The sequence below is a fragment of the Mus caroli genome, unplaced genomic scaffold (genome assembly GCF_978045245.1).
Source record: "Mus caroli unplaced genomic scaffold, Mus_caroli_1 scaffold_4, whole genome shotgun sequence".
Lineage (NCBI taxonomy): Eukaryota > Metazoa > Chordata > Mammalia > Rodentia > Muridae > Mus > Mus caroli.
The window spans coordinates 140,230,837-140,301,124 of record NW_028227259.1 but is presented as its reverse complement, the minus strand read 5'-3'; the positions used below and the strand labels follow the sequence as shown (position 1 = coordinate 140,301,124).

The 70,288-nt window shown below is 50.3% G+C and overlaps 3 protein-coding genes across 6 annotated transcripts in view; all 3 read right to left on the bottom strand.

Moving 5' to 3' along the window:
* Window positions 1–11,273: 11,273 nt before the first annotated feature.
* On the bottom strand, window positions 11,274–18,559 carry Upk3b (uroplakin 3B). The gene is made up of 6 exons (XM_085837296.1): window positions 18,298–18,559; window positions 17,998–18,147; window positions 16,741–16,966; window positions 14,855–14,934; window positions 13,539–13,668; window positions 11,274–12,623 (listed from the first exon to the last, which is right to left on the bottom strand). The coding sequence occupies exons 1-6, from the start codon at window positions 18,377–18,379 to the stop codon at window positions 12,464–12,466; spliced, it is 828 nt and encodes a 275-aa protein (XP_085693422.1). The 5' UTR covers window positions 18,380–18,559; the 3' UTR covers window positions 11,274–12,463.
* Window positions 18,560–24,259: 5,700 nt separating this feature from the next.
* Window positions 24,260–62,533, bottom strand: Dtx2 (deltex E3 ubiquitin ligase 2). Of its 4 annotated transcripts, XM_085837293.1 has the most exons (12): window positions 62,388–62,533; window positions 62,036–62,110; window positions 60,918–61,080; window positions 46,531–46,873; window positions 44,228–44,864; window positions 35,999–36,102; window positions 30,556–30,693; window positions 28,600–28,673; window positions 27,950–28,108; window positions 26,471–26,632; window positions 25,843–25,932; window positions 24,260–24,869 (listed from the first exon to the last, which is right to left on the bottom strand). In XM_085837293.1, exons 4-12 carry the CDS (start codon window positions 46,796–46,798, stop codon window positions 24,642–24,644), a joined length of 1,860 nt encoding a protein of 619 aa, XP_085693419.1. In that variant the 5' UTR covers window positions 46,799–46,873; window positions 60,918–61,080; window positions 62,036–62,110; window positions 62,388–62,533; the 3' UTR covers window positions 24,260–24,641. The 4 variants fall into 4 exon arrangements, with proteins under 4 accessions (XP_085693419.1, XP_085693418.1, XP_085693421.1 ...); XM_085837292.1 differs by lacking the exon at window positions 62,036–62,110; XM_085837295.1 differs by lacking the exons at window positions 30,556–30,693; window positions 62,036–62,110.
* Window positions 62,534–69,350: 6,817 nt separating this feature from the next.
* Zp3 (zona pellucida glycoprotein 3) overlaps window positions 69,351–70,288 on the bottom strand; it is an 8,401-nt gene continuing 7,463 nt past the window's right edge. The window contains exon 8 of the mRNA XM_085836329.1: window positions 69,351–69,562. Coding sequence (XP_085692455.1) covers window positions 69,351–69,562 — 212 coding nt within the window. The remainder of the gene's footprint in view (window positions 69,563–70,288) is intronic.

Here is a 70,288-nt window from a genome sequence, read left to right as displayed (position 1 = left end):
TGCTCCCACCTTGTTAACCGGGGTCTTTCTTGTTTCGGTTCTCATGCTGTGTCACACTCCAGGCTAACTGAACCACGAACTTCTGGATGTTTCTCCAAACCGCGCCCCCCACCCACCCCTTTCAGCCTAGAAGTGCTGGGATTACAAATGTACACTGCTGTATCTGGCCTTTAAATTTCTTTTACTCATTGCTAGTGTGTGTGTGTGTGTGTGTGTGTCTGTGTGTGTGTGTCTGTGTGTATATGTGTCTATGTCTCTATATGTGGGTCTGTGTATCTGTGTATGTCTGTGTGTGTGTTTGTATATATGTCTATGTCTGTGTCTGTGTATGTCTCTGTATGTGTGTCTGTGTGTGCCTGTGTGTGTGCACCTGTGTGTCTATGTATGTCTGTGTGTGTTTGTGTATGTGTCTATGTCTGTGTGTGTGTCCGTGTATGTGTCCATGTCTATGTGTGTGTGTGTGCCTGTGTGTGAATATATGTCTGTGTCTCTGTGTGTATGTGTCTCTGTGTGTGTGTCTGTTTATGTGTCTGTGTCTTTGTGTGTGTGTGTATGTCTCTCTGTATGTGTGTCTGTGTATGTGTGTCTGTGTGTGTCTATGCGTGTGTACAGGCTCGCACACACTGTTCACATGCACACATCCCATGTTGCATATATGGAGGCAAGAGGGAGACACTCTAGAGTCTGTTCTCTCCCCGCACCAGGCACAGTGGGAACACCTCAGTTCCTAGCAGTGGGAAGGCAGGCGTAGGAAGGCTGTTCACATCATCATGAGCCAGGAAGCAGAAAGGGCTCAGGACAGATAACCTTCGAAGCCCTGCCTCTAGCGACCTAGAGCTAGAGGCAGCTAGACTCCACCTCCACCATATCCCAAAACAGTGTCACCGGCTGGGACCAAGTGCTCAAAGCATGAGCCTATGGGGGACATTTCAGGTTTAGTCTACAACATAGTAGCTGACTCTTTCTCCATTAAACAGAGGGAAAGGCCAGGCCTGTTTAGCTCCCTCCGGTTTCTCCCCAGTGCTGGATCTAAGACCTGGTCAATGGATTTGTCCAATAACTGATAATGTGGAAACTTATCTGCTTGCTGTTTGGCTCAGGCCTGGGACTGCCGTTTTTATTTTACAGCATCAGATGGGTGACTGGAATAACACGGCACCTTCCCTTCTGGGTCCCAGAAGCACCAAGCACCAGTGAGAGCCAGCGTGAGGAGAGTAGGTCCTGGATCCTCAAAGAGGCCAAGTAGTGGCCATACCAAGCCCCAGAGAATAGCCTATCCCTTTTGACCTTTCTTATTGTGTACCTTCGGGGGTGACTCATAAGGTAGGTGGGGCTCCCCACTTGCTACCTCCTCATAGGAGTTTAATCGTTATACTCCCAAAGACTCGCCCAACTCTGGATCACCAAACAAAGATGCAGCTGCATGGCAACCGTCACGCCCACAGTCTCAAGAGGTCCACAGCGAACTGTGTGCCTCCAAGGGTTGCCCGGGCTTGCCTCCCCCCCTCCAAAGAGAGAGAGCCAAGGGCTTTGTCTGGGCCCAGAGAGAAAAAATAACCAAGTACTTGGTGCCCTTACTCCAAGCCCTTGTCAAGTGGGAAACGCTCCAGAGTTCCTTGATCTCACCCAGGTCTTGAGTCTTTCTACTTCAAGATAGTTCAAACCCTACCAGTTGTGCTGTGTGTCTCTTATGACGAGCAGCTCGCCACCTCAGAAGTCCCAGGAGAGCTTCCTGCATCCACCACCACAAACTAGAAAGTACTTTCTCTTTAGGCTCAACAGTGAAACATCTACCTAGAATCCCCCAGGGAGGGGCTGGGGGCGTGGCTCAGTGGCAGAGCCCCTGCCTAGAATCCCCCAGGGAGGGGCTGGGGGCGTGGCTCAGTGGTAGAGCCCCTGCCTAGAATCCCCCAGTGAGGGGCTGGGGGCGTGGCTCAGTGGTAGAGCCCCTGCCTAGAATCCCCCAGGGAGGGGCTGGGGGCGTGGCTCAGTGGTAGAGCATCTGCCTAGAATCCCCCAGGGAGGGGCTGGGGGCGTGGCTCAGTGGTAGAGCCCCTGCCTAGAATCCCCCAGGGAGGGGCTGGGGGCGTGGCTCAGTGGTAGAGCCCCTGCCTAGAATCCCCCAGGGAGGGGCTGGGGGCGTGGCTCAGTGGTAGAGCACCTGCCTAGAATCCCCCAGTGAGGAGCTGGGGGCGTGGCTCAGTGGTAGAGCCCCTGCCTAGAATCTCCAAATGATGGGTATGGGAGAGTGACTTTGGGTTCTATCTCCAGCATGCCAAATATAATCAAAAGCTTTAAAACAACAACAAAACAAACAAACAAAAAACCAGGCATGATGGTGCAGACCTGAAATCTCATCTCTCTCAGGTTGAGGCTATCATCTTGGACTACACAGGAAATTCCAATTTAGCCTGAGATTTTTACCTCCAAAATGCAAAGAGGGCCTAGAGATGCTCACCAGGTAAGAGCGCTTGTTGCTTTTAAAGAGGCTCCAGGTTCAATTCCCAGCACCCAGGTGATGGTTTACAACCGTCTGTAATTCCAGGGGAGCCAATGCTCTCTGCTGACTGCAGGCATCAGGTATGATGTGACACACAGATACATGCAGGCAAAGCATTCAAAAAATAAAAAAATAATAATCTTTTTTAAAAAATAAGGTGGTGACGGCACATGCTTTAATCCCAGCCCTTGAGAGGCAGAGGCAGGCAGATCTCTGAGTTCGAGGCCAGCCTGGTCTACAGAGTGAGTTCCAGGACAGCCAGGGCTACACAGAGAAACCCTGTCTTGAAAAACCAAAAACACCACCAAGAACACTAAAACGGGGCCCTGCTTTGTCATCTCATACCTATACCTATAATCACAGGAATCTGAGGCAGAAGAATTGACTCTAGTTCAAAATTGGCCTGGGCTATTGAGCTACAGAGGGCTGGAAGAAGGGCCAGGTTATACCCTTCAAAGAATGCCCCAGGGAGCTGCTTCCCCTGGTGAAGTCCCACCTCCTACAAATTCCACACCTCAAATAAAGTCACTGGACCGAGTGGGGAACATTTCATTTTCAAACCGTTAACAAACAGGTTCTGTGATTCAAAGTTTCTCTGAAGTCATGGGGCCCTCTGTACTGAAACTTGAGTGACTTGAAACTGAGGTGTTGCCAGAGGACAGAGGGTGGAGCCTAAGTCTGACCAGTCACCCAGAAGCACTCAAGGAGCAGCCAGTCGGTGTGTACCAGGTGTGTACCCTGGGAAATACTGATTCCCAAGGAATAGTGCAACCCACCTTTTCAGCTTCTGTCTTCCTGCTTCTTATCAAATGCTTTTTTTTTTCTTGCAAAACTAGGGTCTTAAGCAGAATAGGCAGGGGCTCTACTACTAAGCCAAGCCCCCAGCCCCTCACTGGGAGATTCTAGGCAGGGGCTCTGCCACTGAGCCACGCCCCCAACCCCTCACTGGGGCTTCTGAGCACATCCTAGCACTTCACTTGCAGATTCTAGGCAGCTACTCTCTATTGAGCCATGCCTGTACCTAAAAAGGCGATAGACTAAAACAAACAACAACATGACAACATTCAGCTTCCTCTGTAGCCCAGGCTAGCCTCAGACACTAGCCTCAGCCTCCCAAGTGCTGAGATTACAAACATTGAGCCTTCAAGCCCAGCTTGCCTCCCTGCTTTTTTTAAGATTTATTTATTATTATATTTAAGTACACTGTAGCGGTCTTCAGACACTCCAGAAGAGGGCATCAGATCTCATTACAGATGGTTGTGAGCACCATGTGGTTGCTGAGATTTGAACTCAGGACCTTCAGGAGAGCAGTCAGTGCTCTTGACTGCTGAGCCATCTCTCCAGCCCCAGCCTTTTTGCTTTTTATATTAAACTTCTTTAACCTAAGCAGCCCCACCACACATGGAAGATTTTACATTGCTCAGATACTTGGGGTAGCTTTAGACCACCAGTCCATGCCTCGTCCCAGGTTTTCTCTTCTACCTATTTTACTGTTTTTTTTTTTCAAGACTTGTTTACTTTTTACTCTGTGTATGTGTCTCCGTGGGTGTCTATGTGCACCTACAGGCAGGACCCTTGGAGGCCAGAGGCGTCAGATTATCATAGAGCTGGAGTTACAGTTGTAAGCTACCACATGTGGGTTTGGGGAATCGAACTCAGATCCTCCGTGAGAGCAGAGTGTGCTCTTAACAGTTGACCTATCTCTCCAGACCTTACTTTCTTGACCTGTGTTTTCATGTCCCTCTACCTAGCTGGTTGAGTGCCTCACAGAATCAGCAATGACACCCAACCCCCACCTCTCCTCCTTCAACCCTCCCTAAAACCCCCAGCTCCTGTGGTGCCTATCTGGGAAGCCTCTCTGTGCCCCACCCACAGCTAGGTCTTATGGCTCCCTTAGGTTGCCACCGCCACTCATGTTGTCCCTGTCCTGGTGCCTCTTCCTAGCACTGGACTTTCTAAGCTAGTTCCAGCCATGTCTAGTGGAGGGCCCCTCAGAGAAAGGTGTCAGAGACGTCTGGAGAACCAGTCCCCTCCCCGCTACTCCCAAGGGCTCCTCCACTGCCCTGGCCCCACGGCTTAGGAATGGAGACACAGGCAGAGACACAGGGGTGGAGAGGGCCAAGCTAAGCCCAGTGGCTCATGAAACACGTGTTTCACGTGTTTCACGTTGAGGAATTTGGGTTGTTTTCATTGCCTCGGGAGAGAGGACTGTAGAGGGAAAGGGAGAGGCCAGCATGATTAATGGGGCAAGCTTCTTGTCCCCTCGTTGGAGGGAAGCCAGGCAGAAGAATGGTTGTCAGGGCAACACATTCTTTTCTTTCTCCTGGGTCCTCTGGCCTGTGTCACTCAGGAGGAGTGACGTTTCGGGAGGCCAAGTGTGCAGTATGAGACACCAAAGGGCGCTGGACATCCTCTGGGTTGAATGATCACCTCTCAGAGGGGAAACTGAGGCCAGGAGCGATGGGCAGAGCTTCCTGGGTGGGGCTAACATAGCAAATGAGGACAGAGAGGTGGGTGGGTGTTCCTGTCTTGCTCCCAGACTCTCTCCACAGGACTCAGGGACATCTAGGCTGGGACAAGCAAGGAGAGATGGAAGGGGGTGCAGGGTCAGGGGTGGGGTTCAGTAGCTCTGGCTTTTCTAACTATCCTTGTCTGACCTCTGACCTCTAAACCGTAAACCCTCCACAGCACATATTCATCTCTCTCTCTCTCTGTTCCTCCCTTCCTCCTCCCTCCTTCCTTCCTTCCTTTCTTTGTTAAAACAGGGTTTTATTCTAAAGCCCAGGCTGACCTAAAATTTGAAGAAATCTTTCTCTTTAACCTCCCTGATGCCAGAATATAGTAAAAATATAGACGTGTCTTTAAAAATAGGGTTTTTTTTTTGTTTTTGTTTGTTTTGTTTTGTTTTTTCTAGACAGGGTTTCTCTGTATAGCTCTGGCTGTCCTGGAACTCACTCTGTAGACCAGGCTGGCCTCGAACTCAGAAATCCGCCTGCCTCTGCCTCCCGAGTGCTGGGATTAAAGGTGTGCGCCACCACACCCGGCTCAAAATTAGTTTTAAATTTTATCTTATTATATGAGAATGGGTGTTTTACCTGAATGTATGTATGTGTACCACGTGTGTGCCTGGTACCCAGAGAGGTCAGAAGAAGGCATCAGATCCCCTGGAACTAGAGTCAGAGGTGGATATGAGCCACCATGTAAGTGCTAGGAGTCAAATCAGGGTCCTTTGGAGGGACCGGTTTTCTTATCCACTGAGCTCTCTCTCTCCAGACCCTAAGCCAAGTTTATTGCACTAATTTATCATGTGTGTGCTGGAGGAAGGGTGGCATGCACATGCCCTAGCAATGTGTATGAAGTTCAGAGGACTACTTCTAGGAGTTGGTTCTCTGTTCCCCGTGTGGGTTCTGGGGACTGAATTTGTGTCCCCAGACTCAGCCCAGGGCCTTTACAGGCAGATGAGAGGGAGGGAATTGCCTGAGGTCTGTTCCCACCCTGTGTTCCAACACCTATGCTCTGCTGAGTGATGAATCACGGTGCAGTCACCTCCCCCCAACCCCTAATCCTGGATGTTTTTCCTTTTTCACAAAGAACTTGTTTTTGACTGATGAGCTATGAAGCTATGGGTCAATGGTGTCATGGCATTTCCTTATATAGAGTCCTCCGGGATCGTTTGATAAAACATTCTTGGCTCTTGGGACATAGCTCAGCGGTAAAGCACCTGCCTAGAACCCCCCAGTGAGAGACTGTGGGTGTCATTCAGTGGTTAGAGCCTCTGCCTAGAATTCTCCCCAGTAAAGGGCTGGGGATGTGGCTCAGTGGTAGAGCATTTGCCTAGCATATATGGGGGCCTGAGTAGAGACCCCAGCAGCACAATAGAGGAATAGTAAGTACATAAAATTCCTCCCACGGGGTGTGGTAGTTAATCCTAACACTTGGGAGATGGAGGCAGGAAAATCACAGGACCCTGTTTCAAGAAGAGAACAAAAGTAAATGATCCACAGCATTAATCCCAACATTCAAGAGGCAAGGACGGGCCGGTGAGATGGCTCAGTGGGTAAGAGCACCCGACTGCTCTTCCGAAGGTCCAGAGTTCAAATCCCAGCAACCACATGGTGGCTCACAACCATCCGCAACGAGATCTGGCGCCCTCTTCTGGAGTGTCTGAAGACAGCTACAGTGTACTTACATATAATAAATAAATAAAATCTTTAAAAAAAAAAAAAAAAAAAAGAGGCAAGGACATTCAGGGATCTCTGAGTTCAAGGCCAGCCTGGTCTACATAGTGAGTTCCAGGCCAGCCAGGGCTACATAGTAAGACATTGTCCTGCTATGTCCAAAGAAACAAAGTAAAAAACCTCTTTACAACCTGGTTGGTGCTAGAGACTCATCCCAAGCTGTCTGGTGCTCCTGTTGTGTGGAACTCTGGGGCAAAACATCCCATCAGGGTTTGATGGGGCCCAGCACAGCATCAGCTAACTGTTCTGGGCAGGACCTCTGACACCTCTGTGACACCTCAACCAGCATAGCCTAGGGCAGGAGATCGTCAATGGGTGGCTTCTGATGATGGCCTCCAGATGACCTGAGGGAGGGATCTAATTTCATGAAACATTAGGAATTTGCCAACACCCATGTGCCACCAGTGCCATTAAAACAACATTCTCATGGCTGACAGGAGCTGCTAGTACTGTGGACAGCCATATTCTCCAGCTTCTCGTCAGGCACATCTGGCACGTAAGGCTGTCCTTTGGTATTTAGTTCATTCCTCCATGTAATCCCACTGTGGTGGCAGAGTCCTGACAGTGAGCGTCTGTGAGCTGGGCTGTGGTAGCAAGGCAGCTTCTTAAATTTTTATTTTATTTTCAATTTTTTAGACAGGGTGTTTTAGTCAGAGCTTCGATTGCTGCAATGAAACACCATCTCCAAAAAGCGAGCTGGGGAGGAAAGGGTTTATTCAGCTTCCACTTCCACACTGCTGTTCATCACCAAAGGAAGTCAGGACAGGAACTCAAGCAGGGCAGGAACCTGGAGGCAGGAGCTGATGCAGAGGCCGTGGAAGGAGGGGTGCTGCTTACTGCTCCCTCCTCATGGCTTGCTCAGCCTGCCTTCTTATATAAACACCAGCCCAGGGATGGCCCCACCCACAATGGGCTGGGCCCTCCCATGCCTTACAGCTGGATCTCATGGAAGTTTTTTTCCTCAACTGAGGCTCCTTCCTCTCTGATGACTCTTTCTTGTGTCAACTTGACACACAAAACCAGCCTGTACACAGGGTCTCACTAGGTTGCTTAGGCTGCCCTGAAACTTGCTATGTAGACAAGGATGGTCTCAAGCTCACAGAGATCTGCCTCTGCCTCTGCCTCTGCCTCTGCCTCTGCCTCTGCCTCTGCCTCTGCCTCTGCCTCTGCCTCTGCCTCTGCCTCTGCCTCTGCCTCTGCCTCTGCCTCTGCCTCTGCCTCTCTGCCTCTGCCTCTGCCTCTGCCTCTGCCTCTGCCTCTGCCTCTGCCTCTGCCTCTGCCTCTGCCTCTGCCTCTGCCTCTGCCTCTGCCTCTGTCTCCTGGGCTCAAAGATGTGTGCAATAACACTGGGATCAGTTTTCTTTTGTTTTTTTTTTAATATTTTTAAATATTAAAAAAATTGTGTGTGTGTGTGTGTGTGTGTGTGTGTGTGTGTGTGTGCATATGTGCACATGTATTTGTGGTTGCCCAAAGATACCATAAACAGCCTGGCTCCCCCGGAGCTGCATTCCAGGTGGTGCTGATGTGGGTGCTGGGAAGCAAGCTTGGGCCCTCATAGAAGATACTCTAACTGCTGAGCTCCAGCATCCCCGCTTTTCAAATCACTATTATTCTGCAGGAGAGAAGGGTACCGAGTGGCCTATGTGTGTGTGGAGATTGGACGCCAACCATGTGCACTTGTTCTCTCCTTTCAGCTTTACCCAGGTTCCAAGGATCAAACTCAAGGCTTCCTAGCTATGGTGGCAAATGGCTTTACAGTCTGAGCCACCCCATCCACATTTCCCGGCCAGCCATTTTGCAAGTAGCACGCTGTGCCAATGTACCATGCTGTACTTTGGAAAGTTTTGTCGATTTTTTGTTTTTGTTTTTTTTTCGAGATAGGGTTTCTTTGTGTAGCCCTGGCTGTCCTGGAACTCACTCTGTAGACCAGGCTGGCCTCGAACTCAGAAATCCACCTGTCTCTGCCTCCCAAGTGCTGGGATTAAAGGCGTGTCCCACCACCACCCGGCTAGTTTTGTGGAGTTTAAGGCTCTCTGTTTGCTTGCTCCTTCTCTCTTCCTAGGGAGAAGGGAGAAGCCACAGCAAGATAGCACATGGTTAGCTTTCCGTCTGCCATCTTGAGACTTGAGTCTTGAGAGTCTAGGGCAATGGCGGGGGTAGGGTGGAGTGGGGTGGGGTGGCGCGTGCATGTGCGTGTGCGTGTGTGTGTGTGTGTGTGTGTGTGTGTGTGTGTGTGTGTGATGTGTGCAGGTGCACCAGTGAGTGGAAATCAGAGGCTCTCTCCTCCTACCATGTAGGTCCTGGTGACCAAACTCAGTTTGGCAGGCTTTGGCAGCAAGCACCTAGTAGCCTTCTCCCTAGTCATCGGCTGGTCTCTGTGTTGATGTTAGGGGCTAGGGATGTAAATTCCCCCTCCGTTGTTGGTAACACCTTCATGAAACTTGAACAACGACTGACACAAGTCTCTGGACTGGGGAGATGGCTCAGCCATCAGGAGCACTGACTGCTCTTGCAGAGGGTGCTGGTTCAACTCCCCGGACCAACACAGTGGCTCCCAACTGCCCATAAATCCAGTTCCAGTGGGTCAACTCCCTCTTCTGACCTCTGCGAGCACTAGGCACAAATTCAGTGCACACACGGACATGCAGGCAAAACACTCATATACATAAAACAAATAAAGCTTAAAAAAAATTGTTTTACAGCCGGGCGTGGTGGCGCACGCCTTTAATCCCAGCACTCGGGAGGCAGAGGCAGGCGGATTTCTGAGTTCGAGGCCAGCCTGGTCTACAAAGTGAGTGCCAGGACAGCCAGGGCTACACAGAGAAACCCTGTCTCGAAAAACCAAAAAAAAAAAAAAAAAATTGTTTTAAAGAAGGCTGTGGGGGCTGGTGAGATGGCTCAGTGGGTAAGAGCACCCGACTGCTCTTCCGAAGGTCCAGAGTTCAAATCCCAGCAACCACATGGTGGCTCACAACCATCCGTAACGAGATCTGGCGCCCTCTTCTGGAGTGTCTGAAGACAGCTACAGTGTACTTACATATAATAAATAAATAAATCTTTAAAAAAAAAAAAAGAAGGCTGTGTTATTTTCTATTGGGGTGGGGAGATGTCCCCAGGCACATGCCCTGCATATCTGCCACTCTAGAAGTTGAGAAGGGAACATGCAGAGTTCAAGACCTAGTGAGCTAACATATCAAGATCTTGTCTCAGCACACACACACACCACCACCACCACCACCCACCCACCCACCCCCACCCACCCCCACCCACCCCCACCCCCAGAACTCATTTTTCTGGGAATCTGATGGAACACTCCCTGGTGTTAGGTGCATGAAGATCTCCATTCTCATTCCTGTGTGTATGTGTTTAATTTTGTGTTTTTGAGGCAGAGCCTTAGACTGTAAATATGAGAACGGTCTTTAACTCCCGGTCCTCCAGTTTCTCCATCCATCTCCAGAGTATTGGCCTCAAAATCACAGTAATTTAAAAAAATCACAGCAATTCTCCAGCCTCGGAGCCCCAACTGACATCCCCACTGCCTCTCCCACTCCCACCCTAACCCTGACCCCATTCCCTCCACCCCACTCCGCCCGTGCGGGCCAAGCCTGCTGTTTTCCATTTTCTTTCCATTCACTACTTTGTAGAGATTGCAAAGGCATACTCTCGCCCCCGTGTGGCGGCGGCGGGAATCACCACAGACCGTAAAAGTACCTACAGCAAGCCATGGAGCACCAGGATCACAAAGTCTGGGGATCCTTTCCAAGTCTAGCTGAACCTTGAGCTCTTTAAAATAAATCTTAAATCATACACTTTAAAATAAAATTTAAAATACACCTGAAAAAATAAAGACCTGTTAATTATCATGCATTTGCAGGTGAGGGGGTGCAGAGGACGCAGGGGTGGGGAGTGGTGGGGGGAAGCACACGTGCCTTATTTTTGTAGAGGTCAGGGTCAGAGGGCAACTTGCCAGAACTGATTCTCTCCTCCCACGTGAGAACAATTCATGAATCCATGTCAGTCGACTTGATGGCATCTCACAGGCCCTTCATTCATCTTTTAACTCAGCAAATACCAGTGGTCAAGGAAACAAGGACGGGTGCTGGGACAAGTTGTGTGGGTGTGGGGGACCGGGTATCTCTTTCCCAACGCCAAGGGAGGTTAGCCCTCTCCTGGTCCACAGGGCCCTCAGTTCTCATCTGGTCCAGTTTCAAAAGTTGCTCCATGCACGTTTCTCTGGCCACTGGAGCATTTGGCTGGGTGCAGCTTCTATCTACACCTCTAGGGGTCACCTGCATGCTGGGGGTTCGGCAAGATGGGGACTAGGACTAGGAGGCAGAGGTTCACTAACTTGATAAAGATCTGCCACTGAGGCCTGTGCCAGGAGGGAGAGTGGCTGTGGCCGCTTGATTCTGAAAAGTGAGCACGTTTCTCTGTTATTCCAAAGCACAAATTGGCGGCAATCAAAGGACCCGTAAGAGGCAGCGCCAGGGCACCACCACATGCTCCTGTCGCAGAGCCAGCCTGAGCAACACTCCTGCCATAGTAACATTTATTAACTTCCAAAGAGCTTGATCAGACAAGCCCCGTGGGACATGGGGTAGGGTGGCTGAACAGTGAGGGCAGACAAGGGTCGCCGTTAAAGAAAATTTGGTACCTCCGCAGGCTCGACCTGGATGAGCCGGAAATACATTCTTCCCTGACCCCTGAGAGGACAGGAATGCAGATGGAGCAGTAAACTGGAGTGCATGCGCAAGGCCCTGCTGCCACGGGGCTACATCTCGCGGGCGCCCCCGCATGGTGATGGCAGGAACCACTGGCTTTGTCCTGGAGAGCTTTTCCTTTGATCGAATGTACAGTGGGTCTCAAAGAGCCCACTATGGTAATTGGGAGAGTGACTCCGAGGATAGTTTGAGGGCATGACATCTCCCCAGCAGTAATAGATTCCACATCTGGACAGGTGTCAGTCTGAGATTCAAAGCAAGGTAGTGTCCTCCAACGTTACAATCAGCTTTGCCCGAGGCCGTGTCTAACGCTGTATTTGGTGCAGAAGATGATGCTGAGCGAGCCGAGAAGTGTGCAGAACCATCTCTCTGTGTGCACAGGGGCTGGGCTAGGTAGCCGACTGTCATTAATAGCAATTTACACTCTCTAACCAGTACACTTGGTGAGACCCATCCTCAGAAAGAGCGAGGGGGATGAAAGTGGTATTTGTGTAACTGCACCCCACCCCTGGTTGTCGGGTCAGACAGAAGGTGGCCTGAACCTCATATAACTCATGATGGGCCCAGCCCAACCTACTGACTGCCCAACAAGGCCGCCTTCCGGGTTGTGTGTTTTTGTTTTGGTTTGGTTTGTTTCGTTTGAGACCTGCTCCTGCTAGATATCCCAGACTAGCCTGAAGTACATGACCCTCCTACTTCAGCCTCCCAAATGTGGGGATGGTAGCTTGTGTCAACCGTCCTGCCGTGTTCTCTGAAGTCTGGCTAAAGTGAAGATGTACTGGCCACCTCCTCTAGCCTTACATGAAGGAGGTTAAGTTGGCCAAGCTGACCTTGACCACCTGCAAGCATACTTACAGACAGAGCCTAGTGAGAGGCAGAAGCAGAAATAAAACAGCCAGGCAGATAGCAGCGGCTGTGCAGATGCAAGACCCCCACCCCTACCCCACAGGACCTGCACATCTGCTCTCTGCCCCTCACCCCAGGCCCAAGCTTCAGAGACCAGGCTATGGGCTGAGACTGGGAAGGGGGTCCAGGCCAGGCTCGCAGCCCACTGGCAGTGTGGCAGCCTCGCTGGGGGGGATGTGGTGAGTCATGTAACGTTTTCCCATGAAGGAGCCAATCCGAAGCTGCTCAGGAGCTTCCTCGGGCCACCACAGGCTGGAGCTGCAGGCGAGAGAAGAAAGGGGGGGCACATTACATCCCTAACCAGAGGCCATCACATTCTAGCTGTGTCCCTTCCCCAGAATCCTTACCCGTCAGCCTGTCCCCTCATCTGTCCTCTTTTTTATTTGTTACATGAAATATGTAGTGCCTAGGTATATGGGGGTGCACACACACACACACACATACATGCATGTGCCTGTGTGGAGGTTGGGTTGGGTTGGGTGTCTTCCTCTATCACTATACCTTACCTCTAAGGAAAAAATTTTGTTGGGGGGGCGGAAAGCGGGATGCACATGCCACGGGGTGCACATGGAGGACATAGGAAAATTGGCATGAGACAGTTCTCTCCTTCTGCCATGTGGGTCCCACAGATCAAACTCAAGTCATCAGGCTTGGTGGCAAGAGGCTTTACCCACTGGGCCATCCTGCCAACATCATCTTACCTTTTTGAGCCAGGGTCTTTGACTATAACCTTTAACGACTGGCTGGCCACAGACTCTAGGGATCCTCCTGCCACTCCCCATGAGTTAGGTTACAGACACACTCGACCACATCTGGATTTTACATGAGGGCTAGAGGTTCAAATTTGGGTCCTTGTCTGTACAGGGAGCACTTCGCTCACTAAACTGTCTCCCCAGCCCCCCTTCCCTCTGTTTTGGAACCAGCTAGAGAGGCACCTCGTCCAGGTATACCCGGATAACCTACCCTCATGGCAGTTACCAAGACACTCCAGCGGCTCATGGAGAAAAGACAAAGCCCAGGGGAAGAACCCTGTCGCTGACTCCAGAGGAACTGCCATAGCATCCGCCTGCCACCCAGGTGACAGACACACAGTGGAAGGGAGTCACGAGAGGCTTTCGGGATCTAGGGATCTGGGCAGGGGAGAGGCGCCTGAGGGGTGTTGCCATCACTTACAAACGTGTAGTGGAAGCTGCCAGGAAAGCCAGGAGCAAGAGGCCGGCCAGGGCAGAGAGGATGGAGGTTATGACGATCATACAGCCGCTCCGCCGGCCAGGCCATGTGTCAATGGAGTTGGGATTCTTTCCTGCACACACAAGAACCATTCAGAGGCTGCTGACCTTCCCCACTCAAGCTCAGCGCTCAAGGCTTGGCTGCCCCATGGCCCCAGAGAGCCTGCTGAGCCAATCTATCTTGGCCATTTCCCCCCAGCCTGAATCAGCCATTGCTGGTTCTTCTACACTGGACTCACCTTCTAGAACATTCCCTCCAGTTCCCTACCACAGGCAGATCTCAGGATTCACCTCATCACTCCCTACCGCCTGGAATTGAAGACCTTCAGATGACAGTCACCTATCACCTTACCCAATTGCCTTGGTAGCCCGATTCTGAAGGAAGTGCCACCCCCAACATGGCCTTTAGGTGGAGAAGGATGCTTGGGCCCTTCTCCATGCACACAGTAGAGAGAACCTGAGGCAGAATGGGGCTGGGCACCCAAGCAAGAGTGGATAGCTGTCAAGATGGAACTTGTCGGGAACACCTATAATCTGTTACTTGAGAGGATGAGGCAGGGAATCCCAAGTTACAGGCCATCCTGGGCTACAGAGATTCAAAGTTAGCTTGGTCAGTTTAGACCCTATCTCAATAAGTAAAGTAAAAAAGAGGCCTGGGAGCCGGGCATGGTGGCACACACCTTTAATCCCAGCACTCGGGAGGCAGAGGCAGGCAGATTTCTGAGTTCGAGGCCAGCCTGGTCTACAAAGTGAGTTCCAGGACAGCCAGGGCTATACAGAGAAACCCTGTCTCGGGAAAAAAAAAAAAAAAAAAAAAGAGGCCTGGGATTGTACTTCTGTGTAGAGCCCCTGCCTAGAATCTCCCAGTGAGGGGCTGGGGGCATGGCTCAGTTGTAGAGCACCTGCCTAGAATCCTCCAGTGAGGGGCTGGGTGCGTGGCTCAGTGGTAGAGCCCCTGCCTAGAATCCCCCAGGGAGGGACTGGGGGCGTGGCTCAGTGGTAGAGCCCCTGCCTAGAATCCCCCAGGGAGGGGCTGGGGGCATGGCTCAGTGGTAGAGCCCCTGCCTAGAATCCCCCAGGGAGGGGGTAGGGCCATGGATTGGTATAGTACAGTACTTCCCTGGTTGCATAAGCTTCAACGCTTAGTACTAAGGGAAAAAGATTTGGTTCCATTGTGATGTAGCTGACCCAAGTCCCATTCTTCAGCAAGAGTTTCAGGTGTGAGTTTCGTCAGTCTTAGATCCCTCACCCCAGCTCTACCTTGGTGGAGATAAATGGGGTTGGACCACTTCGTCTCAGCCTTGGGTGGGCCACCGGCATCCATTACAAGGAACTTCACACTGAAGAGACAGGAAAGCAATGGGGTCAAGAGTAAGACTAGGATGTCTTAAGTGAACATGGCAGCACAGGCCTGATATCCTAGGTACTCTGTAGGCTGTGGGAAGAGAACCACAAGTTCAGTGGCTGCCTGGCAACTTTGGGAGACCTTGTCTCAAAATAAAAGGTAAAAAAAAAAAGTGTTGAGGATACAGCTCAGTGGTAGAGCCCCTGCCTAGAATCCCCCAGGGAGGGGCTGGGGGCGTGGCTCAGTGGTAGAGCCCCTGCTTAGAATCCCCCAGGGAGGGGCTGGGGGCGTGGCTCAGTGGTAGAGCACCTGCCTAGAATCCCCCAGGGAGGGGCTGGGGGCGTGGCTCAAACTCTTGAGCTCAATACCAGTACAACAAAATAGAAGTTTAGGTCTATGGAGTTTGTGGGGCCAACCATTCTGAGAAGAGGGTAGGTTTCAAATTAGGAGCCCTGGCAAAGGCATGTGGGTGGAGTTAAGGGTGTGGTCAGGGCCTGTTGGGAGCCTCTAGGGTCTGGAGAGCAGGGAGGGAAGACTTGGCACTATGCTATTCTCTCTCAGGGGTGGGAGCTCTAGGAAGAGAACAGAGTGGGCCCAACAGACAGATGGAGGGAAGCCAGCACTAGTGGCTGATGGGAAAGGGGGCAGGGCAGAATGGCTGTGAGTAAGACATTATTGCCAGCCTGGATAAAGGAATCAGAGGGAGACATCACCCCGCAGTCTAGGCTCCCCACTACGGAGTCTCTCTAAGGGCACCTGGGCTCTTCATCTGGTGATGGACACTGAAGAGAACCTTGTTTGAATCCTAGCACAGCAGGCCTTGTTTCTTCATCTGCACTATGGGTTGGGAATTCTGTCAGATGCTCTTGAGACCAGTAACTGGTTTCACGCAGAAATCCACATTCCCCTCTTAGAACACATCTGGGTTTTGTTGTTGTTTGTTTGTTATTTGTTTTGTTTTTGTCTTTGTTTGGGGGGGGATATCTTTTGGTTTTTTGAAATAACTGTCTCATGTAGCCCAGGCTAGCCTTGAATTCAAATTGTGGCTGTGAATAACATACTCCTGCGTTTCCTGCCGTTTCACCTCTTGAGTGCTGGGATGGAACGGAGGGCTTCATACACGGAGACTAAACGCCAACCAAATGAGCTACATCCCCAGCCAGCTGCGATCTTTTGTTTTAAGGTCTTAAATAGTAACTTATCTCAAATTCATTATGTACCTGCACCTGGCCTTGAACTCATGAACCTCCTTCCTCTGTCTCCAGAGTGCTGAGATCACATGAGTATGTCACTACGCTCAGCATATTGAAAGATCTTTTGGGGGAAAGTTTTCTTTTTTTTTTTTTTAAGATTTATTTATTTATTATATGTAAGTACATTGTAGCTGTCTTCAGACACCCCAGAAGAGGGCATCAGATCTCGTTATGGATGGTTGTGAGCCACCATGTGGTTGCTGGGATTTGAACTCAGGACCTTCAGAAGAGCAGTCAGTGCTCTTAACCGCTAAGCCATTTCTCCAGCCCGGGGGAAAGTTTTCAATCAGCAATAATAATAAGTTTTCAATCAGCGATTCATTAATCGCCTTGGATAAACCTCACGGGCTACGATACCACTGCACAGAGCTCACCGGTCTTTTTGAAACTTCACTAGGCAAAGAAAGGAAACTATGGCTAACAAAGGGGTGGAGCTATAGCTGGCCCTCAATCAGAAGAAGGGGGCAGAGTCTGAATCTTAGTCCAAGAAGTCCCACCTCCCTCCCTAAAGACACCCAATCCCAGGGCAGGGGCTCCTGACAACCTACCTGTAAGGGCCCTGGCTGGGGAGGGGGGCGTTGCAATAGGGTCGCTGGTAACAGCCAAAATCATTGCCCACCCGAAGCACGGGGACACCTCCACTGCCACCGGTCAGGTCCTCACACGGCAGCTGATCCAGGGACAGGGGTAATGTCATATAGTGGCCGTTAGTCAGCAGCTGTGGGAAGGTGGGGATCTTCGCAGCAGTCTGTGGGTTCTGAAAGTCCCTGGAGGCTGGAGGAAAAAGGGACAGATAGAGGCAAGAGCAGGCTGTGGCCGTGTTAGGTCTATTAATAAGATGGATGGTATGATGGCTCGGTGGTTAAAGGCGCTTTGGCCAAATCCGCCAACCTACGTTGGATCCCCAGGACCCACAGGTTAGAAGGAAAGACCTGACTCCCTCAAGCTGTCCTCTGAATTGCCCACGATCACGTCTGGACTGCTACATACAATAAATAAGCAAGTGCAAAACAATTATTTTAAAGGAATAGACAGCAGCAGACTGGTTCTATCCCAGGAAGCGATCTGCAGAGGGCGTGACCCGACTTCCCCAGGTGACATAATGGGTCTCATGGGGCTCCAACAACTCAGGATCGCACATGAGATATTTACATTACAATTCGTAGTGGTAGCAAAATTACACTTATGAAATAGCAATGAGGGCTCGTGAGATGGCTCAGTGGTTAAGAGCGCCAACTGCTCTTCCTAAGGTCCCGAGTTCAAATCCCAGCAACCACATGGTGGCTCACAACCATCCATAACGAAATCTGATGCCCTCTTCTGGAGTGTCTGAAGACAGCTACAGTGTACTTACATATAATAAATAAATAAATCTTTAAAAAAAAAAAAGAAAAATAGCAATGAAATACTTTTTTTTGTTGGGGTGGGGGTCACCACACCATGAGGAACTGCGTTGAAGGGGTGTCAGCATTAGGAAGGTTGTACTTGCCTAGCAATGCATAAACCCTGGCCTCTATCCCTGGTACCACATGGACTGGCATGGTTGTGCATGCCCACCATCCCAGTGATTGGAAGATGGAGGCAGTAAACTCAGAAGTTTAAGGTCACCTGAGCTACAGCAGACCCTGTCTCAAAAAAAAAAAAAATGCCAGGCTTTGCCCACCTTGTGCTCAACACATCCCTGGCTAATCTACAGTCCTGACCCTCACGCCCAGAAACAAGGTCAATAACCATCCACCCAGAACCTCGGGTATCTCTTCTCAGCCCATGCCCTCACCCCAAGACCCCAAGTCCTCAGCACGCACCATTGCTGAAAGCCACCACTAGCCAGATGGTGTCCTTAGTTGAGACATGCTCATCAAAGACGCACCGAGGCTGCTCCAGAGAGAATGTAGTGGCTGTGACCTTCCCTTCGAGGTCCCAGGCTGTTATCTGCGGTGTGTAGGCAATCAGGTCTATAGCCATGGGGGACAAAGGTGAGACTCGAGATAAGCACGGCTGTTCTGTGGGGCTCCCCCTCCCCGATTCTCTCAGTCCAGGAGGTGTAATGGGTTCCCAGAACCCTAGGTTTGGCTAAGGGCATCCATTGCAAGAGCTCCACTCACCTAGACTCAGGCTTTGGGGGAGCCACACGAGCACCAGGAGAAGCAGGAACGGAGGGTGAGGCTGCCACCGTGATCGCACCATGACTGCCACAGCACTTGATCAGGCCTGACCAAGCTTAGGGGCTGGTCCTGTCTCACCCCACCTCCAACACCTCTGGCCTACTGTTGCTGGTCACTTGGACTGCCAGGAGAACAGGAAAGACCTGAACCTATGAGCTCACCCCTCCCTGCTCCCAGCCCACCCCAGGGAGGGGCTCAGTGGGCTCCTGTACAGGGGCTCCACTCCAGAACTAACTAAGGGAGAGGAGCCATTTAGGGTTGGCCTTCACATGACCCCCAGTCACCTCCATCCCAAAGCTGATGTCTAAATTGTGGTACCACCTTACTCCCTGGCCCTGGGAGGGAGACTCCCCTCCTCTGTCTGGGCCCAGAACCACATGCCTAGGATTCCTGAACTCTGGGTACCAGGAGCCACCCCCTGGCCATCCATCCTTATCCAGGAAGTGAGGAGAGGGGAGAGCCAGTGTGGTAGGCTGGCCCTGACCTGGTCCAGCCCCAAAGCAGCTCCCAGACACTGCCTGCCCTCCATGTAGCCTGTGCCCAAGGAGATACACCTTCCCCAGCTCTGAATGTCCGTTCCTTCTCCCGTGGAAGCACTAGCCCTCCGAAAGGATGGAACAGCCTTTGGTGACTGACAAACATTTTGTTTATACAAACCCTACGAGTCTTTTTTGTGTTTGTTTGTTTTGTTTTGTTTTTTCGAGACAGGGTTTCTCTGTGTAGCCCTGGCTGTCCTGGAACTCACTCTGTAGACCAGGCTGGCCTTGAACTCAAAGGTCCACCTGCCTCTGCCTCTGCCTCTGCCTCTGCCTCTGCCTCTGCCTCTGCCTCTGCCTCTGCCTCTGCCTCTGCCTCTGCCTCTGCCTCTGCCTCTGCCTCTGCCTCTGCCTCTGCCTCTGCCTCTGCCTCTGCCTCTGCCTCTGCCTCTGCCTCTGCCTCTGCCTCCCAAATGTTGGGATTAAAGGTGTGTGTCTCTCTCTGCCTGGCAGTCTTTGAACTCTTGATGCCCCTGTGATCACAGATAGGCACTGCCAGCTTCTGCAAGCAACCTGGCAACCAAAAATACACACACACACACACACACCGCTATAAAACCCACAGATCAGTGACCCTGTGTGTGTGCATGCTTTTCAAACAGATCTTGCTAAGAATCTCTGACCAGCTAGGAATTCTTGCTGTGTAGTCCAGGCTGGCCTTGAACTCATGATCTTCTTGCCACCTTTTCCCAAATTCTGGGATTCATGTGTGCACTACTACAGCAGCATGAATGTGCCTTTTTTGTTTGTTTTTGAAGACTTGGTTGGTACACAGTGCCTTGCATCCATGCTGATGTAGTCACTTTTCCATTGCTATGACAAAACACCATGCCCAAGGTGACTTATAAAAGGAAGCATTTAGTTGGGCTTGCTGTTTGGAGGGTTAGAGTCCATGATGGGAGCAATGGCGTGGCAGTAGAAATACGCAAAAGCTCACATACTGATCCTCAAGTAGGAGATAGAGAGAAAACACTGGAAATGGCTTTTAAAATTCCGAAGTCCACCCCTAGTGACACACTTTCTCCAACAAGGCCACACCTCCTAACCCTTCCCAAAGAGTTCTACCAAATAAGGACCAAGTATTCAGACATGTGAGCCTATGGGGGGATTCTCATTCAAACTCACACACACACACACACACACACACACACACACGCCTCCAACCCCTCCCTGGGGGATTCTAGGCAGGGGCTCTACCACTGAGCCACGCCCCCAGTCCCTCAGTGGGGGATTCTAGGCAAACACTACAGCTGAGTCACCCCTGAGCTGTTCATTAGGGTATTCCAGGCAAATTCTCTACAGCCCTAGGTTGGTGGTTTTCAGTATTTTCATAAGATTCACACCAGGGATAGCCCCTCAATGAGAGAACAATTGTCTGGCATTCATATGACCCTGGGTGTAGTCCCCTAACTACAAAAATAAATTAATTCAATTAAAAAGAAAGAAAAGATATTTATAAAGGTGTATGGCCATTAGTGCTAATGCCAAATCCCTTTCATTATCCCAAAGGGGAAGACTGCCTTAAACAGTTGATCCTTGGTCCTCCCCACTCCTCCACTGACTCCAGATCTACCTTCTGTCTCTCTGTACTTTGACTATAACGGACAGCTTACAGCAGTGGGTTTTACTGTTGGGCTGAGGAACTAAAAACTGAACACAGGACTTAGAGCACACCAGGCAAACATTCCTTATAGCTCTAATCCCAGTCCTCTATTTTTCCTATTTTTATTTTTTAGTGTTGGGGAATTTAGAGCTTTGCATTTGCTGGGCAAGCACTCTACCATTGGGCTAAATCCTCACACTCAAAGAACAGCCACAAACCTTAAGACAAAAATGTCCACCTTGAATTGGACCCAGATTTCTCTGGCATATTAGGGGGTGACAGTCCCACCCCTCTCCTTCCACTTTAAATTTTAAAGCAGGGTTTTCTTTGGACTGGCCAGGCTGGGCTGTAAACTCACTCTGTTACCCAAGCACGACCTTGAACTTGCATCCCTCCTGCCACAGCCTTAGAGAACACAGAGCTCAGCTCGTGGACCTGCATACCCAGGCCTGACTTGTGCTTGGATTACTCTCAGTTATTGTCCATTCCATGTCTTTGTGTGCATGGGAGGAAGGGTCTGTGCCTTGGTGTATGCGTCGGGGTGAGAGGTCAGCTTGCAGTCCTTACTTTCTCTCTTTTCACAATGTAGGTCCTGGAAATTGAACTAGGGTCATCAGGCTTGGTGGCAAGAGCACATATCCAAGAACTTACTTGGTAGACCAGGCTGGCTTCCAACTCACAGAGATCTGCCTGCCTCTGCCTCAAGAATTGCTGGGATTAAAGGCCTGTGCCAACCATGCCCCAATTGCTCAGTATCTTAATTAGGGTTTTTTGTTTGTTTGTTTGTTTTTTAAAGATTTATTTATTTATTTATTATATGTAAGTACACTGTAGCTGTCTTCAGACACACCAGAAGAGGGCATCAGATCTCATTACGGGTGGTTGTGAGCCACCATGTGGTTGCTGGGATTTGAACTTCGGACCTTTGGAAGAGCAGTCGGGTGCTCTTACCCACTGAGCCATCTCACCAGCCCTTAATTAGGGTTTTTATTGCTATGAGAAAACACCAAGACCAAAGGCAGCTCCTGGAGGAAAAGGTTATTTCTGCTTACATCTCAGGTCACACTCCATCATTGAGAGGACATAAGAGGACATAAGAGAGGCAGTTACTGAAATAGAAGCCACTTTGCACCTGATGGCTGCATCCTGCTTTCTTATAGAGCCCCAGACCACCCACCAGGGGCTGCACTGCCCACAGTGGGCTAGGTCTCAAGCCACACTTGCCCACAGGTCAATCTGGTGGCTGTTTCCTCAATTTGAGGTTCCCTCTTGTCAAAAGTATCTAGCTTTTGTCAGGTTGACAAAACAAGATAAACACAGCAACCAAAAACCTAATCAGGACACCCAGGCTGCCTCCTGCTTGGGACTGGGACCCAGGACCCTCTGCCTCCTGGACCTCTGATGGGCAAATGGCCTCGCTTCTTCATCTGGCATCTTTGCAGAGTTGAGACACGAGTGGCTCACTTTTTAGGATGAATGTACTATCACGTGTTTTTTTTTTTTTTTTTTTTTTTTTTTTTTTTTTTTTTTTTTTAATGGGCTGTTTCTACTTTGTGACTATTAGGTACAATTGCTACACATATTTGCATACAACTTTTGTGCAGACATATTCTCGTAAAACAACTCTCTGTTCATCCCTGGGAATAAAACTCACCAGTCATGTGAGTTTTTGAGGAACTGATCCCAATGTGGCAATGTTTTACATACCCAGGAGCAATGGGTAAATGCCCAAATTACCCACCCAGGACTTGAGCAGTTATTTTTGCTGTGTTGGGTTTATTTGGTTTATGATTGCTTTTGAGCTATCTCACTCCTTCTATGTCCTACAAACTGGTGGCTTTCCCACTTTGTCCTCTGGATGGCTAAGTGCTCTGTCCCCAGTGCCTGGCACGTTTCTTAGTTTTGAGTTACCTTGCCAACCAATGGCATGGCACTGTTTCGGGTACTCGACAGTCATCTGCCTCACTTCGGACATGTTCTTATGTCTACTGCTTTTCAGATGGGGAAAAGCTTCATGAGAATTAGTTGGTTTTTTTTGTTGTTGTTGCTGTTTTTTGTTTTTGTTTTTTAACCATTATGCCATGCAGTCTCTGTGCAGTGTTGTGTGTACATGGGTGCATGCCGTTGCCCTGGAGGGTCAGAGGTGCCAGATGTCCTGGAGCTGGCGTTACAGGCAGCTGAATCATCTAACCCGGGTGCTAGGAACGGGACCATGTTGCAAGAACAGATTGTACACTTAATTACCAAGCCATGTGCCCAGACCCTGTCCAAAAAACCAAAACCTGCTGGTTGGTGGCAGGTGGATTCTTGTGAGTTCAAAGCCAGCCTGGTTTACAGAGTTCCAGGACAGCCAGGACTACATAAAGAAACCTTGTCTCAAAATTAAAAAAAAAAAACAACCCACAAATGTTTTCTATGAGTGTACGTGTGCACATGCGTGGGGAGGGCACTGGTGTCGTGGGCTGGAGCTGCAGTCAGTTCTGAGCCGCTGGGCTTGAGTGCTGGGAACCAAACTCGGGCCGTCCTCTGGAAGGGCAGCGCTGCTCTGAGCCCCGAGCCTCTCTCTGGCCCCTGTCTGGTTTTAAGGGGTTCTTCTGACACTCCCTCATCACGTGTGGCATCTGTGTGGCATCTGTGGCATCCTCTCCCTGAATCTCACTGTCCTTCAATGGTAAAGCACTAAGACTCCCTAAGAGACCAGGGGGTGACAGAATTTGGGCATGCATCCCAACTGCTGTTCTGAGGCAGCGTAAGATTGGGGTCTGGGGTGCAGTTGAGCTAGGAGCTTCGCGGAGGAAACCAATGGCCTTTTCCCCGGGGCTAACTTACCTGAGTCTTGGGCTCACAATATTTTTAGGGCCACCTGAAATGTCCTTATAAATCAGAAGAGGAAGAGGGGGGGAAGACAGACTATAAACCAGAGTTTTGAGCGCTGTGAAATGCCATCTTCTGCACGTGACATGGTCATTGCACTAAGTCCCAGTGAGGCCGAGCCACACTCCACCAAGGACAGGAAGAGGGGACAGGGAGGGGAATATGAGGCATACCTGTACCCGAGGAACTACAAAAAGTTAGTGCCTGCTGGGAGAGGGAGCCACTTTTCACCAGCCGTGTGACCAAGGCGGAGCTACCTACGTTCCTGTAACCCCTCTTCCATGTGCGTGGAGCAACTCTAACGATAAACTCTGCAGCTCACAAACATGGGGCATGAACATAGGATGGGGCTTGTTAGGAAGAGGGGGTTAGTAGGGGGGGGGGGGCGCGATGGCAGAGAATTACAGGAAGTGAAAATGACCAAAGTACGGGGAGAAAAATAAGACCCTGCCATGTGTGGTATCTACACCTGTAATCCCAGGACTGCAGAGGTTGAGGCAGGAGGATCAGGAGGGATTAAAGTGAGACCCAGTCTCAAAAGCCAGGGCTTTAGAGCTGCCTCACAGGGTCCCCATCCAGTCACTACTCTTCCAAGCACCGGCATCACTGGGAAACACGGAGACAACACCCGCCCTGTGTGAACAGCACTTTGTAACAGAAGCTATGTAAGAATAGGGTGGCTGCTGTGACAGGACCACAGTGCTGGGGACCACACGGCAAGGAGCATGTGTGTCACAGGAGTCTCACCATGGAGTTCAGTGGTCTTTGTCCTCACTTCCTAGATGTGAGGTGAATGAGCATCAATGAAGATGGCGCCTGCTCCAAATAAAGCTCAATGTGACATCATGTCATCAGACAGACAGACGGACACACAAAACCTCCCAACAGATGCAGGTTGGCTATAGGATCTTTATTGCAAATAAAATCTGAGGTATGAAAAGCTGACCTGAAGCTGGGAGTGTGGTCGTCCCTGTTCACCCCTTGCTGGGTCACCAGCCCACCCAAGGCTGGAAGGGCCGGTCCCATCTGTGCACTGAGGTAGCTCCAGCTTAAGCTTCCACAAGTACAATACTGAGGGTGCCCATTTTCCAGGCAGACCCCAGCGCAGACAGGATGGTGGCAGCAGAGGCAAGAAGCCCAACCTTTAGGAGGAGGTGCAACCCCAGTGGGCTACACAAACCCAACACACACTCTTGCCTCTCACCAAAGGCACACCTTCCTGCCCACCCGCCCCGCCCAGGGCTGTGGGGTCGGCAGAGGCAGGCCAGAGGTCACTGCTGTTCCAGGCAGTCTTCGGTCACTCCCTGGGCAGCGAGCTCGGCCAGCACATTCTGCAGGTAGTTGGGGTCTGGATAGCCATGGCCTGTCACGTTGCGGTCCATCTCGGTCTTGTGGTGGATCTCGTTCCACACCACGGTGTCGGTCTCACCCGTGGTGCTGGAAGTGCCCACGGTAAAGATGAGTCGCCTCTTCCAGGCCACCTTCAGGAGCTCCAGGACCTGCCGGGTAGGCGGAAGGACATCCCTTTGAGGCTCCGCCACACTGCCCTTGGCTCATGAGGTGGGCCAGTGCAGGTCCAGGTAATGAGCCACGGTGGGAGCCTCCAGGAGCACATCCCACCAGCTGACCCAGCCCAGGCCTCTCTGCTTCCCTCCAGATTTGACAGGACCAACGGCCTCCCTCTCTCCAGTAGGCCTCCTGTCCTGAGGTCCTCCACACACAGCTTGGGGGCAAGCACACACAGCTTGGGGGCAAGGAGTGGACTTCAGTGGTGGAACACTTATCTGGGAATTCCACCTCAGAAGGGATGAAGACAAGGTGGCTAGCAAGATGCCACAGCGGGCTACACAAACCTAATGGCCCAAGTTTGATGCTCAGGGCCACATAATGGTGAGGGAAAGGACTCCAGAACTGTTTTACGATTTCCACATGAAAGCCATGCATAGCCCTTACAGCTCCATACCCCGAAATAAAAAAAGAAAAAACAAACAAAAATACAAGAAGCAAGTCCAGCTCGTCACCCAGTAGCTGAAGAGTTTGTGTTTTATTTTTTGAGGAGGAATTTGAGCCGTGCTATATAGCTGAGGATGGCTTTGAACTCTTGATGCTTCTGCCTTCACCCCCCAAGTATTGTAGGGATGTGCACTGTGTACACCGGGCAAGCACTCCTCACCAAGCAGCCAGGAGAGCTCCCCTTGCTGTGGCCTCAGAACGCCTGGCCTGTGGCAGGCCTGGAGCTTCCTCGCCTGTAGCTTATCCAAGCTCACAAGTCAGCCATTCTGTGGTCCTGGGAGCCTCTTCCTCGACTCTAAGTGCTTGCTGAGGTCCCAGGCTGGCAGGTGTCCCTAGTGTTTCCTGTGTCCCCCTTCCCATGCTGACCCAGCATGGAGCCTGGCTCTCCTCCCTGGAGTTGCTGTTCAGGTCGAGTCTAACCACATGTGGAGGGTCCCTGGTTTGGGGGTGGGGACTTACCTTGCGGCCCTGAGGGCTATCTGGCAGGTAGCACTGCCGGGGAAAGCCCCGGGCAGTGAACGGCTTCCCAGGGCTGGGGTGCTCCGGTCCCTGTGAAAGGAACAGGACAGCATGACGCAGAACTGTGGCCAGCCACTGCCTCGTCTTCCAAGCTGGGTCCACTCCTATGCCAAGACTCCCAGCCATGTAACCCACTGCCACTGGCCTGGCAACCTCCTGTTCCCTAAAGACACTCCCAACTCCACCAGGGGCAAGGATGGGCACTCATGCTACGCGCTCACTTTCTTCATGACCTCCTGGATCGGGTTTCTCACATGGAGCTTCAGTATTGAGTCCCTCAGGAACAAGAGGCCTGCCCGCCCTGCACCCCACCACCTACATAGCACACTCATGGCCCCCAATTCTCCAGCCCCCAGCATAGTGCTCTTCAGGTTCTGGGCTTGGTCTTCTGCCCAGCCACCTCTCCTATGGGGAGCTCTCGTTCACTCAGAGAGCTGAAGGAAGGACTCCCATCACTCCACAGTCCTCCAGCGGGGCTGTCCTGACCCCTTACTGGGTGCAGATGCTGAGAGAGCGCTGGGCAGGAAATGGGGTGCTCAGGAACGGTGACTCTGGCCAGGCCCCTCACCTGGATGCCATGAGGGATGTTGTAAACAATGAGTATAGTCCCACAGTCTTCATGGCCTGGGAGGGACATTTGGAACCTGAACACCTCCATCTTCCCCCAGGGCTGCGTCCCAGTCTTCTCCCCATAGATGGTTTTGCACGACGGACACTGAAGACTCCCGTCCTGGAGAGGGCAGATAAGACAGAATGAGCCCAGATGGCGGGAGAGGTCAACACGGCTGATGCTGGCCCCATGCCGGCTCTCCACAAGGCAAGCAGACCTCAGTGGTGTACTGTAGACAAAGTACACCGTGTACAAAGTCCTGATTCTCAACCAGTGAGACACCAGGAGACCGGCACATGGCAGGAAAATGAGGGTCAAGTCCCCACTTAGTCATTTCACAGACCTCTCTGCTGTCGTGAAGTGGACAAGGAAGTGGGCCCCAATGACTACTGTGTGATTTGGTTCCCACTCCCACGTGCCCACCCTGACTAACAGGACAGCGGCTTGGTCAGCTGCTGCAGGTCTGAGGAGGACTCTCCTGTTGTGAAGTGGCTTGCAGCCTGCAGCGAAGAGTGGACCCAAGAGAGACGCATTTGTCTGTGTGCCTTAGCTGTTTCCTTATTAGTAATGTGCGCGCCTGTGGAGGTCAGCAGACAACCCTACAGCTCTGTCCTTCCATCTTTACATGGACTCAGGCGATTAGACTTGTTCTGGTGGCTCCTTTGCATGCTTTCCCTGGTGGTGGTGGTTGTTGTTAGGGCAGTTAGCCTCGCCCCCAGCCTCTCGCACGAACCTCCTAAGTGCTGAGAAGGCCGGAGTCCATGCCTGCAGTCCTGAGCCTTTTCATCTGCACACGACTTACTATTCAGGCCTCTCATACGAGATATGTGCAAGTGACACACATGGAGAATAGTGTGTAAGAGATAGAGCCCTAAAGCTCAGAGGAGCCTAGGATCCCTCCTGCAGGCAAGCTGGAGGAGTCATGTGCTTAACCCTGTCTGACATATTCCTAAAGCTTGGGGTAGGGCTCAGGGACCCAGATGTCCACTCAGAAACATTTTTTTCTGATGCTGTGGGTGGAACCCAGGATAAACGCTCTACCACTGAGCCACGCCCCTAGCCCTCACTGGGGGATTCTAGGCAGGGGCTCTACCACTGAGCCATGCCCCCAGCCCCTCACTGGGGGATTCTAAGCAGGGGCTCTACCACTGAGTCACAACCCGGGCCTAGGCCTTTATTGGTCTAATCAGGGGTGATTCCAAGCCTTGTCTTCCAACCCATGGCTTAGCAGCTGCCCTTCAGCCTGCCGCTGTACTAGCACTTCTTCGTTTTTCTTGAGACAAAGTCTCTCTATATAGCCCAGGCTATTCTAGAACTTAATGCTCCTACTGCCTCAACTTCCAAAGTACACAGGTATGCGACACCATATTGAGGCAGTAGGTTCAAACGGGCTATGGGGACAGGTCCCTACAGTTCCACCCAGACCGACTGTGGTACCTTGTTCCCGTTGCAATACATGGCCAGCAGGCACAGCAGGTGGAAGGCATGGCTGCACTTGGTGAGGCGGCCCACGACCATGGGCCCGAGGGCCTTGCTGTCAGTCATGTCACTGTACCCAGAAGCCACAGCCAGTTTCTCCATACAGATGATGCAGTCCTGCAGGGAGCACATGACACACACTTGCCACTGGACCCACTGCATGGGTCACAGTGAGCCAGCACAAGGTACAAAGTCCTGCCTCTGTCAGAAGAAGGGGATGCTAGGCCATCAAGTCAACTCAGAGACTATTCTAGAACATAGGGCCACATAGGTACCTCTCACCTACGTCCTTGAAAAGCTGACCAAACCCCACAGGCCACGAGGCAAAAACAACAGCACAATGGTTCTTACTAGAGACAAGAGCCAGAGAGGAAAGGGTATTCCTTAGACAAGGCCACCTTGTTCCTGAGCAGAGCGACAGTTGTGCCTACCCAACAAGCTGGAGGGGAAAGCACACTGCTCAGGACCTCCGCCCTCCGCTCTGCCATGAGGCAAGAGTGAGCTCCAGCCACCTCATCTTAGCGATGTCCACCTAACCATCAGAGGCTGGACCCAGAGTCAGCCCCTGGAAGCCCCTGAGGACCAGAATCCCCTCCCAGGACACGTACCTCTTCAGGGGCCACTTTCAGCTCCTCTGTGTACTTTCTGATCACCTGCTCCGGCTCGGGCTTAGGCGCCCCTTCTGGAAGAGAACGGGATGTGAGTGCTGTCCCAGGCATGCAAGATGGGGTGAGCAATGCTGAGGGAGGAAGGAAGTAGGCAGGCAGGCAGAAGTTCCGGCTGCGGAGAGGAAAGGTTAGCAGGGCTGAGACAAGAGAGTTAGCACAGGACACCTGACCCAGGCAAGCTGCTTACAGACGGGGCTGGTCCACCAGGGGAGATCACAAAAGCGAAGGATGCATAACAGACCAGCATGTACCCCTGAGTCATGTCCCCCAGGAAACTACCTCAGAAGTGTCAAAGACACTTTTGCTCTGAGAGCAAAGCACCCCAGGAGATGCTGGCAGTGCTGCCTGTCCACTGCCAGCACTTTCGTAGACATTTCAGTAAGAGAGGTAGTTTCCAGTCTAGCGGGTGTGGGAAGGGCAACATGAGTACTGTGTGCACTGAGAATGCTGGCTGGCACCTCACCCCACCTTGGGACTGGAGGATCTGGGTCACAAGCCCACTGGGCTCGTTAGCCAAGCAATCCTGGAAATGGCTGGCTGTGCGTGGGGGCTTAGGGGAGCCCTGAGCTAGGGACCAGGACTCTCCAAGAAGCAAAGGAGTTGGCACAGAGTGGGCAGCAGGGTCTCAAGAGTCTCAGCCAAGCTAGAGAAGGGACCCGGGAGAACAATGTGGGCGTGAAGCGGCCGCCCTGCCTCCAGAGGGCACAGCGGGGCTCCTGTTTGTGGCCATCTTGAAGCCCTCAGCCATGGCTACAGGTTTATAACCAAGAGCTGGGCCATGAGACCCTCCAGCTAGAAAGGCAGGTGACAGCCACATGGCAGGACAGTTTAGTGTAGAAGCTGGGGTCAGAGGATAGAGGGCTTGATCTAGTTCATGTGTTATGACCAAATTCGACCACCTCAGAGACCATACAAGTTGTCACTGATAGGAGGGTCAGCTGTTAGCTCCTGGGGAATGTAGAAACCAGCAGAGGGTACTATATACGTCATATGTCCTATCCTCACCAAAGACACACACACACAGAGACACACACACACATGTACTGCTTGCTACCTCTCACAATCCCTGCACACACTTACACTCTGGCCACTGGCAAAGAAAGTAGACAAAAAGACCAAGGGTACTGTGGCTACCATAGAGGGGATCAGGGAGCCTTTTAGAAGAGCCCAGTCAGTCAGGCCTGGTGGTACAATGCCTTTAAGAACCTTGGGTAAACAGCAATAGTTTGTCTCAAAATCTGGCTACTGGTCTCAGGAACCCTCTTCCCACACTAGCTCCTGACCTCCCTCTGTTCGGGACCAGAGAAGCATGTGGCTGCCCACTCACACACACAGCTTTCAAGAGCTGAAAGGAGCTTCAGTTACCATCATTTCCCAAAGTGGGCAGGCAATCCCATGAGAGGCAGCTACACCCAAGAAGGCCACGTGTTTGTTTGCTTCCCCATACTAAAAAGCAAGCGCCAGCCCGCCCAGCCCACAAACCTGCCTCCACAGAAGCAGAACACAAGTGTGTGCAGACAACTAGGACTGTTAGTTTAGCTGGTAGACTGCTTGCCTGGCATGCAGAGAGCCCTCCCCGGGTTCTAACTCAACGCTACATGAACCGGATGTGGTGGGAGATGCCAGCAAGATGATCAAAGTTCAAGGTCGGTGAGGCCCCCTGAAGAGACAGCAGTGTCTCAATCTGCACCAACACTACAAATTTGTCCTCGGTGACAAGCCCATCACCCAATGATGCTGACAGGAAAATGCCAGTAGCCACCTGTGCTGGCAGACAGGGCAGGGAGAAGAGATGCATAAGAAGAAAAGGGTCACGGTGGGCAAAGAAGAGAGTCCAGGCAGCAAGGTGTGGAGGAAGCTGAGCAGGGCTGGAGAGTGTGTGTGAACCGCAACTACCTTTTACGGACATTTTCCTCAGCCTCTTAACTGAGCTGTGACTTTTAGAGGCCGGACGGGAGGCCGGAGGGCCGGTGGGCCGGGGTGCACGGCTAAGACACACAGGGAGTCCAATGGCTGACAGCACACTCGTCATGCCTGCACGGGTGCGAGATCAGACATGCAGAGGGGACAAACGTTAGAAGGAGGCATTTCACACTCGGTGTTCATGACCCTGCTGAGAGTGAAGTGTTGACACTGTGCACTGCCATCGAGACCACAATCTCCCCAGAAGAGGGGATCTGACCACTGCAAGAAAGGGTACCAGTGCCTCCCAGACCGCAGTACAGTGCTCCAGGCCAGACACCAGAGAACCTGGGCTCCAAGTTCCCCAGGAGTTTGCACAAGCAACAGTCAAGCCTGTGCCCGCACTATGCAGGGACAGAGTAAGGGACAAGGATGGTGGCTTTAAGAAAGTAAGGGCAGAACAGCCCAGGGGCCTCCTGAGTGGTGTCTCCCATGCCAGGAGCAGGGAAGGAAAAGACAGGAATGTGGCAAGGTGCAGCCAAGCTGTGGCAACAGGAGGTAGTCCCGGCAGCACTGGCTCCAAGAGCCTGGGGCCTTCCCTTAACTCTTTGCTAGAGCCACTTGGCCTGGCTGTGCCCTCTTGGCTTGTGATCATCTGGCCTCTAGAGAGATGCTTTCCACCAGATGCCCACAGCCCTTGGACTGTGCCACCCTGGCAGGCTCCAGAATCACCAGGAGTCGGAACACATCCACGAGTCTCCAGACTAACTGGGCTAACTGAGGCAAAGACTGCTCTCACTGTAGGCAACTCTGTCCCTGGGCTGCTGTCTGGACTGACAGAGGGGGAAGGAAGCCAGGCCACCAGTACTCATGTCACCAGCTTCCAGACTGGGATGTGACGTGACCAGCTGCCTTCGGTAGCACGTCCTCAAACGGAGACAAATCAACCTGATCCTTCCTCCCTCTCCTCCTAGCTCTTGTTGTCTGGGATTCTGCCACAGGAAGAGGGAAGGGAACCATATACAGCCTCTGGTGCTGAAGTGGGCCATTCCCCCAGTGAAGCCACCCCAGGGCCTCGGCTGTGGCCACACTAGGCACTGATATTGACACTGGACAGGCTCCTATCTCCACAGGATGACCACTTTGGGACCCACACTTTCCACAGATGGACACTCCCCTGAGGATGCCCCTTCTCTACATTCTGACACTTCCTAGAAGAATTTTCTATTGCTGGATGTCCTTGTCCCACCACACTGTACAACCCTCCCCCCCTCCCACACACACACACACATAGAAACACATATAAGTTCTCCCAGATCTTAGTCGGATTCCAAAGGCCCTCCTTCCAGGAATGGATGCCCTGGCTTCTTAGCCAATCTGACGGCAGCTTCCCAGGCCTCCAGAGTTGGCACAGCCCTCCTACACCTCATGCCTTTCTAGGACAGGTTGAACTAGAGAGCACAGCCAGCAACAGAGGTGCTAAAGAGCTGAAGGGTAGCCAGGGCCAAGGCTCTCAATTAGGAAATGAGTAGGCTGTTCTGGAGACAGAAGCAGAGGCCAGCCACCATCTGGGCAGCACAGCACAGCACGGAGGCAGGCTGGGGACTGTGTGGTGGCCTCTCACTAGGAGGTACCAAGGTGCACATAGGAGAGACTTACTGGGTAGGGCCAGCAGAGTGGGTCACCCCAGTCTACAGACACTTCTGGGCTCAAATGCAGTTGCCACAGAAATGGGTTAGTGGCAGAAGGACAAGAAGATGAATTGGAAGAGCAATGGATTAGCTTTCCTTAGGAAAACCCTGATATTCACTCTCTCTCTCTCTGCCTCCTGACTGTGCGCACTGACCGGACGCCTCACGTAGTCACTGCTATGTACCCTGCTGTGAAGAACTGTACCCAGTGGAACCGTAAATCGAAATAAAAGCAATCCACACTTAAGTCTCAGGCCAGGTTCTTAGTCACAGGGCAAGGAAAACCAATACAGTGATGCTTCCCTCACATCCCAGGGGCTGAGCAATTGTGCTCTTCGCTGGCAGGCATCACTGTGCACGTTGTGGGTGAGACCCCACATTACCACCACCTAAGCCTCTTCACTGTGGACGTTTGTTTTTTTTTTTTTTCCACCTAGCTATCTGAAATCCCTTAGGCTTGTTTTAGCTGATATCATATCCTCAGCATGAGCCCCACAGGATAAAAATGCTACTGACCTACTACTGTCTACAGAGAAGCACTGAGATCCCCTGGACACCACTGTTGGCCCCCAGGAACCAAGTCTCATGCTTTCTGCCCCTCTGACACAGCGTCCAGTCCACACTCCAGTCACACAAACCTACACAGGGATAAAGAAAGATCTCGGGCGTGGGGATGAGGCTCAGTAGGCCAGGTGCTTGCCTAGCATGCACAACGCTGACTTCTATCCCCACTGCTTCATAAGCCAGACGTGATGGTGCATCCTCTAATTCTAGCACTTAAGAGATGGAGCCGGGAAGATCAGGAGTTCATGGATTCCTCAGCTACACTGAGTTTGAGTCTAGCCTGGGCTATATGAGACTGTTTCAAAATCAGAAAGTTCCTACTTCAAAGTTACATAATGATGAAACAGGAACACCAAGGACCACGCCGTTTGTCACTGTCATGGCCACGACACTATCCAACAGCCGACATCACAGGCTGACCCTTTTCTACCTAACACAACCCTCCAGATGCCAAGTTGAAAGGTTCTTCCTTCCAAATGGTTGAACTAAACCTCCTCCTGCACCCCAAGATAAACTTTACCTAGGTGTGAGGCAAGGCCAGGCTGTATGTGACTCGCCTGCCCATAAGCTTGCACATCTAACTACCCAGTGCAACTATAGGGACATACTTACTGAACACAAACTCAGTTGTCTAATTCCCTATATCCACTGTAAAGGACCAAGAGTCAGTACACTGTTCTGACTTCACCTAAAACAAATTTTTCTTGCTAAGAATGATGGTGTATCCCCCTTAACCATAGCATTCAGGAGGCAGAAGCAGGTAAACAGATCTGTGTAAGTTCAAGGCTAGCCAAGGTCCTAGTGAGACCCCTGCTTCAAAAATAAATAATTTTTTAAAAAATATTTCTTTTTAATTAAGTGTCTCTTTGTGTCTCTGTCTGGATAGGTGCACACGAGTGTTAGTCACTGCCTACAGAGGCCAGAGTGGGTGCTGGAGTTACGGGGATTCGTGAGCTGCCCAGTATGCATGCACAGGACCAGAAAAACCTCCTTTAAGTGTATACGAGTGCTTCCCATGTGTGTGCCTGGTGCCTGCAGAGGTCAGAAGAGAACGCTGGAACTGCGGTTACAGAGGCTGCTAACCTGTCTCGTGAGTGCTGGGACTGAACTCCAGTCCTCTGCAATAGCATCAAGTGCTCTTAAGTGCCGAGTCCTCTCTCCAGCCTGTCTGCCTTTCCACACACCCCATAAGTGGCAAATGGCCTCAGTGGTTCTCCAAAAACAAGGTTCCCCCCAAACCAGCATGCATGGTTACAGAGATCTTTAGTCTCTCCCACAAAGCCAAGGGCACCCACACTTCCTCTGAAGGCAGCTCTCTTGAAATGGACAGCCATACTCCTGGTCCCTCTGGGCTCCACCTGTCTATGGCACAGCCAGCACCCCTGTCAATGCTCTTGACATAACTCAGGACATCAATGCATCTCAAAGTAGCAAAAGGAAGGTTGAAGAGATGGCTCAGCAGTTAAGAGAATTGGCTGCTGGGCTGGTGAGATGGCTCAGTGGGAGAGCACCCGACTGCTCTTCCGAAGGTCCGAAGTTCAAATCCCAGAAACAGTCAGGAGGTTGAGGCACTGGGCTAAACATGGAGTCCCGGTACAAACAAGACAAGACCTAACTAGGGCTGGGGATGCAGCTCCGGGGCAGAGTGCTCCTAACATGCACTCTCTAAGTCCCACTGCTAGCACCTCGTGAAGCAGGCACAGTGCACATGACAGTAACTCTGTCATTTGAGAAGTGCAGGCAAGGAGATCAAGGGTTGAAGGCCTTCTGCCACCAGCCTGGGTGCACACCTTTAGACCTTCAATCAAAGTTCAAATCCCAGCAACCACATGGTGGCTCACAACCATCAGTAACAAGATCTGACTCCCTCTTCTGGAGTGTCTGAAGACAGCTACAGTGTATTTACATATAATAAATAAATAAATAAATATTTTTTTAAAAAAGCACTAGCTGTTCTTCCAGAGGACTGGAGTTCAATTCCCAGCAACCACATAGTGGCTCATGGCCATCTATAAAGGGATCTGATGCCCTCTTCTACCATGTAGGTATACATGTAGACAAAGCACTCTTAAGTCTAAAAACACTCGGAAGGCTACAGAGCAAGTTCCAAGATAGCCCAGGACTACACAGAGAAACACTGTCTCAAAAACTAAAAAGGAGGCTGCTGAGACGGCAGGTAGGACAAGGTTCTTCATCAAAGCCCAAAGACTTGAGTCTAAACCCTGGGATGTGATAGGAGAAAATTGACCCCTACAGGCTGTTCTCTGACCTCTATATACATGAGATTCCTGGAAACTCCATGGCCTGCCCACCGCCACACCTACACATAAATAAATGTAATTTTTAAAGCTTTTAAGACCTGAGAAGATAGAACAGCTGGTAAAAAATCACTGTTCCAACTATGAGGAACTAATTTTGATGCCCAGGACCCATATAAAAAAAGCTAAGCCCAGTGGTGTTCATTTGTAGTCCCAGGGGCCAGGAAGGCAGGGACAACCAGATCCCTGGAGCAATGTAGCTGGGTAGTCAGTCAACCTAGCAGGGCCTGTGAGTTCCAGGCCAATGAGAGACTATTTAAACCACAAGGTGATTGGCTACTGAAGACCCCGCCTGAGGTAGTCCTCTGGATCCACCCACACTCATACTCACAAAACACGAACCCAAAAACGAACTTAGGGGCTAGAGAGAGGGCTCAACAGCTAAAAACACTTGCTGGTCTTGGAGGTTTGGTTCCCAGCACTCAAACCAGGAAGCTCATAACTATCTGTGTTTCTAGGTCCAGGAAATCTGACGCCCTCATCTGGCCTTTTTAGGTACACATGGTACACATACATCGTTCTGGTATGTACATATCATAAAACACACATAGACATAAGACCTAGCTTAGGCTAAAAAGGTTTCCTGACTCCTCTGAAGGCCCTGTTAGAGGAAATGCTCTAACTACAGTTCAACTGGATGTAAATACTAGAAAGGTCTCCACCAGGCCTGACACATCCCAGGGCTAGAGAGACTCCTAGACGAGCTCCCTGGAAGCGGGGGAGGGTTATCGATCACCCCAAAGAGGCACTGATCCTCAAGACATCACTTTGGATTTCCCTGAGGACTCCAGGGTTGACAGGACCTTCACTCCACCATTCCCTCCCCAGTAAGCCCGATGGGTCATAGTCTGTGAGGACACTTACCTGCAAGCGCCTGCTGGACCCTGCTGGGCTTTGGCATCTGCACGGGCACAGTGGTGGGGGCGCTCCCTGGGCTGCTGGAGGAGGGCCCGCTGGGGAAGGAGGCACTTGAGGAGAGAAGAGGAGAGCAGACTCAGTGAGTGGGGCCACAACAAGCTGGGAGGAACCCCGGCTGCTCTCTCTCAGCAGCCGTGGGGGGAGGCCCCAGCGCCAGCTCCTCAGGCAGTTCCCAAACTCTGAAGACAACGTGTTCAACCTGGTTTCATGTGGACGTTAAAAAGACACACACAAAGACACACACAAAGACACACACACACACACACACACGAGATGACTCAACGCTTTATTGTGCACTTCCTATCACAGAGCCGGTTACTCTGAGTTTAATTCCCAGAACCCAGAGTGGAAACAGAAAAGCAGTTCCAGCAAACTGGCCCTGATCCACTCCAGGGCTGCGGCACGTGTGCAGCTCTACACACTAAATAAATACATGCAGAAGAAACTTAGGGAAGGCTCTGGGCGGGGCATCATGGCACATGCCTGTAACCCAGCACTCAAGGGGCCAGCCTGGTCTATATAATGAGTTCAGAGGCACCCAGGGGCCAGTCCAGCCTACAGCTCAAAAGACATAGAAACAAGACCAACCCTGCCAGCAGTGACAAAGTCAGTATCGTACACTACGCAACCAGAAAGTTCCCACACTATCTCTGTGGGATTTCTATCAAAATAAAGCTTATGGGATTGGTATTTTTAGTAAGTGGATGCTTATCTTGTGTGTAAGGCAAACTCTGGGTTCTATCCTTAGCTCTGCAATAAAAATTAAAAATTTTAAAGATTTTAGTATTAACTCGATATGCTGTGCATGTATATGGGTATGTATGCGTGTGTGTGCGTGCGTGTGTGTGTGTGTGTGTGTGTGTGTGTGTGTGTGTGTGTGTGTTTGTGTGTGTTTGCTCTCACACAGAGGCCCCAGGAGGGACCTGAAGTCACAGGCAGCTCTGTATCCTCAGGGCTTCTAGGCCAGTGAGTTTAGCCAATCACTGAGCTCCAGGTTCAATGAGAGACACCATCTCAAACAAAACAAAACAAAAAACGAGGCAAACAAACAAAAAATAAGGAAGGAAAAGGCAAACGGATCTCTGTGAGTACAAGGCCAGCCTGGTCTATGTGGCAAATTCCAGGCCAGCCAAAGTCACCAAGTTCAGCCCCAGCCTGAGTTACACACCGAGGTTTATGGCCCACCTGGGCAGCTTCCTGAGACCTTGTTTCAAAGTAAACAGAGACCCTGGGATGCTGCTCAGCGGGGAAAGGCACCTGCTGATGAGTTCAAACCCTGGAACTGATGAGGTGGAAAGACCTCACCCCTGAAGGTTGTCCTCTGACCTCCCTGTGCACACGAATCAGCAGATACAAGTACATGTGTTCATATGCATGCATACACACACACAATACATACATGTAAAAAGGAGACTTGTGTTTGGAGCACAGTGATAGAGCCTTGCCCAACACGAGTGAGGCCCTGGGTTCAATTCGTACTATTACAAAATAAACAGATGCATGACTACATCATATGCCACAGGGGAACCACACGTGCAGACATTCTGGGTTTGGTAGAGCTCTACTTTGAGAACAGTTGGCTAAAGGCCTGAATTCCTACCAGCTCCTCCTCCTTCCCACTCCTGAGGCCCTTCTGGGTCCTTCCATGTATCCCTGGCCGTCTGATGATGAAATGTGAAGATTACAAAACCTTCTCATGAGGTCCCACACAGAAGCACTCCTCAGGGCCAGAGGACAGGCACTATCTGGCTCCTGTAGAGCTAAGGGCATACCAACCACTGCCTCCAGGCTCTGCCCCCGACCTGCCACACAGACAGCCACAGATCACACAAGTGAAGGGTGGGAGCTGCAGGCAGCTGTGACCTCATCCAGCTGGGAAGCCACACACCCAACAGGGGCTGGGCTGAAGGCCTCCTGCAGGGCCTGAAACAGAGCCCTGCTCCAGGGTTTATCTGCCAGGCAGTGATGGTGCAGCCTTTAATCCCAGTACTTAGGAGACAGAAAGGCAGGTGGTCTCTGAGTTTGAGGTCAGCCTGCTCTACAAAGTTCCACCACAGCCAAAGTTACACAGTAAAACCCTGTGTGAAAAAACAAAAAGGTGTTTTGAGTTTCTTGAATGTTCTCTGCAAATAAGATAGCCTCATGTGGTGGGGCTTCCTGTCCTCTCCATTCTAGCCCCAAAAGAAGGTGAGGCTGAGGGCATTATGGGTGCTCCAACAGAGCCAGAGCTGAGCTGAGCTGCTGATGCTACCCAGGCTTGCAAGCCCCACCCCTCCCTAAACCTGTTTCTACCTCTTCCCTGCTTTCTTCCTTTAGCTATGGCAACATGCAGCAAGGCTGGCCTAAGAACTCACCGAGTAGTTGGAGATGACCCTCAACTCCGGCCTCCAAGTTAGAGTGTTAGAATTATAGGTGTACACTACCACATCCCACTTACACAGTGCTAAAGATTAAACCCAGGACTCTAAGTAATTCTCTGCTAACTTAGCTACAGCCCCAGCCCACACGCCCCTCTTTAGATAGTCTCATATATATCCCAGGCTATCCTTGAACTCAGCACGTAAGCCAGGCTGTGCTCAAACTAAGTGCCAGGATTACAGATGCATGCCACCATAGCAGGCTGCTTCCTGTGCCTCTCCCCCACCCCTCAAGAGGGTCATCTGTGGTGTGAAATCACTCAGATCCTCTGCAAGTGAGGACACGCAGCCCAGAATGATGGTATACACATGCAAACCCAGCATTCTGGACAGCACTGCAGAGGCAGGGGAATCACTCAAATCAGAGACAAGACATACATAGTAAATTCCAAGTCAGGCAGGGTCGCACAGTTAAGACCTTATTTAAAAAGACAAAAATAGACAAACACAAGAACCATGGCCTTCACCTGCTTCACCTCTCCAGGGAGCAATGAACTTGAGCCCAGAATCAACACTGCCAGTACAGCTTCCCAACACCAGAGGGCCGTCTAGGGAGAAAGCCCACGGCCCCACAGAGACGGGGTCCCTGGCTACTTCCCCACTCCCGGGTCCTCCCTCACCAGAAAGACACATGAATGGGGAGAGAAAGCTGGACTCCACACCAAATGCAGCTGAGAATAAGAGACAAGGACTCTGAGTCTGTGTGACAGCACACGTGTGCATGCATGTTTTTATATGTATGTGGGGGCATGTGGACATCACGCCCGAGATCACACTCAATTATTCTTCTACTATATTCATGGAGGAAGGACCTCTCAATCAAACCCAGGGTTTACCAAGATGGCTGCTTGCCAGGCACCTCACCTTGCTCTAAGAATTGAATTCCAGGAGGAGAGCCACACACCCACCAGGCATTTGTGGGTTTCATGGGCTCTGAGCTTCTATCTTTACACTGAATAACCAAGAGCTATAATCACAGAGCCTCCTCCCAATCTTGACTTTCAATGTTCTATACAGACAGAACCTGACAGTCCCAGGCAGAACGAGGCTCAAGTCAAAGGAAATCCAATGTCCCACATCCTGGACATCAAGGCTGAATGTACCACATTCAGCTCCAATATGGACAAACAATGATAGTCTCTAAGGTGACAAAATGGCGTGCCAGGTTCCACTCCAGAGCTTCTATGCTTATATAGGGTGGTAGGTACAATGAATATAAAGCCCAATATAAAAATCTTAAGACCTTTCATGACTTCCAGGTGCAGAAAAAGACAAAGCAGGCGCCAGAGCCTTCACTGAAAGATCCACAGCAGTACTAGAGAAAAAGAAAAATTCAGGGGCCAGCCAGATACCTTAGCAAGGGAAAGAGCCTTGCCGCCAAGCCTGACGACCGGAGCTGGATCCCTGGGAACCATAGGAGGAGAGAACTGATCTCCACGAGTTGCCCTCCGACCTCCACACTTGTGCCATGGCACAATGTATGTTTGTGCATGTGTGTATGTGGACACAAACACATAAATGTAATGAAAAATATTTTAAAACAGCTGAGCACGGTGGTGCATGCCTTCCACCCCAGCCCTCAGGAGGCAGGGGCAAGTGGAACTGCAAATCTGAGGCCAGCCTGGACTACACAGTGAGCTCCGAGACAGCCAGAGCTACACAGTGAGATCCTGTCTCACAAGTTAATTAATTAACTAACTAAAATTTGATAAAAAGAACCCTGGACCTGCAATATATACCACGCTAATCTCACACAGGTCAGTGGCTGACAAGGACCCATGGCAAGAATCTGATCAACTCGTGCAGAGCATCAGTTCCACTCACACGGTGATGGCAGTGGGGAAGGGGGGCCCTCAGGGCAGCATCGAGAGCACAGCAGATGCTGCTGGGTGTGGTGGCTCATGCCTGTAATCCCAGCAGTCCGGAGACTGAGAGGATTGTGAGTTCAAGCCAACTTGAGTTACATGCAAGGCAGCTGACTGCACTGCAAAATCCTGTCTCAAAAAAGGGTGGGGTGGGGTGGGGTGGGGATGTGCTGCCAAGCCTGAGGATCCTGGTACCCATATGCTGGGGGGGAGAAGCAACTTCATGAACAGTTCTCTTATCTCTGCACTTGCAGGGCGGTAAGGGAGCGCATACTTGTGCACACACACAAAACACATCAAAATTAATATAAAAACCATAGTCAGGGAGAAGCAGGCAGATTTCTGAGTTCGAGGCTAGCCTGGTCTACAGAGTGAGTTCCAGGACAGGCAGGGCTACACAGAGAAACCCTGTCTCGAAAAACTCAAACAAAACAAAACAAAACACCACCACCAACAAACAAACCTATAGTCAGGGGCTGGGGAGACTGTTAAGAGCATTGGCTGCTCTTTCAGAAGACCCAGATGTAACTCCCAACACCCACAAGGTGACTCACAACCATCTATAACTCCAGTCCCAGGGGGTCCAACACCCTCTTCTGGCCTCTTCAGATTCGTGTATGCATGGACACACACACACACACCCTATACACAAACTTAATTTTTTTTACGTGCATATAAACCCACAGCACACATACACTCTCATCTTACATAAGTTTACAATCATGTGTTAAGCCACATTCATGGCTATGCTCAGCTAGATGAAGCCTGTGGGGCACAGGCTAGACACACCTGGCTAATGTTCAAAGTGCCAACCCTCGTCACCACCCTTCATCAAAATGCTAGGCAAGTTGTCCCGCCCAGCTTTACAGAGATGAGACGGGTGTGAGCATGACACATTTTGGAAAGTTTTCCAGCACCCACATTAGAGCACGTGTTTTGCTGCTTAAAGGGATAAAGCTTCAGCTACAAGGAAATGGTGTTATACCCAGAAGCTCAGTTACAAATGACACAGCTTTGTCTGGAGTGCATGTTCCCAGGGGGCACAGCCAGCTTCACCTAGACTGAGCTAGGGAAACCAGACAAGTTTTACAAAACAAAAACCTAAAGAAAGGGTAGGAGTTTCCACAAAAGCCTAGGGTGCTGCTCTCTCAGTCAGGGGCTCAGCAGCTGGCAGAGTAGGTCCCAGTTCCCCCAAGCTGTGCTGTTCAGACTGGCCCTGCCTGACTGCTACTGCCTCCCTCCAGACAGTTCTGCAAACTGTCACCTAGTGCCACTGACCCTCCCTTGGCTGTAGGACCTGCTACCACAGCCCCTGGGGAGAACCAGGGGCCAAATGTTTGCATTTCTCCCAGTGCCAGCTGGGGAAAGAGACCAGAGGGTTAGTTAACCCATCAGAGTGCTTGAGGAAGGCCACAGAATAAATTAGATATGAGAGGCTGGCACCGTGCCACCAAGCCCGAGGGCTAGAATACAGTTCCCAGGACCTAATGGTGGAAGGGGAAAACTGACTCCAACAGGCTGTCCTCTGACCTCCACACACACGCGCACACACACACACACACACACACACCTACCCGCCCGCCCACACATACGAAACATACATGTAATTGTTTCATTTGAAAAGATACGGGTAAACGTTTGCTTATTCAGACTGGATAGGTTCGAGCAAGTGAAAGGCTGCCCCTCCCAGCCCCTGAAAGCCCCGAGGAAACACAGAGGATACACGGTACTTATGCCAGGAGGCAGCCAGCTTGCTCAGAAGCCGTCCAACCAACACAGCAGGCTGGCCCAGTTCCCCTTGTCTCCTGTCACCCAGCAAGTAACTACAGGCCGCACCTACCCAGCAGCAAGCTGGCCCAGTGACCTCCATCATGCACCTGGCCTGCCCAAGAGTCCTAGCAGTGTCTGTAGGCCTAGACATGGGGCGGAGAGCCCAGTCTGAGGAGAAGACCCAAGTCTGACTCGTCCTGAGTCCCCAGGCAGAGCTCTGTTGAGTCGCCTCGCCAGAGGTTCACGCCTATAACCCTGGTACTCATGAGCTGAAGGATTGGGGATGTGAGGGTGGCCTCAGCTACACAGTAAATGCTAGGCCAGAGTGAACTACTGGGAGAGGGAGAGCGAGTAAAGGAGCAGGGAGGGGACGGGGAGGAAAAGAGCAGAAGAGAAAAGGAGATGAGAAGAGGAGAGATGGGACAAGAGGACGAGACAGAAAGATTTACCTCAGCCTGAAGCAATTCAACACAGCTGAAACTCTGTTTCAGTGTCCTAGGCTGACCACAGAACCCCATTCCCTGAAGGACTGGCCCACACACTAGGCCTCAGCAGCAAGAGAGAGAGGGACGTCCCGGGGAGCCCTGCCGGCCTGTGTCCATGTAAAGCCTGCACAGGACCCAGTCAGGCCTATCTGGACTCCCTGTTCCCAGGGAGACAGACCCACGTGTGCCAGAGGACATACGCATGCCCAACTCTGGAGACAGCCGCCTGGAGGCCGGTGATCCAGGCCCTCAACTCTCCCCTGGCCAGCAGGCCCCTCCTCCACACACTCAGGCCAGCCCCAGTGCCTACGCGTCCCACACAACTAACTGCTTCTCTTTTTAGGGAGCTGGCGGGCACCTAGGCACCATGCTAGGTAGAGAGTATACCACTTAGCCACACCCAGACTCTCACTGGGGAATTCTAGGTAAGAGATCTGCCACTGAGTCATGCCCCAAGAAAGGAAGATTCTAGATAAGTCATTCGAGTGCTAAGCCAACCTGCAAGTCCTCATCTGCAGACTCTAAGTAGACATCTCTGATGGCCATCCCTGCCCATGTCACAAGCTTAAAGAATAAAGCTTGCCAAGGTATCAAAGCCCTGGGTAGCTCGCATTGTTCGGGTGGGTTTTCTAAAATGCCTGTGTGTGCCAAGCACCTTTTTGGTTGTTTTCAGTGGTGGTGCTGAGGATGATGGAGTGATTGCTTAGTGCTCTAACAGAGGAGGAAACGAGGATGGAGAATTCCAGGCCAGCCTGAAATAAACAGAGAGGCTTTTTCTAAAAACAAAACAAAATTAAAAAAATAAAAACAAACAAACACAACAATAGAAAACACTAGTCAGAGCTGAGACGGTTCAGTGGGTAGAGAAGACTCCGGCCAAGCCTGACAACCTGAGTTAAATCCCAGAGCCATGCATGGTAGGAGGAACTAGCTCACACTGGGCAATGTGGCACCTGCACTTGCTGGCATGCATATTCTCTCTCTCTCTCTCTCTCTCTCACACACACACACACACACACACACACACACACACACACACACACGGTGGTAAAGCCAGGCGTGGTGGCACACGCCTTTAATCCTAGCACTCGGGAGGCAGAGGCAGGCAGATTTCTGAGTTCGAGGCCAGCCTGATCTACAGAGTGAGTTCCAGGACAGCCGGGATACACAGAGATATCCTGTCTCGAAAAACAACAACAACAACAACAAAAACCCAAACAAATAAACAAAAACAAACAAACCAAAAAACCAAAAACCAAAACCGGAGCTGAGGCTGTGTTGGTTGGTAAAGCGCTTGCCTGGACGCCCGACGCCCTGGGTTGGCTCCTCCAGCACTGGAGAGGCAGAGACCGGAGGATCAGAGAAGTTCAAGACTGTCCTCAGCTATACAGGGGATTTTGAGGCCACCTTGAGCTACATGAGACCATATCATCAAAAACATATAAAAGTTAAAAGACTGCTGACAATCAAAGTGCCATGGCATGGTAGCTCCATGGGACGCCAAAGTGGGAAACCAAGGAGGCTCAGCACACAAGTGGCACTTGCAAAAGACAGCACACAGGGGGCAAACGGGCGTGGAGGTGCAAGGGCGAGGGGGCTTTCCACACGGGTAGAAACAAAGTCCGCACTGGGAGGTACCTGGCTCCACTGGAGGTGGACGGTCCTGAGGGCAGGAGCTGCGGCCCCAGGTGGGAGAGGCTGGAGTGGAACAGGGACTGGTTGCTTGGAACAGGAGGTGCTGCAGCCCAGGGGTTGGTGGTGTTCAACCTTGGTGCAGATCTGGCCCCAGACAGTGAAGGTTTATTGTATGGGGCAAAGGCCTGGTGGGCCCCAGAGACAGTGGTGGTCCGGTGGGGTGCTTGGGGGGCAGGATATGCAGGCAGGTTGGTCATGGAGTGGCGGTAGCGGCCCGACACAGGGCCAGTTCCGCTACCATGGAGGCACTGTTGGCAAAAGCAGATGAGTCCCATTTGGCGTGGGACAGCGATGTCTGAAGTCACTGGGTAAACTGGCCCCACTCGGCGTCGCACACTCCGGCAGAAGCTGGAAGTCTTGTTGGTTTGGGTTAGGGTGGCATAGTTGACAGTATAGTTATACCCCAGTGGCGCCAAGTCCACGACCTGGATGCCCCGGGCCACTTGCTGTTCCAGATAGTCACAGATTCTAGCTTCATAGGCTACCCAGGATCCGTCATCGCCCAGCCACTCCCAGACGATGCCCTGGCCTGGGGCAGAATTCTGTGAGAACAGGTGTCTGCGCACAGATCTCATGGTGCCTGTAGGGAAGGAGCAAGACCCATAAATGAGAACCCTCCTGCTGCTCCACACGCTAACACTTTAAGTGCACAGGGCCACACCCATGTTTCCGTGGGTATGTGTGTGTGACCATATGACAGCACAGCACGACCATGGTGTCAACATGTCTGTGTGCTTCTGTGTTTTGTATACATGACTGTATTTGTATGTGTGTTTGTCTGTATATGTTTAAGTATCTATGTCTGCACATGTGTCTGTGCACTTGTGTTTGTGTGTGTATCTGTGTGAGTACACGTGTCTACGTTGTATGTGTATATCCATCTGTCATATATGTTTGTCAGTGATGTGTCCATGGTGTGTATATGTCATGTTTGAGTACGTATATTTGTGTCTGTGTATGTGTCTGTACATGCCTTTATTTGTACCTACGTGTGTGGATGTGTCTGAGGTATATGTATGGCACGTCTGGTGTGTTTATGTGTGCATCTGTGTCTGTTTATGTATATTTGTACATGTCTGTGTTGCTGGACATGGACCCCAGGGACCTCACATATTCTAGGTATGGGTTCTACCACTGGGCTACATCCCCAGCCTCAGTTCTTTCCCCCCAATAATTCACCATCATCACTGTTGGTAGACAGTCAAATGGCTATTTTACTCAGGACTAGCAGATCCTATTTTTTCCAGCTTTCACTGCAGGGTAAAGAGGCTCACAAGGCAAGCCGGGCGTGGTGGCACACGCCTTTAATCCCAGCACTCAGGAGGCAGAGGCAGGTGGATTTCTGGGTTCGAGGCCAGCCTGGTCTACAGAGTGAGTTCCAGGACAGCCAGGGCTATACAGAGAAACCCTGTTTCAAAAAAACAAAACAAAACAAAAAAAACAACAAAAAAAAGAGGCTCACAAGGTGTCAAAGGTCTAAGTCACAAAGCAAGGGCCCACCCTCTATAGCAAAAGAGGTTAGCAGCTTTGTGAAACATGGCTCATACTTGATAAGGCTTTCTTTTTCCCTGCCTTTGAGACATTTAGACTCAAAGTTTTATAAATACTCCATCCTTGGCCTCCCAAGTACTGGAATTACAAGCAAGCAGAAGATTCTCAAAACTACCACGGCATACATTAGTGTACGGCATACATACTGCATGCCAGCCAGTCTGCTGAAGATGATGGAGCCAAGAGAGCCTCCACATGTACTCCCAACACATCTGTTACTACTACATGGTCCATTCCTCCAGGTAATAGCTGGCTTCTCTTAAGACAAGATTTAATGCATCCCAGCCTTACCTAGAACTCACTATGCAATCGTCAAGGACGATTCAAGCCTTGAACTCCTGACCCTTCAGCCCCCACCTCCAGAATGCTACAATTACAGGTACATGCTCAACGAGGATTTTATGCAGTGCTGGGGCTAGAACCCAGGGCTTCCTGCTTGAGCGGTAAGCATTCTGCCCACTGAGCTATCTCCCCAGCCCTGGGTGCTATTACTAATTAGAGCATGCTCCAATCAGATGTGTTCATGTAAAGAACAGTAATGGAGGGTGTGTCAGTCACAACCATAACCTAAAGCCTAACTTGATACCCAGCCCAAAGCCTAGCACTGTAGGGTACAGCGGCTTACAAGACAAAGGGTATCGAAGGACCAAGTTACAAACCAAGGGCTCACCCTCTATAAGGCAGAAGGGTCTTACCAGTGTTCTGGCGAAACTGAGTCCAGCTGGGGAGGTCGATGATGTAAGGGGCCAGTGAGGGGTCAGCTTGACCTAAGGGGATGCTGTGGGCCAGGCTTCCCAGTCCAAAATGCTGGCCCCTCTGCCGGACAAAATGCTGCTCAATGAAGGAGCAGACAGTGGCACTGTAGGGGTGCCAAATGCCAAGCCCATCCTGCCATTCCCACACAGCCACCACCACGTGGCTAGGGTACACCTGTGGCAGAGACGAGCTTGGGGCCATGGCCATCTTCTGCTTTCTCTGAAGACTTCACACCACGCTGGGTTGCAGGTTCAGGTTCATTGCCCAGCACCTCTGGGGGACCTAGAAAAAGACACAGCATTTACTCACACACATTGGGGACCTTGTCAGGCAGCTAAAGAAAACCTTTTCTTTTGTTCTTTTGAGACAGGGATTCTCTGTGTATCCCTGGCTGTCCTGGAACTCACTCTGTAGACCAGGCTAGTTTCCAACTCAGAGATTCACCTGCCTCTGCCTCCCAAGTGCAGAGATTAAAGGCGTGTGCAAATACTGCCTGGCTGCCTCAATACCAGCTTTTCTCTACCACCTTCAGGGTACCTTGGATCAACTCTTGATCCCTATCTCTTGTTCTAGCAGACAGGATAATTAAGTCATTCTTGGAGAGGGTGAGCCAGCCCCGGCCCCGGCCCTTGAGAGCTGACCCCGCCCCTCACCAGCTACAGCATTTGGGAAAGCAGCCCACACCTCTCCAGAGCCCCAGGCGGCACAGTAGAGCTGGTCCTGGTGACATGAGTGAGGGAGAGCTGGCCCTGTCCCTTGCTAGCTTCCCCATTGGATGATCTAGCCAGGCCAGTGCTATAGAGTTCACCCTGATGGTATAGGTGTGGGAGAGCTGGCAGGCTGACCACCTCAGCTACTAGCTAGGCCCAGATCCAGGGCTTTGAGCTGGCCCAGCCCAACAACTACCCCATCTATGAACTGCAGAGCATGTGAAGGGGCAGGTCCTGCAGATCCAAGGCTGCAGGTCAGCTGTGAGGAGTCCCAGTGAAGAGCCAGTATTGGTACTGTAGTAGAAGCCAGAAGACTCGAACCAAACCAAGGACTCATAGCAATGAACTGAAGTAAAGGTATGTGGACAAGAGGGATAGACTGTGGGACAGACACACAGTGACACACCACAGCTTCCACAATGAGATAATTTTTGTTTATTTTTTATTGTTTATGTTGGTGGGGATGTTGCAAGGGCAGACGGCTGGATGTGAAAGAACAGGGAGATGAGTGGGATAGGGGTACATAATGTGAAATTTACAAAGAATAATTGAAAAAAAATCTTAAAAGCCATTCCTGTTCCTTACCTCCACTTCAGCAAACATCCCAGATGGGAGCACAGTGAAAGTGGGGTGCTGATCTGCCCAGTCATTTCCTTCTGATTCTACTACTTTCTGCTCAGTGTTTTCCATCCTTCCTTCCTTCCTTCACATGTGGGGATGCACACACAGAAGACCTACCCATGCCACACACCCCAGCTCCTCTCTGTTGAGCCATGCCCTGGCACTCAGTGTATCTAAGTCACCCCAAATCTTTGTGGACAAGGCCACAATGACTCTGTATGTTTGTGTAAGAGCCCTACAGTTCCCAATTCAGGCCTTATTTGTCAGAGTAAACCCTACACACCCTCACAGGTGTTCTGTAGCCCAGAGCAAGGGTTCCAGGACACTCTTGAGACAGTAGCTTAGGTAGGACTTACACACAGGTTCCTAGGCTGGGGAGATAGACAGTTTACTCTAGGATCTAAGGATCCAAGTTTAGACCTACAGAACCCACAGGAAAGCCGGGCATGCTTGCTATCTGTAATCCCAGTGCTATAAAACAAATAGGTGACTCTCAAAAGCTTGCTGGCCACCCAGCCTAGCCAAAATGGCAAGCTTCCGGTTCAGTAAGAGTCCCTGTCTCATAGCAGGAAGATAGAAAGTGAAGAGTCCTCCCCTGACCTCTGCACACACAAACAGGCACCACTCACATCTTTACCACACAAAAACAAGAACAGCTAAGGGACTATCACTGACCACAAGAAATCCTAGATAAAAAACTCAAGCGCTGCCTAGAGCGTGGTAGTACATGCCTTTAATCAAGCACCCGGGAGGTAGTCGAAGACAGATCTCTGTGAGTTCAAGGCCGACCTGGTCTTTATCACAGCCAAGACAAAAAAACAACAAACAAAAAAAACCCTAAAGTGTCCCTCGGCTCTCTCCACAGCCCTCCCTGAGTCTTGCTCAGCAGATATCTCCCTGTCCACTCCATCTTCTGAGAATTTATGTCCTTCCTGCTCAACTTGTGTGACTCAGGGGGTGTGGCTGAGTGGCACACTGCCTGCGTAGAATCCCCCAGTGTCACGTGAGCTCCTGACCCTGCACAGCCTCCCTATGCCAAGCAGAACTCTACTGAGCAGGAACACACACAGACAGACAAAATCCGGCCCCAAGTCTTCCTACTTCACCACATGACAGCTGTGGCCGGGCGTGGTGGCACATGCCTTTAATCCCAGCACTTGGGAGGCAGAGGCAGGTGGATTTCTGAGTTCGAGGCCAGCCTGGTCTACAGAGTGAGTTCCAGGACAGCCAAGGCTACACAGAGAAACCCTGTCTCAAAAAAAAAAAAGGAAAAAAAAAAAAAAAGAAGAAAGGCCATCGTGACAGCAAGCCCACAACACAACACCACGTGACAGCAGCCCAATACCCTCCGCACAGTTGTAGGCCAAGTACCCAGCGGACATTCCATACACGCTAGCCTAGAACACAGCTGGAGACATTGCCATCACTGTCGTTATATTGTCCTGTCCCATGAGAGATCTGCCAGGACACAGTCCTGTACCAGATCTTGCCCCCTTCAGCCTCCTGATTCCTACAACCAGCTCCCAAAGCTCCCATCAAACGCCGTCTCTGTTTCCCAGGTGCTCAATCACATGGCAGCACACTCTGGAGCGCCAGAGACTCAGTTATCCTTCAAAGCTGAGCGAGAGAGGACCAAGGCCATGGCCCTAGAAGAGACAGAACCAAGCAGCACAGGCTCCAAAGGCTCTAGAAGCCCTTGCTCTCTCAGCTTGCCTGGTTTCATCGAGAAAAGAGATGCTGACAATTATGTGAAGTTATCTTCATGAGAACTAAGCCAAGGACAGAGAACACCCACCCAGCTGGGTGTGGCGACACATGCCTATAAATGCCAGCACTATGGAGATGGGGGCACAAAGGGTTTGAGTAGGAGGCTGGCCTGGACCACATAGGGACTGTCTCAGAGAAACAAACTAACTAAACTGTTAAGGGCTGTTGAGATAGCCCAGTGGGAGAAGTGATTGCAAAGCAAGCAGGAGGACCTGAGTTCAGACCTCCAGAGCCTATGCAAAAAAGTAGCGTGTCTATAACCCCAGACCTGGAAGGTGCACACTGGCAGACTCAGCTCCTCTAGCTAACAAGCTTAGCTGAAATGAAACAGAAGTGAGCTCCATGGTCAGCGAGAGACACTCTCTCAAAAAATAAGCTGGGGAGAAGGACTGAGGAAGACATATTGACATCAAGTTCTGGTCTCCATAGGCACCTTCCCCAGGAGAGTAGAACGCACGCACGCACACACCTTAAAGTTGTGTGTAGTAGAACACACAGAGGACCTGAAAAGTTGAGACAGAAGGATCAGAAGTTCAAAGCCAGCCTGAGTTACATGAGAGGATGCCTCCAAAAGCCAAACGACAAGCAGTTAGCCTACAGAGTATGGGCCCAGCACAGACCGGAGGCAGATCTCACCCACAGGCTTTGGCCTTCCTGCTGCCTACTCGTCAAACACCCTCAGGCAGCAGAGGGAAGGGAGGCCACGGGATGCAAACACAGGTAGTAAATTTGGCCTGTGAGGACACAGAGCAACTCTGGGTGCCAGGGTGGCCATCAAGCCCTCAAGGCCTTTAATAAAGGCACAGACTCCACCTGAGGATGAGACCTGGGGCGACCTGGGCAAAGCTGGTTCACCTCAGAATCTACAATTTAAAGTGCCTATAATGTAGGCAAAAACCAGAGGGTGACATCAGAGCCTATGACTCCCAAGATGTCACTCATGGCTTAGGCAGACAGGGCCTGCAGCTTATAGGCATGTTCCAACATGTCTGTCCCATCCTCAGATAAACCAACTTCCAGAGCTCTGCTCAAGAGCCAGGGGTACAGTCCTGGGGAGATGCTGGTTCCAGCCTTCAGTGAGGGTGTGACCACAGCAGATCTGGGTCCACCACCACCACCTCCATAGTTGGCCAGTGCCCTCTCATAACAATCTCTCACTCTCTGGGACCTCATTCCCAGCCACAAGGATTCTAGCACGTTCCCAAACATTCCAAGTCTTTCCCAGCCATCAGCCATTAATTCTGTTAGTGCCTCATTAAGCAAGCATGCAGATCCTCCCAGAGGCCACTAAGTCTTCCTCCTGAGTCTCCTGGCCCACATCATCACAAGGGAGGTGACTCTACTCCCCTGTGCCCTTTAGCATGGAGGCCACAATTATCCCAGCAAACCTGCATGTCCTCGACTCAGTGTCCTTGAGGGGACAGCTGCTACTGACTCCCATATGAAGCTACAGAACTTCAAACATCCCTCAACACAGGGCATGAAACCCCAAGACAAATGAGGGGAGGCAGGGCTAGTGAGATGGCTGAACAGAAAGATACCTGCCACTCAGCCTGGCTACTTGAGTTAGATCCCCAGGACCCATACTGCAGAAGAGAACTGCAAGCTGTCCTCTGACCTCCACCCACAAACGATAACACACACATGCACATACAAAGGATGTAATAAAAATATGGGGGGAGACCCAAATATACCAGGGGGCCTGGGCTCTCTGAGTTGGTGCCTAGATTGGCCCACCAGCTTGCGGCTGGAACCCTACAGTCATGCATGGAAACCCCGTGTCCATGCCCACTCTCTTACCACAGCCCCACTCACCACCAAGCCACACTTCAAAAACCTAATTTGTTTTAGCACCTAATGGTGGGGCTATTTAGGGTATTCTTAATTACGAAAATTACACTAATTGGATGTGGGAAAAAGCCTCAATCTTGAGGCAATATAAACATACTATACAATATGGGAAGTTCTTTTAATACTGGGGATGGCACCCAAGACTGCCACTGAACTATATTCCACCAGCCCTAATAATGGAGTTTTTATGAGACGGGGTCTGGCTCCAAATTGACCTTGAAGTCCAGGCAATTCTCTTGCTTCGGCCTCTAAGTGATCTGTTATGGGCATGAGCCACTATACCCAGCTCTTTTAAAATTTTTATTATTTATGCTTTTAATTATATGCATTGGTGAGTCCAGGTTCCTGCAGAGCCTTCAGATGCCCCTGGAGCTGGAATTACAGGCAACTGTGGGCTGGGCTAGGAACTGGATACTCTGGAAAAGCAGCAGCAGCCCCTGATTTTATAAGACGGACTCTCACTTGTAGTCCAGGTTGGCCTGGAACTCTGAGGAAAAGCCCACAGAGCTGGGATTATAAGCCTGGGCTCCCACATGCAGCCAGCCCTACAGTTCATTCTTTGAGCCCTTTTCTAAGTCGTCTTAGGTGCTTTCCAAGGAGCATGGATCTGAAACTCCTCACCCAAGCAGCTGACAGAGTTAATGGACCAGTAAGCAGAGACCCGAAGAGACTTTTCAGAGGCTAAGAAAGCCTCTCCAAAGACCAGAACAGTTAGATTTCAAGTACAAATCTAAGAAATTACTTTATTAAAAAACCCAACGTAAAAGAAACAAACAAAAAACTAGGGGCTGTTAGGTGACCTGAGCTCGATCCCTGGGAGCCGCATGGTGGAAAGAAAAAGCAGACTGCTGCCGTTGTCCTCTGACCGCCACATCTGTGCACAGCACACCACGAGCACATGGACAGCATAATACAGTAAGAATGGAATTCTTTTTTAAGTTAGGGATGTGAGATTACAGTGGCACAGCACTGTCTCACAGGCACACCACTCTGGTGTTCAATCTCAGCATCAGACCAAACAAAACAAAGCCACAAAATTAAAAATTGGTGCGGTGGAGGGTGGGGAGAGGTTTAGAGCACTGGCTGCTCTCTCAGAGGACCCAGATTCAACTCCTAGCACCCACATGGCTGCTCACAACATCTGTAACTGTAGTTCCAGGGGATCCCATACCCTTTTCTAGCCTCCAAGGGCACTGGGCATGCACACAGTGCACATACATACACGTAGGCAAAATACCCACAGACTAAACAATTGTTTTAAATTAATTTTGAGCGTAGAACCCAGACACTCATGCTAAGCACACATCTGCCGGGAGCCACACCTAACCTCATGCTAAGCACACATCTGCCGGGAGCCACACCTAACCTCAGCTCCTAGTGTTTCACATTTCCTCAAGAAGACAGTGTTAGTTTCTCCCCTTAAAATAACTCTAAGGGCCATCACTGGAAAGAGAGGCCCATTGGACTTGCAAACTTTATATGCCCCAATATAGGGGAATGCCAGGGCCAAAAGAATGGGAATGGGTGGGTAGGGAAGTGGGGGGCGCTATGGGGGACTTTTGGGATAGCATTGGAAATGTAACTGAGGAAAATATGTAATAAAAATATTAAAAATTAAAAAAAAATAACTCTAAGGGGCTAGAGAGATGGCTCAGTGGTTCAAGCACTAGCTGTTTTTCCTGAGGTCCAGGGTTCGATTTCCAGCATCCACATGGACTCTCACAACTACCCGAGCTCTGGTTCGAGTGGACTGAAACCTTCATATAGACATAACATGCAGGCAAAACATCAATGCACATACAAGTACAATTATTTATAAAGTAAAATATATGAAATAAAATAATCTGAGGCTGAAGAAATACCTAGCTGGATGAGACCATTTGCTCTGCAACCCTGAGGACCTAAGTTTGAATCCCGGCACCCATGTGAACTAAGCAGTGCAGGGCTGTGCAGGGCTGTGCAGGGCTGTGCAGGGCTGTGCAGGGCTGTACACGTCAGTAACGCCAGCACTGGGGCAGGCGCAGGCAGCGGAGAGATCCTGGGAGGCAGCTGGCTGACCAGCCTGGCTGAAGAGGTGAGCTCCTAGCTGAGTCAGTGACCCTGTTTCAGGGCAATATAAGGTGGGGCAGGGAGCAACAGAGGAAAACGGAAACAGCCAGTGTCCTGGTCTAGCCTCCCCATGCACACACACAAGCACATGTGCCCTCAGTCTCAATCACTCCCTCTCTCTCTCTCTCCCTCTCTCTCTCTCTCTCTCTCTCTCTCTCACACACACACACACACACACACACACAGAATAAATATTTTTTAGCCCCACGCTGGTGGCACACACCTTTAAGTCCCAGGACTTGGGAGACAGGGGCAGGTGGATCTCTGAATTCGAGGCCATTCTGGTCTAGAAAGAGATTCAGGACAGCTGGGCTACGTAGAAAACCCTGTCTTAGAAAACAAAAACAAAAAAATGTTTTTAATCTCTTTAACATGCAAAACCCTGCTGGAGGTACAGCTCAGTGACAGCACTTACCTAAAAGTCAAACATGTTTAAAAGGTCAAACTCACCACCAAGCCAAGCCAGTGCCACTACTGTGGCTCAAAAGCACTGCTGTGCACAGCTGCTCCAATCCCTAAGGTTTCACGAAGGAGGGTGGGGGGAGGGCTGATCAACTCATCAGAGCGACTCCTGTCAACACCCCCTTCCCATCCTGAACTCCAAGAAAAACAAACCACCCAAGTGCCGCCTGGGGATTACAACAGTCCTGTGACTGCACACTGTAATCTTCCTTCTGTCTTACGGTTCTGCAGTGATGGGGGTCAGGCCTAGTGACCTGCCCTCTACAACTTACAGTGACTTTGAAGTCCTAATCTTCCTGCCTCTGCCCCAGGGGACTGGGATGCCAGGCATGCTCAAGAGCTGAAAGTGTACCTTAGTGGTAGAGCATTTGCCTGCTGTATACAAGGCCCTGGGTTCTATAATTAGCACAGAACAAAAGACACTGAAGAAAAGGAAAAAAACTAGCAGCAAGCTGCTCAAAACCACATGGGGCCCAACTAAGCAAGCAGGATCTTGTTAGAGTTAGAGGCCAGCCTGAGAAACCAAGGACCGGGAAGTGTCCTAAGGTACAACAACTGCCCAGGATAAGGATGAGAAACATCAAACCTCCTGCCAACACCAAAAGCAAATATTCTAGAGTGTTCTAGTTACAAATCAGCTGTGAGGCAAAAACAGTCTGTAAACTAACAGGAGTGACTGCATTCCAGTCAGACCTTAGGAACAGCTGAAGTGGCTCAGTGGTAGAGCCCCTGCCTAGAATCCCCCAGCGAGGGGCAGGGTGCATGGCCAGAGGCAGAGCACCTGCCTGGAATCACACAATGAGGGGCTGGGAGCTTAGCTCAGCTGTAAACAACTGCCTATTCTCTAAGCAGGGGCTGGAAATGTGATTCAGGGGTAGAGCATTTTATCTGCCTAGGATCATCCAATTAGAAGCTGAGGATTTGCCCCAATACTTGCCTAGAATCACCCTGTAAGGAGCTAGGGATGTGGTAGAACGCTGACTTAGTGTAAGAGGCTGTGGGCCTGGCACAGTGGTAGAGGACTTGCCTAGCACATACAAGGTGCTAGCACAAACCCCAGTACCTATGAAAACAACAAACTTTTCTATGGAAAAAAACAAAACAAAACCCAACCACAGGTGTAGAACTAGGCACTGGTGGTGCAGGGCTACAAGTTACTCCAGCCCTTGGAAGGCGGAGGTAGTAAGACTTCAAGTTAAGGATAGCCTGGACTATAGAGAAAGACTGCCTTAAACACCTACTCAAAAAAGTAGAAATATAAACTACAAACTTGGAGAAAGACAAACCAACAATGCATGTCAGATGTTCTAGCACTTGGAGGTAGAGACATAGAGATCAAGATGGCACAGGGCACAGTTGGAGACAAAGACAGACAAATCACTTGCTTTGTTTTTCAGACAGGGTTTCTCTATGTAGCCCTAGCTGTCCTGGAACTTGCTCTGTAGACCAGGCTGGCCTCGAACTTGTAGAGATCTACCTGCCTCTGCCTCTTGAGTGCTGGGATTAAAGGTGTGTACCACTAAGGTTGGGACACCAAGGTGACTCAGTGGACAGAGAACCTCCACGAGATCCTAACAGCCTGAGTTCGAGCCTCAGAACATGAAGAGTAGAGAACCGGCTCCATGGAGTCCTCTGGCCTCTGCATGCACTGCAACACCTACAACTGCACCTGCACAATAAACTACAAAGGAGCCAAGGGCATCTTCAAATGTATGGGGGGGGGGGGGGAACCACCCAGGGGGCGGGTTGAAGATAGTTGGGGCTACAGCATAGTGTCTCAAACAAACAAACAAAACCATAATGGGTAATGAGATGACTTAGCATAAAGGCTTTTGTCACCAAGCCTGAGCTCAGACTCGAGGATCCATTGGCTGAAGGAGAGTCAACTCCTACAAGCGGCCTACTGATCTCCACTCGTGTGTACTCACACACACACACACACACACACACACACACACAGTAGATAGATAAAATATAATTTAAAATTTTTAACTAGCTAAATAAGTATATTAACACACACACACACAAAGCAGATATGGGTACAGCATACCAACAGGATGCTTGCTTAGTGGTGTGCAAAGCCTCAGGACAATAAAAATAAATAAATAAATAAATAAATAAATAAATAAAAAGCAGAGCTCTGGACTAGAGAGATGGCTCAGTGGTTAGGAGCACCAACTGCTCTTCTACAGGTTCTGAGTTCAATTCCCAGCAACCACACAGTGGCTCACAACCATCTGTAATGGGATCTGACACCCTCTTCTGGTATGTCTGAAGAGAGCAATGGTGTACTCATATACATAAAATAAATAAATAAGTCTTTAAAAACTAAAACAAGCAGAGCACTAGTCAGCACACACATATAATCCCAGCACTCAGGAGGCAGAGGCAGGAGCACCAGGGGTTCAGCATCAGCCTTGACTACAGAGTGAACTGGAGGCCAGCCTGGGCTATAGGAGTACAGGAAACCCATCTCAAGAAAATAAAAAACATAAAAATTTTGAAAAGCAGACATGCACGGAGAACAATGTGTGAGCATTAAGCCAGCTCTGATTTCACCTGATCAACAATTACCTAAGAGACTGCTTGATCATCGTTATTTTTGTTTTTGGTTTTTTTTTTAAGTTTTTTTTTCTTAGATGTTTATTTATTGTTATACATAAGTACACTGTAGCTGTCTTCAGACTCCAGAAGAGGGTGTCAGATCTCATTACGGGTGGTTGTGAGCCACCATGTGGTTGCTGAGATTTGAACTCAGGACCTTTGGAAGAACACTCAGTGCTCTTAGCCACTGAGCCATCTCACCAGCCCTCGATCATCTTTAAACTCCAAGTGCCACACAAACCCAATCTGTGGGCTGAGGGGCTTTTCTCTGTAGCCCACAGCTTCATTCCTTGCTGGCCTCGGAATTCTCAAAATGTCTCAAGCTCAGCTGGTAAATCCTTGCTATACATGCATTAGGACCTGAGCTCAATTCCACATAATCCAAGTGTTAAAAACCAAAGCAAACAAAAAAAACACCCCTCAGGCACACTGGTACATAATCCCAGCAAGGAAAAGGCAAAGACAGGAGGATCCCTGGAGCTCAGTGGCCAGGGTCAGGGCGCTCCAGAAGAAATCCCATCTCAAAAACATAAGTGAGAGTGGTTAAGGAAGACACTGTCAACCTCTGGCTCTTACACATGTGAATGCACAGTCTTACAGGTACACAAGTACATGCACACACACCAACACACACACCCACTCATGCACATGCACACACACTCAGGCACGCACACACACTGTGTGAAAGCATGCTGGCTTCTCTTCCAGTTCTCCTTTGTCCCATGGATTTCCCAGGCCACCTTGAGAAAACCAGAGATCCTTGCTCCATCTGAACCTTCTGCCCACACCCCGGACAGGTGCCTCAAGCCTACACAATCAACAGCGGCCACTGCCTTCTCTTCCATCAGCTCTTCCATCTCCCATATTCATAAGCATAGGCTCCCAGCTGGCCTCACCAACTCCTCTCAAATACAGGTGTAACATGAACCCCCTCAATTGTGTGCTCTGACCTGATTGTGTCCCTTCCTCACCTCCCACAATCTGCAGAATGAATTTCACATTCTGAAGAGCAACACTCACGGCCATCATGATACAGTGGCACACATGACAAACTCCAGCACTCTGGAGGCAGAGGCAGGAGTGTCGATCAAAGTTTGATACTCTATGCAGCCTTATAACTGCATAGAGGATTCCAGGCCATTCTGGGCAGGACTCTGTCATATACCAACAAAAGAGAATTCCATTGTGTTCCCTCTCTACCATAGTCTTCTCCACCCCAAACACTCTCCTCACCCAGCCTGAACTCTGTGTGTGCGTGGATATAGATGCAGGAGTGGGTGTGGGTGTGGAAGTCAAGGGTTTCCACAAGCACTCTCCACCTTGTTATCTTGGTAAAGACTAATCGATTTTGTGTCTGTGTGCCAGTATCCAGAGCCGCCACAAGACGGACTCCCAGGCGTTACAGGCTTTGTGAGCCACCTGATGTGGGTGCTGGGAACTCCACTCCAGTCCTTTAAGAGAGCAGCAGTGCTTTTTCTTCACCAGTGAGCCATCTCTCCAACCCTGGCCTCCTCGTTTCTTGAGCTAGGATCTCTCTCACTGAGCCTGAAGCTTAACATCACTAGGACAAGCTGGCCGGCAAGCCCCTGGGAATGACCTGCTGTCTCTACCTTCCCAGCACTGGGGTTACAAGCACAGGTCTTTAATTCTAGCACTCAGGAGGCAGAAGCAGGCAGATCTCTGAGTTCGAGGCCAGCCTGATCTACAGAGTGAGTTCCAGGACAGCCAGGGCTACACAGAAACCCTCTGTCAAAAATTATTATAAAAAAATATTATTATTTTTTTTTAGAGCTGAAAGAAACTCTTTTTGTTTTGGCTTGTTGTTTAACTTACTTACTTTTGAGACAAGGTCTCATGCACTCCAAGTTGGCCATGAACTCATCAGGTGCCTAAGGGTGACTCTGAACTTCCTCCTGCTTCCACCTCCTGCCCGCTAGGACCACCAGCCTGTAGCAGTGCTGCGGATGGAACCTAGGGCTTTGAGCAAGGCATGCAAACACTCTTCCAACTAAACTACACCCCCAGCCCCTAAAACAACAGAGTTGGCGCTCATTTATGGAGACAGCCCACAGCACAAGATCAGCACTTACCTGCTCACGAGTGAAGCCCCCAAAGCTAATGACCTCTTTAAACACATATATACAAATATACGTGTATAAATAGATACACATATGTATTTGATATTGTATGTTTGTGTGCCATACTCAGAAGGGTGACAACAGAGACTAGAAGAGGGCACTGCATCCCCCAGAGCTGGAGTTACAGATGGCTGTGAGCTGCCTGATGCAGGTTCTTGGAAGCAAATTAGGGTCATCTGCAAGACCAGGAAGTGTTTTTAACCACTGAACCATCTCCCTATCCCTGAAGTCCACCCTGTAAAGGCTGCACAGAACCACAAGCACACTGGAGACCAGGTTCCTGTGTATGCACATCTTTGGGTAATAATACGAGGTCCCCAGAACCGGCTCTATCTGCCTTGTGCCCACATTCCCAGCCTCTCCACTCCACAGTCACTCAGTTGTTCTAGCCTGGCCCAGGCCTCTCCAAGCAGCTTCCTGACTATGCAAATGCTGACACTCCTTCCCGCTTTCTCCTGCTCCTCTGACTTTCCAGTTCCACAGTCTTACTTTCCAGCTGGCCTCGACTATCACTTCCAGAAGCCCTCCTGACACTGCCTGCCCACCTCCTCCTGGAAGAGAGGGGTTCACCTCACGATTCACCTTAGCTCTCTCTACACATATCGCAACACCATGTCACTAACTGGTGCATCTGTCTCTCTGCCCAAGGAGTTGCCAGAAAGACAAGAGATCTCGTCTGGCACCCAGCAGAGGTTTGTGCAAACAAAGAAATGAACACTTCTGGTTCAAATGCAGTAATAGTGACCCATTTCTTTAGCCTATAAAGCATGGGTTGTTAGTTGTTTTTTTGTTTTGTTTTGTTTTTAGTTTTAAGATAATATCTCCCTGTGTAGCCCAGACTGGGTTAGAATTCACTGCATATCCCAGGACAGCCCCAAACTCATGATCCTCTTGCCTCAGTTTATTGAATGCTGGGATTACAACTTATAACACCATGCAAGGGTGAACTGGCTACATACCCAGGCTAACCTCAAACTTGCAGTTCTGCCTAAGTCTCCCAAGTGTGGGATGGCAGGCATCCATCACCTTACTAGGCATATTTTCTTTTAATTTATTATTATAGTGTGAGTATGGACTTGGGTTTGAAATGGAGGGGGTGAAGAAGTTGGGGGACGGGAAGGCTTTCAGGAATCCCGTCTCTCCTTCCACTGTGAGATCCAGGGACAGAACTCAGGTGGTCAGGTTTGTGCAGCCAGGGAATAAAGTATTATTTCTTTTTTTAAAAAAATTATAATAAAAAAAAAAAAAAAAAAAAAAAAAAAAAAAAAATTAAATAGAATTGGGAGGGGCCAGTCAGATGGCTTGGCAGGTAAAGGCACTTACTGCCAATCCTGATCACCTGACTTAGATCTCCAGAACTCACCTAGTGGAGAGAAATGACTCCCGCAAAGTGCCCTGCCACCTCCACACGTGTACCAGGGCGTGCGCACACAACAAATGCATGTTTCGTTTTTTTTTTAAGTAATAATAAAAAATAAAATAAATGTTCTGAAGTGCTGGGGCTTGAACTCAGGTTTTGTATGCTGGCTAAGCACTTTGCCAAAGCTGCTCCCAGCCCATAAAGGATGTCTAAGGTAGGATGGCGCATCCTCTGAGACTGGTTAGACAGAGGCTGTGCTGGCAAGGGGCCACGTGAATTTATTTGCAACATCTGGCAATCAACAATCCACTCCCCGGCCTCATTTCACTCCCGGAACCCCAGAATCCCATCGTCCATAAAGCACATGTGTGTGTGTGCACAGATGCATGGGTGTTCCCGCAGGCTAGGGGACAGCCTGGATTGCAGTTCCTCAGGTGCCACCAACCTTATTCACTCACCAAATGGCTGGCTGACTGACTAGCAAACCCCAGGGATTCACCTGTCTCCTCCCTAGCATTAAAAGCGCAGGTACATACCACCATGCCAGGCTTTTTACCTTGGTTCTGGAGAGCAAATCTGGACCCTCCTGTTCGCCTGACAAGCACTGTATGAACTGAGCCATCTCCCTTCAGGGTCCACACCCACCTTCTCCTTGGAACACCAGATTTCAAAAGCAGCAAGGTTAATTTCCCCGCGGCTCTCACCTCCTCTTCACTGAAGGGCTGGCACCAAACTGTCCCTTCTTGATGGAGGCACCAGATCCTCAGAAGCAATAACTTGTCTGAGCTCCCATCTTGATATGAACAGCAAACAAGAACCCGGCAAATCTGAGGCCTTGCTGACTCAGCCACACCAATTCCGAGGTACCTTTGCCAAAAGGATGATTAAGTCTTCAGTGAAGAAACGGCAAGAGAAAATGAGCGCACAGATGTTGGGTCCCCTGTGCTGTGGCTGGCAACTGGAAATTACCAGGCTTATTTTCCAACAGCCTGGGCAGGGAGCAGAAGGTAGGGACAGTCTTTCTCAGCCCACTCAATTAAACCCTTTCTCAGAAAAGTCTGTGTGAGGACTTCAGAAAACAGTCCCACAGGATGGTCCATGAAGGAAATCAACACACCAGAGAGGATAAAAATTTGACCAAAGTCACACAGAAAATAATCAAAGAGACTTGATACCTTGAGCAGCTGAAGTCAATCCTGATTCTTGTGGCTACTGGGAACTCTACATCACAGAACTGTTACTTTTGGGTTGTTGGGGGTGTTTGGTTTTGTTTTGTTTTAAGCAGGGTCCACAGTATATAGTTTAGGGCTGGACTGGAACTCCTGAGTCTCCCTCCAGCTTCTGCCTCACAAGTGCTGAAATTACAGTCATAAATCACCACACCTGGCTAGCACTTTTTTGGGGAGTGAGGGGGATGTATCTTGTTATGAAGCACAGGCAAGCTTTAACTACCCTCAAGCCCAAGTCTCCCAAATACTGGGATTATAAGCGTGCAACACATTGCTGGGCTCTCTAGAATTTTAAAGGGGCTAAGACGGCATGGAGAGAGTTCATTAAAGGTCTTGCCTGTGAACACATTCCCATTTATGCCACTGTGGAGGCAAAGCTAACGCAGGCAAACCTGCAGCTGTCTGAGGGATAGGATGAAAAGCGGAGCTTCAAAACAGAGACACCCCAAAGTGCCCCAAGGACCCAGTCTGACACAGACAGAGAATGGAAAGGCAAACGCCTCCAAAGTCCAACTCTCTCTCAGACAGTGGTGGATCCCCATCGCCTGGATGTAACGCCCCAAACACACAAACGCTCCAGGACTGAAACTGACCCCTCAGGGAACCAGGGTAGCAATAGCCTCACTGCTCTTCCAGGACTCAAATTGCCAGGGATGCGACCCCTGTCTCTGCAAAAAAAAATAGGGCTCTTACCACGCCCAGCCCAGTCCCCAACGCTCAGAGCGTCCCAACTGCGACTTCCCGCCTCCAGGACCCTGGTACCGAGGTACCCAGGGCTCCCAACGCCCCCAGGACTCACCCATCCCGCCGGCACGGCCCTCCCTCCTCGCACGACCGCCCCCTTCCGGTCTCAGCTTGGCTCAATAGCCCCCTCTCCTCAACCCACCCACCCACCCTCGGGACCCCAGGCTGGGCGCCAGCAGGTGGCCCGCCCGTCCCGCTCACCGAGTCTGAGGGAAGCAGAAGGAACAGGTTGAGAGGACCGCCGACCTCCGGGCTCAGCTCCGGCTCGGCCTGGGAAGAACCCCAGAATATATCTCCGACTCCGAGCCGGAGGCAGCCGGAGTGAAACTCGGCGTCGCAGCCTCCAAGCGCCGCGCTGCGCATGTCCACCTCACGCAGTGCCTTCTGGGAAATGTAGTTCTGGCGAAGCTGAGTGGGCTGAACCAAAGCACACCAGCAGATGTAAATGTACCCAGCCTTCTCTTTCTCCTACTGACTTACTCCTTCGCTAATCACTGATGCATTTGATTTTTAATAATTTTTATATTTCTTTTTATTATGTGTGTATATTCTGGAGGGGGGTGTACTTACAGAGGTCAAAGAACAACTTTAGGAGTCCGTTCTCCGCGACCACCTTCACGTGGGTTCCACGGATCGAACTCAAGGTGTCAGGCTTGTCAGCAAATGCCTTTACCCTCTGAGCCATATTGCCCACCCTGATTTTTCTTTTTGTGGTGTTGAGGATCAAAGTTAATGCAAGCACATTAGACAAGTGTTCTACTAATCAATCCCCAGCTGTAAGAGTCACTTTGTAGGGGTGGAGGGGATCCAGGATCTCATGTACCTCGGAGTGGCTTTGAATTTGTGATGTAGCCTAGGCTGCTCTTAAACTCTTGAACCTCCTGCCTCTGCTTCCTAATTGCTGAGCTTACAAGCACAGTCTTAAAAAACATGGACTTAAAATTTTTTTAATGTTTTTATTCTTTTTTTTTTTAAGATTGATTTATTTATATTAGTACACTGCCGCTGTCCTCAGAAACACCACAAGAGAGCATCGGGTCCCATTAGAGATGGTTGTGAGCCACCATGTGGTTGCTGAGAATTGAACTCAGGACCTCTGGAAGTGCAGTCAGTGCTCTTATCCACTGAGCCATCGCTCCAGCCCCCAGATTTTAAATTTTAAAATAAGGAAAGAATCTATTAAAAAATGTTAAGGCGGGCGTGGTGGCGCACGCCTTTAATCCCAGCACTCAGGAGGCAGAGGCAGGCGGATTTCTGAGTTCGAGGCCAGCCTGGTCTACAAAGTGAGTTCCAGGACAGCCAAGGCTACACAGAGAAACCCTGTCTCGAAAAAAAAAAAAAAAAAAAGTTAAACCTTGGCTTACATTGGCCTGGCTCAGTGGTAGACCACTTATCTAGCAAGTAGGCAGGAGACCTTGGATTTGCAAAAGATGTCCTTAAAATTCCACTTCACAGAGCTTGTTCCATTTCCCAGAACCCGCTCCCAGCTCACCCAGCAGAAAAGATGAACACAGCTAGAGAAGTTGAGGAGGCCTGGCCTCAGCAGTGTCACTGAGGAGCAGGGGTGCTTGCTACGGTTTTGCTTGGAAAGGCAGAATTGTGTTGCTTCCTGCCTCTGCTAATTGGTCTCCATCTGACACTCCAGAGGGACAGTCTGATAAGACACAGCTGCTTTGCTCATTATTTCTGATGAATGGATGGCACCTGGCATTTCCTAGTGCCGATGGTAGCCACCAAGGACCCACGTATAATCTATACAGCCAGAAAGATCTTAATGACTTCACAGCCCAAAGAAAACATGTCTGTCCCCAAAAGCTCTACATAAGTCCCTCCTAGTGGAGGTAGGAGGAATTTTTGTTTTTTTGTTTTTGGAGACGGTGTCTTAGCCTGGCTTCAGAGATGGCCCGCAACTACTAAGCCCCCTGTCTCGCCTTCTGAGCATTGGGATTGCAGGTGTGTACTATTGTTCCCAGCTATAGAGGAGGACCGGGCGGGGGCGGGGGGGGGGGTTACCCAGGGCTTCCTGCACGCTAAGCAAGCTCTCTGCTGACTCAGGCATATCCCCAGCCCAGCCCTCCTAGCCTTAAATGGACGCCTGTCTGCTGATTTCCATTTTTGCATCCATGAACTTACAAATAAGGACTCCTATTTTTTATTATTCTCTCTCTTTTTTTTTTTTTTTTTTTTTTTTTGGTACAGGGATGGATCATGCCATAGCATTCATATAGATGACAGAGAATGTGTCCTTCAGGTCTCTGCTTCTACCATGTGAGTCCTGGGATCAAACCTAAGGCATGAGACTCGGTGACAATTGTCTCTACCTGCTGAGCAAGCCATTTTGATGCTCTTGTGTCCATACTTAATCCATCTTCAACATTTAAGTGTAAGCAATCACTTTTTTTTTTTTTTTTTTTGGTTTTTCGAGACAGGGTTTCTCTGTATAGCCCTGGCTGTCCTGGAACTCACTTTGTAGACCAGGCTGGCCTCGAACTCAGAAATCCGCCTGCCTCTGCCTCCCGAGTGCTGGGATTAAAGGCGTGCGCCACCACGCCCGGCTACTTTTTTTTTTTTTTTGAGACAACTGTTCCCTATGTAGCCAGCTGGCCTTGACCTCACAATGTAACCCAGTTTATTTCGCCCCTCTAGCCTCTTATTTTAAATTGTCCACACAAGCACACAATTAAAACTGTGGTTTTTCTTCTAAATCTGCCTTAAGTCAACTGAATTCACACCCCAGACACATCTCCATCTTTTTAAAATGGAGAAAACACCCACCCCATCTTCAGTAAGAATGCAATTGCTTTCTGCCCCATGAACTGGCTTTTCACTACTTTGATGGTACCTCTAGGCTACACCTCTAGCCCATTTTTCTAATACCTAAGAAAATAAATTAAGCAAGTTTTTTTTTTAATTTTTCACTTTTTGAAACTAAAATATAACCAGAGAATTTCCCGTGCCTTTGTTTCTTCCCTTCTACTCTTCCCAAGCACCTTTCCCTGCCCTCATCTCAAATCCGTGGCCTTTATAATTTAGATTATATGATATATATTTATATATTTACATATTTGCATATAGATATGTATATAGTTATACAACCTACTCAGTCTGTATAATGTTACTTATATGTATATATGATATTGAGACTTAAACAAGACTTTTGACATTTTCACTGTCTTTATGATAATTTTCCATCTTTTTTTGGGGGGGGGTGGGGTTTCGAGACAGGGTTTCTCTGTGTAGCCCTGGCCGTCCTAGAACTCGCTCTGTAGACCAGGCTGGCCTTGAACTCAGATATCCGCCTGCCTCTGCCTCCTGAGTGCTGGGATTAAAGGCGTGTGCCACCACTGCCCAGCTCAATTTTCCATCTTTTAATGACTCTTATTTTAATGCACCTTCCCTTCCCCACTGGCTTTCACGAAGCACAGAGGCAAAGCGTTCAGCCCCTCCTTGAAGTGTTTTGTGGGATGTGGTGGAGGCCTTTGGGACAAATGTAGGAAGCTAGGAAGCTCCTGGAGTCACTAGAGACAAAGGAGGTTTGGGTAACACAAGCCACAATAACCCTCAGCTGCCAGCCAGTATCCTTGCTAGGCCCTCTTGGGGTCAGGAAGAGCCATGCTTACCTCAAACTCCCTGTGTAGCTAAAAGTGGGCTTGAACCCCTGACCCTCCTGCCTACTCAGAGGTAGTGGAGGTGGATCTCTGAGTTTGAGGCCAACCTGGCCTATAAGAGTGAGTTCCAAGCCAGGCGGTGGTAGTGGTGGATGCCTTTAATTCCAGCATTTGGAAGGCAGAGGCAGGTGGGTTTCTGAGTTCGAGGCCAGCCTGGTCTACAGAGTGAGTTCCAGGACAGCCAGGGCTATACAGAGAAACCCTGTCTCGAAAAAAAAAAGAAACTGAAGCTATGGGGACTCAATGCCCCAGCCTAGGGGACTGCTAGGATGTCGGTGGGTAGATGGGGGAGCACCCTCATAGAAGTGGGGGGGAGGGGGGAGCACCCTCATAGAAGTGGGGGGAGGGGGGAAACATCCTCATAGAAGCAGGGAGAGGGGTGGGGTGGGGGGGCACCCTCATAGAAGCAGGGAGAGGGGTGGGATAGGGGGATTGCAGAGGAGAAACCGGAAAGAAGGACAACAAGGCCAGCCTGGTCTACAAAGTGAGTTCCAGGACAGCCAGGGCTACAGAGAAACCTGTCTCAAAAATACAAACAAACAAACAAAAAAAAAAACAAAAAACAAAAAAAAAAAGAAGAAAGTAAATAAATAAAATAACCAATAAATAATAAATAAGTAAATAAAACCGGGCAGTAGTGGTACATGCCTTTAGTTCCAGCACTTGGGAGGTAGAGGCAGGCAGATCTGAGTTCCAAGCCAGCCTGGTCTACAGAGTGAGTTCCAGGCCAGCCAGGGCTATGCAGAGAAACCCTGCCTCAACAACAAAAAAAAGGTCTCTCTCTCTCTCTCTCTCTCACTCTCTCTCTCTCTCTCTCTGTGGGACTTTTCTCTGTGTGTGTGGAGTTGAGATGACACCTTGCACAAATCTGTTCTTTCCTTCTACCGTATAGGTAGGGATTGAACTCAGGTCTTCAAGCACTGCGCCATCATGCTAGACATCATTTCATCTCTGAGTAATTACAGGCTAAACACTACCTTGCCATCTTTGATGTCTCTCTTAGGAATGCCCCGCCCAGTCCAAAGTGAGCAGAATCTACCTTCCTCACCAATTAAGGGAGATCATACAGCCGGAGCAAAGACTCCGCACTCTCCTGTTATCCATAATGCTCTGGGTTTTGTTTTTCCAGGACACAGTTTCTCTGTGTAGCCCTGGCTGTCCTGAACTCACTCTGTAGACCAGGCTGGCTTCAAATTCAAAGACCCACCTGCCTCTGTCTCTCAAGAGCTGGGATTAGAAGCGTGCACCACCACTGGGAGGATAATGTGCTTTTCAATTGCCTAAGTATTCCTGGCTGAGGCTGCCTCTCCTGGGGATGGGAGAGCTTTTCAGCTGAAGATCCGCAGGCCCCACCTGCAGCGCAAATCCTTGTTGAACTTCCTCTGTACCCCAGACACAGCTACTTCCTCTCTGTGATGAGGAAATGAAAGAGTTGAATGAAAGACATGTTACAACACTCAGAAACTTGAGGACAAGGAACAGATGGAGTTTCATTAAAGAAATGGTCCCCAGCATGTCCCCAGGAGTCACTCTCACAGAACAGTGCCTACTGGGGCCTGAAGAGAGGGCTCCACACTTAAGAGCAATGTCCTGTTCTTTCAGAACAGACCCAAGTTTGGGACATCTCACAACCAGGCTGCTCTTGCTAAGGACCTGGGTTTGCTTTCCAGCATCCACATGGTAGCTCACAACCATGCTTTCTTCTAACACTGCATCCACATGGTACACAACAGGCAGACTACCCATACACACAAAATCTGAAAATATTTTGAAAAAATATTTTCCACATTTTTTTTTAATGTGTAGCCCAGGCTGGCCTCGAACTCATGATCCTCCTGCCTCTGCCTCCTTCAGCAAATCCTACTGACGTGTGCCACCACAACCGGCCATATATTTTTATATGGTGGTCACATATATAGAGGTCAGGCATAGAGTAACTTGGAGCAGTCAATTCTCCTCCACCGTGTGGGTCCTTGGGACCTCAGGTTTTTCGTACTTCACAGCAAGAACCTCCAAAAAATACATTTGTTGTTTCTTTTTTTTAAAGGTTTATTATATGTAAGTACACTGTAGCTGTCTTCAGACACGCCAGAACGGGTGGTTGTGAGCCACCATGTAGTTGCTGGGATTTGAACTCCGGACCTTCAGATGAGCAGTCAGTGCTCTTACCCATTGAGCCATCTCCCCAGCCCTGTTGTTTCTTTAAGACAAGGTTTCTTTTGGTAGCCCTAGCTGCCCTGAAACTTACTCTGTAGACCACACTGGCCTCAAATTCATATTTGCCAGCAAGTACCAGTTGAGCCATCTCCCCAGCCTGATCTAGTCCATCTTTGACACCTCTCTGCACTTTGCTACCAATCAAATTGCTGGACAACACGGGAGTATCAAGGCCCTCCCCTCCTCAGTAGACCAAGAATCAATCTTGCGCTCTATATACTTGGACACCTAGAGTCATGTGATGACACAGGTTTATAATACTAGCACTTTGGAGATGGATGGGGGGCAGGGGGCGGAGGAACTCGGGAATTTAAGACTAGTCTTAGTTTTGTGAGACCTCATCTCAAACAGTCGGGAAATCAGTCTTGTGCATGCTAGGCAAACATTCTGCTCCTAACTACAGCCTAAGCCCAGTCACACACCTGCCTCCAGTGTGCCCCTCCTCCCAGCTGCTCTATCCCAGCATCTTCTGGTTCCCACAGGTCTACACCTAACAACTGTGCCTACCAGGCAAACGTCCATTTGGCCCATTAAAGCCCTGAGTGTCACAACAAGTTGTTAGAAAGGCTGAGCGACTGCTGAGCCTAGCGGTACATGCCTGGAGCATGCTAGGAAAGGAAACACTTGGTCTAGCTCTTGGGCGAAAGAAGCAAACGGACCGGGAAACTCAAGATTGTCCTCAGTTATGCCAAGCCTAGCTGGGCTACTTGAGAGATGCTGTCTCAAACAAAGGAAAGAGCACTGGCAATGTAGCATGGTAGAGCACTTGCTTAGCATGTGCCAAGGCCCTAGATTCTACGCAGTCTCACAAAAAGGCAGGCTTTGTTCAGCCTGGCGGTAGCGGTGCAGATCTTAAATCCCAGCACTAATAAGGTAGAGGCAGGCAGTTCCTTACCCCACTGGAGTCAGATCCTTGGGGCCAGCGTTATAAGATTCCTCGATATCCTAAGAAGTCAATCTGGCTGGGCCTACCTAGCTCTTTCAACAGCTCCCATCTCCATATTGATCTCCTTGGGAGTCACATCACACAACTACTCCTGGGCAGCTATGTTGCCCAAAGCAGGATCTACAAGTCTCTAAGTACACAAACCAGCTTAGCCTCTCGCCATCTAGATGGCTGCTCACTGGAGGTCCATCTGCTCTTATTGCATTATGCTATTAGCACACACGTGCATTGTGATGTCCACTCCCCCTGCCCCAATGCAACCACCCCCAATCCCCACCCCCGCCCCATCTCAGACATAGGCACTAAACCACACTCAGAACTGAGTTTCTTCTTTTATTGTGGAAGGGATACAAGGTAGGAAGAGGAGTGACACTTCCTGGTGACAGCAAGGACTATAGCCGCCAGGGTCAGGAATGCCACTGTGGCCAGGCCTAACCCAAGAGCCACAGAGGTTTGAGCAGAAGCTGTCCAGCCTTCCACCGTCTGGTCGTTGGCCTTTCCAAGGAATATCAGGGGCCCTACAGTGACATCAGCTTCATCGGTCACTAGGAAAGACCAGAACATGGAGGAAAGTTTTGTTTTGTGCTTAGTGCTGGAGAATCATACCAAGGTCCTCAGGAATGTTAGGGAAGAGCTCTACTGGTGAATCACACTTTTAAGCCCCTCACTGGAGGATTCAAGGCAGGGGCTCTCCCACTGAGCCACGCCCCCAGCCCCCTCCCTGGGGGATTCTAGGCAGGGAGGGGCTCGCCCACTGAGCCACGCCCCTAGCCCCTCCCTGGAGTATTCTAGGCAGGTGCTCTCCTACAGAGCCACGCCCCCAGCCCCTCCCTGGGGGATTCTAGGCAGGGGCTCTACAGACTGAGCCACGCCCCCAGCCCCTCACAGGGAGATTCTAGGCAGGGGCTCTCCCACTGAGCCACGCCCCCAGCCCCTCCCTGGGGGATTCTAGGCAGGGGCTCTACAGACTGAGCCACGCCCCCAGCCCCTCACAGGGAGATTCTAGGCAGGGGCTCTCCCACTGAGCCACGCCCCCAGCCCCTCCCTGGGGGATTCTAGGCAGGGGCTCTCCCACTGAGCCACGCCCCCAGCCCCTCACTGGGGTTTTCTAGGCAGGAGCTCTATCTACCACTAAACCTTTCTCCCAGCCTTTCATGTTTGGTTTCTTGAGACAGGCTCCCCCCAGGCTGCCCTTGAACTGTGTTTCTCCTTTCTTAGCCTCCCCAAGGACCGGGATGACAAATGTAAGCCACTCTCAGCTCTCAAGTTGA

Bases quoted from the DNA above. Each gene is read 5' to 3' on its own strand.
- Upk3b (XM_085837296.1), bottom strand. From the start codon at position 18,379: ATGGTGCGATCACGGTGGCAGCCTCACCCTCCGTTCCTGCTTCTCCTG. The intron at 14,935-16,740 runs GTAGGTTGTCAG...CTGTCTCTTCAG, and splicing joins CCCAGCCAGGGCCCTTACAG to TGTGAAGTTCCTTGTAATGG. The intron at 13,669-14,854 runs GTAGAGCTGGGG...TTGTGTGTGCAG, and splicing joins CCCCATTTATCTCCACCAAG to GAAAGAATCCCAACTCCATT.
- Dtx2 (XM_085837293.1), bottom strand. From the start codon at position 46,798: ATGGCCATGGCCCCAAGCTCGTCTCTGCCACAGGTGTACCCTAGCCAC. The intron at 28,674-30,555 runs GTAGTTGCGGTT...GTTCTCTTCCAG, and splicing joins GAGGAAAATGTCCGTAAAAG to AAGGGGCGCCTAAGCCCGAG. The intron at 24,870-25,842 runs GTAAGTCCCCAC...CCTACCCGGCAG, and splicing joins ATAGCCCTCAGGGCCGCAAG to GTCCTGGAGCTCCTGAAGGT.